Source organism: Xyrauchen texanus, chromosome 37 (assembly GCF_025860055.1).
Source record: "Xyrauchen texanus isolate HMW12.3.18 chromosome 37, RBS_HiC_50CHRs, whole genome shotgun sequence".
In the NCBI taxonomy this organism is placed as follows: domain Eukaryota; kingdom Metazoa; phylum Chordata; class Actinopteri; order Cypriniformes; family Catostomidae; genus Xyrauchen; species Xyrauchen texanus.
Window position 1 is genome coordinate 25,313,200 of NC_068312.1, and position 72,089 is coordinate 25,385,288.

At 40.0% G+C, this 72,089-nt stretch overlaps 1 protein-coding gene across 1 annotated transcript; it reads left to right on the forward strand.

Moving 5' to 3' along the window:
* Positions 1 to 5,319: 5,319 nt before the first annotated feature.
* On the forward strand, positions 5,320 to 45,937 carry LOC127630573 (IQ motif and SEC7 domain-containing protein 3-like). Its single transcript, XM_052108198.1, has 4 exons — positions 5,320 to 5,816; positions 14,710 to 14,739; positions 35,253 to 35,456; positions 45,803 to 45,937. Exons 1-4 carry the CDS (start codon positions 5,320 to 5,322, stop codon positions 45,876 to 45,878), a joined length of 807 nt encoding a protein of 268 aa, XP_051964158.1. The 3' UTR covers positions 45,879 to 45,937.
* The last annotated feature ends 26,152 nt before the right edge of the window (positions 45,938 to 72,089 follow it).

Genomic DNA, 72,089 nt, shown 5'->3' on the forward strand with positions numbered 1-72,089 from the left:
TAGCAAGTTTCACCACAAGCAACTCTCGGTCTTCGACATAATAATTCTTCTCCGTAGATGTTAGTTTGCATGAGAGGAAGGCGCATTGGTGGAGCTTATAATCAGCAGATCTCTGAGACAGCACAGCCCTGACTCCCGCATTAGAAGCATCCACCTCAACATTGAATGGGCAGGAAGGGTCAGGCAAACTCAGGATGGGTGCAGTGATGAAACGATGCTTGAGAACCCCAAAAGACTTCGTTGTCTCAGATATCCAGACAAAGTGGTAATTGACTGTCTTGGTAAGGGCTGAGATAGGAGTAGACACAGAGTTAAAGTCTCGAATGAATCTGTGATAAAAGATGGCAAAGCCAAGAAACCATTCCACCTCCTTGATGCAACTCTGTTGAGGCCAATCATGGACAGCTTGTGTCTTCCCAGGGTCCATTTGGATGCTGCCCTCATTATTATGAACCCCAGGAATGAAACTTCAGTTAAATGAAACTCACATGTCTGGTTTGACAAAGAGGTGGTTCTGGTGGAGGTGCTGAAGGACTTGTTGCTTATGTTGAATATGTTCCTGATGAGTCTTGGAGAAAACTAATATATTTTCCACATAGACAAAAACAATCCTGTTCAAGATGTCTCAGAAGACATCATTGATTAGGGCTTGGAACACATCTGTGGCATTAGTAAGGCCGAAAGTCATCTGATAACCCATTGTAGAAGATGCAAACGAGTGCCTTCTTGTTCCAGCCACACTCTGCTACAAGAGTCCTGAAATGGATTGCAAAGTCTGCAGCAGTCCTGGTTCCCTGACGAATAATGAGGAGCTGATTGGCTGCCTCGCGGCCACTGGCTGACTGATCAAATATACATCTTAACTCATCAGAAAAACTTGGAAGGAACAAGAAATGGTGCTCTTTCAAAAAGTGCAGTAGCCCAATCCAAGTCCTTACCAGCAAGAAGTGTGATGACATAAGTCATCTAGGAATGATCAGTGGGGAAGGCAGAGGGCTGCAGATCGAAGGTAAGTGCACACTGGTTCAGGAAACCATGGCACCCCGCTGGTTTACTATCATTCCTTTAGGAGCAGGTAGACGAGGCTCAGGACCAAGAGTCGGAGTAAGACTGGAGGGTTCAGGTGCAGGAGGTGTAGCAGAAGGAGGTGTATGATAGAGCTGATGTAGATAAAGACTGCAAGGCCTGTAAGATCTCTCCCAGCATCCATCTCTTGACCATCACCTCACCTTCTCGACTCAGGGCTCTTAGTTTATTGACTAGTGACAAAAAGGCAATCCATAAATTGTCAATAAAATAATGATTACTGAGGACAGACAAGTTTTAGTCCAAGCCAAAAAATGATAATACAGGACCAATAATTCAAACAACAGCCCTAAGGGAAAAATCCCAACAGGGCCCAGCACAGTCAAAAAAAAAATGAAAACAAGAAACTTTCCAGGTAACACACGAGAGACTGGAGAACTCAGCAAAGAGACACACAAATGTATTGTGTATTACATTTGTATTGTGTATTACATTTGGCAGTGTATTAATACAACCAATGAAACAAGGAACAGGTAACATAATTAACTCAATAGGTAGAGGCAGAAAATAGCACAAGCGGTCATTGAGGGCCTCTGGTGGCCTGGAGGTGAATAACACCTCGGAGTGCTGACACATCGAGACTAAAGTATCAGCACTATGGAGCCCCATACATTTAATACACAAATTATCTGCTAAAACCTATACTGATGTAAGTGAAAACACTAGGCTTCTCCTTAACAAAAAGTCTGGCATTTTTTTACATGCAAACGATCTTGTGATTTGCCGCAAATATTTGCCAGACATTTGCAGCTCATCACCGGTAGTGGTGAACCTGCAGCAAACCTTTGGCAACAATGGTCAATTTGCTGCTACAGGCAAACACTTCTGTGGCAAAGCTCATTTGGATGTGAATATAATGAGTGGCAAATGGGTTTGCCAGAACCATCAATTTTATTGTCATGTGTGCAGTGCACAATTAAATTCTTACTCCGTGTGTCCACCCAATGTTCGGCCGTAGTAAACTTATAGTAGCATTATGTGGTAACCATTTTAAAACTTGTGAAAATAGTCACTGTTGGAGGGGTTGCCGATGTTTTGCGTTGTGTCTAACAACACCCTTTAGCCATGACTACATTAACAATATGTAACAGCCTCTTGTACCATGTTGCTTCATTACAATTTAAATGCAAGGCCTACATAATTTTTTCACATTGCGGTAATAAGAACTGCTGGGTAACATGCACATATTTGCCCTTAAAATACACTTCATTTTCTGTATGCAAAATTGTATTGATCCTTTTTTCCTTTTTATTATGGAGTAAAATATGACCAGGACATCTTCTTAACAGGTTTCATGAGAATATGTGTATTCTACCGAGAAATTGCCCTTACAGAGCGTCATTCTGCACTGAACATGCATTACAATGATAAAGTAAGCCACAACAAACAGTACTAGCCTCAGCCTACTGGTTCTGTCCTTTTTTCAGTATGTGCTTAGCACTTCCCTTTCACTCACTCTCAGTACAGCTGTGACTAAGGCATGGAGAGAAAGGGGTGGGGGGTGGTGTGGGTGGAAGAGAGAAAAAATTGATGGTTTAATGTGGGTGCTGAATAAAGTGAGAGCTGAAGCATGCTGCCGAAAAACACGAGAGTGATTCAGCACATGGAACAAATCCGAAGATTGCTCGAAACGCAGCTATTTGTCCACAATTTTGCTGCAGTAGACAGTATAACACAGAATATACTATTTATATTGAACAAGGGATCACACTGTCTTCATTTTAAGATTACATTTACTGGCCAAAAGGATATTATAGCACCTGTTGCTGTCTGACATTTTAATGAGGCTGCACTGAATGAGTGCCTCAATGAATACATTTCTGCTTGCCTTCTTGTTCTGCAGAGTAAATGCACCAGGCAGTCTTCAGTCTTGAGTGTGTGTGTGTGTGTGTGTGTGTGTGTGTGAGAGAGAGAGAGAGAGAGAGAGAGAGAGAGAGAGAGAGAGAGAGAGAGAGAGAGAGAGAGAGAGAGAGAGAGAGAGAGAGAAACTGCCCTCATTTCGGATCAGCTCATGGAGCAGCACTCTCGTTGAATTTAATGTTGCCTCGTTCCAAAATGGCCGACCATGGCAACACAGTTTCCCCAGCATGTTCCTCTAGCGCTGCGCGCTCGGACCAACGTCAGAGCTACGATTGAAAAAGAAAAAAAAACATATATCCTCTTGTGACTCACTCGAATAAATTTAACCCCTTCCTCACTTTTTACCGCGGCTCTGAGTACTCTAAGGCAGAGGCGCTAAGCATCATCGACATGCTGCGAATCTAAAGACACATTGTGGACACTGCGGTGAAACCGAATGACGGAGAGGGGCGCCAGGTGCATGGGTGTCCAGGGAGCATCACTGGGGAATAGACCCTACTAATGTACACCTACTCAACATGTTAGCCGTCCATTCATGAGAGAATAACCTTACAGAATAACTTGGCATCAGTAAATCTTCACATTTGCGCGTGCCAACGCGGGTTTTGTAGTTTAATTAGTTGTCATGTAATGTAGTCTCCGATACGTTCATTGAAAATTTGTCTGGAAAATGCGCGTAACAGTTGTACCTCAACAGCATGGGTGTTATTTAATGATCTCGCGTGTATCGGCTTGACACTGTGTGGACACGAGCGCCTGGAAGCGGCATATTCTGTGCGTCTCAGCGGTTTCAGAACCAGAGCGCCTTTGCGCTGATTATACAAAGCGACATAAAACGCGACCACCAGTGGATACATCATACTGCAAGGGTTGTATTTCTACTCGATGTTTTATACTGTTGACGAGGACGCGCTACGACCAACAGCGGAGATTTAATGCATGGAAACAGAAGATCAACGATCAATTATTCCCCGGTTTAACTGATAAAAGCTCTGAAAAAAATTGTTGGAGCGTCGAATTGAAGATTTAAACAACTTTGATGACATCGCGTTGGTTCGCGCTGTGGATATCACATCATTATCGCAACAGCTGTAAGCGTTCGAGACAGTGATGCTGTCTGGGCAATAAGTATGAAACTGCGCGTGAGTACAAAACAATCGCGTGTATGAAACACGACTGATACGAAGATAGGTGCTTTTGTTTAAAATGGACAGAGGTTCTGGTTCAGAAATAATTAAATGATGATATGAATTATTGATGCAACGCTAAGACGTAGCTTTGGCGAGGTAAAAAAAAAAAAAGGAGACAATAAATGTGAATTTTGAAATAGCAAAATATTTGGTCGAAGGAGTTGAAATGCATCATGCGTGTGAAATCAATTCCCTGGTGATCTGTCATGGATTTAAGATGCGTTTAAACGGAAGAAGCAATATTAATGGCTTGAATGAAGAGAACACGCTATTGAAATGAGGGTGAGAGGAAGATAACGGGCGACTGGGCTATTGTGAAAGACATGCGCACACGTCCTAGAAGGCAATTTAGTATTGCAGTGGATTTATCAGAACAACTTTTGGTACCTGGCTTTCCCTTTCCATCTTGATCGCCTTCGGATGGTATGACTCGTACAGAAAATGTCTCCCAAACACTTCAGACTGGAATGTGTGTCATGAATAGACCAAAACTAAAGGATCTTAACAGGTGCAATGATTTTATGTTTTTTTTTTTATTTTTATGTTTAACTACACATTTGAAAGGGAAAGGAAAAGGTTATACACCTGAGAAATGGATGAAAAGGAGAATCAGCTTTGCCTTCTGTCTCATGGATTTTTGCTGACTTAGCTTTTTAAGGCCTCGGACACATGGTGCTGGCATTCTTTGTCCTGTGACTGTGTTTTGTCGTTTTTATTACGTTTTGGGAGGTAAATTGAAGCATAGATGGCCCTTTTGTTTTGCTCATTGACAAAGAAAATGTTTATTTCTTCAAAATGACTTTGATCTCAACTCAATAATTCCATGGTGGCATTGGAAAAATGGCACACTTGACAACTGCACACTGACACACACAATCACACCCATCATAAACAAACATTCTCTGATTATTGTCCTTTGTGTGTGAATGCAAAATCCCATTATGAAATTCCCTCATCACCTGAATCCAGTACTGTGACTGCCAAAGCTGCATTAGACTTTGAAGGAGGCTCATTTTGGAGTGACCACAGTTCAACTCTGGTTACACTTCTCTAAATCCTTTACATTTTCATCTCTCCCCCCCACCCCCACCACGTGGGGGGGAGAGCATACTTCTCAGGGGTGACTCCAGAAACGTGTCACTCTCAGCCCAGCAGACAGTGACAGTTACAGAGGTCTATCAGCATGGATGCTGGGCAGGGCAGCCCAGAGAGCCCCAACCGGGCAGTGGAGTACCTTTTGGAGCTCAACAACATCATCGAGAGCCAACAGAAGCTTTTGGAAACACAGCGGCGGCGCATCGAAGAGCTGGAAGTACAGCTGGACCGACTCAGCCAGGAGAACAAGGACCTTCGGCTGGACCGACAGCCCTGCCCGCCTCCACCTCCACCTCCCATCCACCCCACCCAGATGGCCACACCCCATGCTCCAGCATCCACAAAAGTCTACTCCAATAAGAGCCACAACAGTGGCCCCATCCCAATCCCCATCCCAGCGCCAGCACCCCCGCCCCCACCTCCACCTGTACCGCCACGGGACCGCCGCGTCAATGCCAATGCACACACAAGGCTCGGCCAGAGCCTGTCATCTGGACCCAATGCCACAGAGCGAGAGAGGGAACGAGACAGGGATAGAGAGAGAGATGGCGCCGGTACCAGTTTGGGCAGCTCTCTACCGAGACCGTAAGTACAAGCCTGGGGGCTTATTTACTGAATTTCTGAGGACAGAGAACAGGCTAAACAGTCCTAAATGCTGGCTGTTTGGGTAACTGTCAGTCAAGAGAGTATGTTCTCATGTGAAAGTTAAAGATTGTATGCAAGCAAGTGTGTGAACAAGAATGTTTTATGAAACAGCTACTGTAGCTAAATAAACAGTTATGTAATGGATACATTTGTATGCAAGTATAGATAAGTAGGCTGCTAACACAGTCTCCACATAAGATGTGCTTGTAATATTGTCTGAATGGAGATTTGAGCTTAACATAAACTTCTTGGTGGGGCATTCTTGAATATAGATGTTTCCCTAATCTAACACATCTGATTCAATATATAAGCTCCTTAGCATGCTCTGAAAGGACCCTTTTCACATTTCCGTGTTTGGAACACATAAGTAAAATTCAGTGAGCTTAACTTCTATAGCGGTGAACGGGAGACCTCAGCAAATATTTTTATGCACAGTTTTGAATTTCAAAAGAAAACTCTTACTTTTCCATGAATTTCCATAAGAAGAAAAATTAGTGAAAATGTACTGTCACACCCTCCGCATCTGGTAGCTATTTAATAAAAAATAAAAAAATTCTCCCCCCGGGGTAATAATTAAAAATGGTAAATGTACACTAAATTATTAAACAATTTTAAATATAAAAATGTTTGCGAGATTTACGCTGCTAAATGGGCATCATTACAGTCTGTGAAAAGGGTCCATTGGGTGTGTCAAATAAGGGAGACATCCAAACATGCTGTGTTGGGGGGGACTCCAGGACCATAATTGAGAAACACTGCTGTAGATAGCTCTAGCCTCTTCTTACAAGGGTGTTTTACTAGCCTTTTGATTACACTGGGAATGGTGGCACAGAACTAAGTCTCGGAAATAAGAAGTCAAATCCCAGAGAACAGAAAGTACCTCTGTCTTTCCTCTTCTCACCCTGACTATATTACAAAAATGAAACAGAGTGCAAAAGTCTGCTATAATAGTGCTGTTTCCAGGCCATCGGAGAGGCAGTTGGCTGTGCTATAGAGCCTGAACATTACATAAACCGACAAACTTTCACCTGTGTATGGCCTTATCTGGACAGACTTGTGCTGCTGGGCCTTTGGAAGACTGATGTCAAGGGGTCATTGGACTGAATTAGTATGCTAAATCTGATACAAATCTAAAAAAGTTAAGGTTATATTGGTTATAAAGTTTTGTGGAGACTAAGTCAGTGTTCCAGGAAGTTTAGCGCTATTATACTGTAAAACTGCCTTTAAAGGGATAGTTCACCCCAAAAATTTACGTTTTGTCATAATTGACCAACCATCATGTTTTTCCACACCCGTATGACTTTCCTTGGAACACAAGAGATATTTAGCAGAATGCCTCAGTAACCATTCACTTTCACTGTATGGAAAATAATAAAATTGAATGGACACTGAGATTTAAAGGGATAGTTCACCCAAAAATGAAAATTCTCTTATTATTTACTCACCCTCATGATATCCCATATGTGTATGAATTTCTTTCTTCACTAGAACACATTTGAAGAAAAATAAAAAAATATCTTGACTCAGTAGGTCCTTAAAATACAAGTGAATGGAGATTTCTCTTTTGAAGCTCAAATAAAATCACAGACAGTCAGCATAAATGTCATCCATATGACACCAGCTGTTAAATTAATGTCTTCTAAAGCGACACAATCACTTTTGGTGCGAAAAACATAAATATCAAAGTACTTTTTAAACTCTAAATCATGCTTCCATTCTGCAGCGGTAAGCGCATATGACATCATTGCATTAGCATTTGAAACACGCAAAATCTGACGCGTATGCATCACAGCCGGAAGAGCAGCGCTGTTTACAAGTGAGGAGGAGGAATGCTGTACATTAGCTTTTGCGTTTTTGTGCTTATCCTGGATGTCTCAACCGAGTGGAGAATGTGAGATTACCTCTGTATCATGGCAACATGAACACTTCACACTAGAGACTGCTTGGACTCGTGAACCTTATCCTCACGTTGGATTATAGTTATAAAGTACCTAAATATTTATCTTTTTTTCACACCGGAAGTGATTGTATTGCTTTAGATGACATTAATTTAACCATTGGTGTTGTATGGATGATGTTTATGCTGATTGTCTGTGATTTCTGGGGTGGCTGTGGCTGAGTTGGTAGAGTGGGTCGGCCACTAATCACAGGGTTGGTGGTTTGAATCCCGGCCCACATGACTCCACATGCCGAAGTGTCCTTGTTGCTCCCAATGGGTAAGCACCTTACATAGCAGCTCTGCTGTGATTGGTGTATGTATGTATGTGTGTGTATGGGTGAATGAGACGCAGTGTAAAGCGCTTTGAATACCATTAAGGCTTAAAAAAGCGCTATATAAGTGCAGACCATTTACTTCAAAAGAGAAATCTCCATTCACTAGTATTTTAAGGACATACTGAGCTAAGATAATTGTATATTTTTCTTCAAATTTGTTCTGGTGAAGAAAGTCGCACACACCTTGGAGGGTGAGTAAATAATGAGAGAATTAAAATTAAAATAAAAACACACTGCCTAATGTCTCCTTTTGTGTTCCACAGAAGAAAAAATTTCCTATAGGTTTGGAGCAACATTAGGGTGTGTAATGTTATGTCTCTTCGTCCACACTAGCATTTTCAAGTGTTTTCCAAAAGTTGCTCGTCCACACTGAAACGTATGAAAACACTTAAATCTTGTTACTGCGCATTCGGAAAATCCCCGTTGCATGTACGGTCTGAAACTCAAATGTCCTCTTGTTCCGTTGCTGGACAGCAATTCCGGGTACATTCCCTTCGCCTTTGAAGGAATGCAATGTGATGGCAGTACAAAGTAACATTTATTTTTTAACAACGCTATCAAAGTGAGTATCAAGTACAACAGTGCCGTTATAACATATGCCGCCATCTTGATTGTTTTGGTTGAATAGACCGCATGACAACAAATACATGATTTTCAGGTATATTGGTTTTCACAGTCCACACTACAACGTGAAAATGGCGTTTTCAAATTTATCCACTTTGGAATGCGTTTTCAAAAATCTAAGCCATCTCAGTGTGGACGGAAGGCCAAAATGGAGAGAAGATGCGTTTTCAAACGAAAACATATTAGTGTGGACAAGGCCTAAATGATGACAATTTTTATCTCTTTGAGTCCATAATAAGCGTAGTTTAGGACAGGGCCTAAGTAGATTGAAACTGGTGCTACAAACCTGATCTTGCGTCAGTCATGGGTCGCCTTCATAATCATGTATTGAATAAGTGTGGGAGGGTCTCTGAAAATAACCAAACATTTGCATGCTAATGCCTGTCAGTAGTCATTAGTCCTGTCAACAACTTCAAAACTGTCAGTATCATTTGCAGCATGTGCTGCATCAACATGCTCCGTATAAATTCATAGAAAGAAAGATGGTATATGAGTGTAGTGGGCCAATTCTTGTGCTGCTGACTGTTGGGTTGTTTGTCTCTTTGCCTGCATTGCTGAAGAATAGACCTCCCCATTGCACCTGATTGCTCCTGCCTGTAGTAGTGTGCACTTGATCCAACCCCATCAGAGTGCACAGTGCATACAGCTGTATACTTGAGCAGTTCTGGGGGAGGTTTGGCCCTTCTTGTTTGGATTAGATTGGTGTGGCCAGAATAAGACCGCAGTATAAGGTCTACTTTAGCATTTTGGCTGGTTTGGTGAGAAGATTTGTTTTGTATGTATGATCGGGCCACTGTGTGGGAGAGGTTGTGATTAAAATTCAGTGCAGAGTCAGATTGTGGATCAACTTGTGTGGGAGAATGAAGAATAAAGTCAGAGAGAGAGAGAGAGAGAGAGAGAGAGAGAGGGAGAGAGAGAGAGGTTGCAGAATACTGCACCCTTTTTTGTTTCTCTCACTTTCCATATTTTGCTCCTTCCAATTCTCTTTTATATTTCTCTCTCTCTCTCTCTCTCTTGCCCTGTTTTCAAATGGAGATAAACTATTGGCCTCTGTGCAGATTAATCGAGTGCTGAGTGACCCTGTTTACACCTGATATTAAGATGTGTCTCGGGTAGATGCCAACATTTTGGCTTCGGTAAGATACCAGCTCTGGTACCTCGGTATTGATACTAAATCGATACTATAATCAACAAATAAAAAGCCAAATTTTTAATGAAAAAAAAACACAGATAATGACTTGATTACAAGAAATGCATAAAGTCTCACATATACAAATTATGTGTTTTCCATTTAAATGTTTCTGGATTCCATATGAACTGTTTTAATTAAATGTCATGATCAAATGTTTAATCAAATTGATACATGCAGCTTTAATAAAAAAAAATATCTAATATATATATATATCTTTTTTTTTTTTTGGTAAAATAAAAGAGCTTCACAGAATTTATGTAAACAAAAAAAACTCTAGTTCATTCTGTAGCATGCAGCACATGTGACTGTATATTATTTAATTAAATTACATCCTTCTGCTGTTTAATGATCACATTTGGCCATATCCAGAGGTTTTTTATTTTATTTAAAATTTGTCATTGATTTAATGTAAAAACTGTCACATCACATATTGTTTTGCTAATGACAGCATACTATAATATGGTACTGAAATTAACAACAAGTTCATATCGTACCATTTAATATTTTTGGTATTGCGATACTACGTTAGTACCGGACGGTTATTTCCTTTTAAAGCCGCTCATAACTGGCAAAGTTTAAACTTGTTTTAAGGCAGCGGTTGATTGGCAGGTGAGGGATGGCGCTTCACTGCTGTTTGGGACACATTCAGGACAGATTAGCATTTACATCTCAAATGCAACGTGGTTTCTTTTTAATTGGAATGGATTTAAACATGGTAAAGGTAAAATGTGTTAAATGAACTGCAGTTACTACACTCATCTGAAAGCATAATGAAATTAGTCAAAATACCTAAAAAACAAACAGGCAAAGGACAGGGCAAGTCTACAACTTTACAAATGACGGGTGTTCCAATTCTGCAGAATTCTGTGGCCAATTATTGAATGTATAATCACATTTGGAAATATAACTAAAATGGCCATACAGTCGCTGGAAATAAAAAAAGAAAAAAAAGATTTCACTCCCCTAATAGTAGTAAGAATCTACAATATTTTAACCAAAATCTTGTTAGCTAACACAGTAGTGTTACTATAGAAATTGTTTAAATCTTTCAACATAACGTTCACTACTTAGACATTTTTTTATCACAGTTGCTGATCCCTCATTGAAACTGCTTTGGTGTTGTGTTCTGGGCCATCAGATGAATCACATGTCTATGTGAGAACTACGAATACACAACATTTTTGAGAAACCAACAAAAATGAACAACGCTAATAACTTTACCTTTTAGGAGCGGGACAAGTAGCTCCACTATTTTCACAATAATGTAGCTTTTTCAGAAACACGATTAGTAGTGTAGCGTCACATAACACTGCATTTGTCTTGCAGCAATTCAGCCGAGGCAGTAATAAAACACACTTACCTTCTGTTAACTGTCCTCTTTGATAGCGTTGGGAAATCCGAATCATGTAAGTAAATCGGTTCATTCGGACAGTTTATATGAAGTAGTTGGTTAAAAACAATTCCCTGATTCACTTACAGTATGTACTATTGGGAAGTCAATACATTTTAGTGAATCGATTCATTCAGACGGTTCAAGTAAATGATTCCCCGATTCACTTTAGCCCCTGAAAAGAGGTCACATTACCTTCTTTAAGCAAAATATTTAGTTAACTGCTGCTGTTTATCACTTTGTTTTCAACTGGGTTATATAAAATATGGTGTATTCTAGTTTTATTTGTTGTATTTAGTGTAACTTTATATGTTTCATTTTAAAGAGCAATCTGGTGAATATTACAGTGTGCATACCTTCCACCCCAGTGACTGTAGCTTTGCTAGCATTTGCTTAGCATCATCTCTACCTGAAACAAAGACATAACATGAGAGACATGAGGGCAGACGGCCAGTTTCACCAAAAGTCTTCTGCGTTTTAGAGACCTTGTTGATGGAGTTTTTCCTCAGCATTACTGATTCAGAATACACTTTCAGCTTTTTCTCTCTCTCTTTATTTCCCCTGTTTCTGTGTCCCAATCACTCATGCCTCCCCTCCTCTGCCCACTCTTGGTGTTGAGCAGATGGCACACTGGCATGGGACTCGCCATTTTCTTTAGGGTCACCTTTTCTCCTTTCACCCATAAGGGTCATTTACAGCATTTTGCTTCTTGTGAGCTCTTTCTCTGTTTAGATCTGTATATTTTGCCCCTTTTTTTCTCCCCTCGCCCCACCGGACAAATGACAATCCAAATGACCCAACTCTGGTGATCACAATCTCTGACTGTGTATTATACTCTCTCTCTGGTGTAACTCTTTCTGCTCTTGAGAAAGTGTAACTACTGCAGTGGGTGAGCTGTTGAGGTGGGATTGTTTCTCAGAATAATTAGGATGCCCTGTGTTAATTACATTTTTCCAGTGCAGGTGGCAATTACTGTCGTAGATCTGAGACTGTGAGTAATACGCGGGATGTTGGGGGACTGAATGATAGAGTTTATGCAATTATGATGTAATTGAATGTCTATGAGGAGCTCACATGTCAGTCAAACCTGACACATGCAGCTCTGTTGAGTAGTTTCATAAGTTGATCTCCTTTTATTCAAATTAACTTTGATTTTATTCTCTTAATTTCAGCCTAATTTTACAGTTCGTATCTTTGGCATGCATCAGTGACACAAAGCAATGGTTTGCCAATCCACTTACTAGAATCACAGAAATTACATACAGTCTTGTGGTGTTGTGGTTTGATGCGCTGCTCCAGCCACTTTATTTTCCCTGCCTGAAATAATACTAATATTTAATTTAAAATAGCATATGTTTGAATTTTATTGCTATTAAGTTTAGTCATAATATCTCTTCTGATATTACATCAAAGCCAGCTTGTGATGTTTCTGGTTTCTGGCCTACTAATTTGATTTATTTCTAACCAACTGTATACACATTATTGTAAATCTAATGGGTGTAAATAATTTTTTTACGCTTCTAAAATTGTGCATAGAAAGTCAGTTTATATACCAATAGATTTCCTTTCACGTAATACTAAGAAATTAGTTATTTTTCCAATTTACTCTAGACCACTAGCTTTCAATTGGTCTTTCTGTGGTTAATGAACATACTGTGGGGATGTGAAGCCTTAAAAACCCACACTGTGTTTACCCTTGAATTGAACGTCAATGGCTTGAGGTTTTCTAAAATGGAAGCTTTATAGGAGTAGTTCACCCAAAAATGAAAATTCTCTCATAATTTACACACCCTCATGCCATTCCAAATCTCAGCTCTGTAGGTCCATAAAATGCAAGTGAATGCTGACCAAAACGTTGAATCTCCAAAAAAGCACATAAAGGCAGCATTAATCCAGTGGTGTAATCCATGTCTTCTAAAGTGATCTAATCGATTTTGGATCTAAAACTACACTTCCTACTGTTTGATGCATGCACATAGTGCTAGATAGTGCTAGGGAGTGTAATCAAGCTTAAAATCACTGATTTCAATGCCTAGAGACTACAATGGCAAGATTTACAGTGAAAAAGGAGTTACAATTTGATCTGTTCTCAACCAAAACTAATTTAATCACTTCAGAAAACATGGATTAAACCACTAGAGATTTATGGATTACTTTTATGCTGCCTTTATGTGCTTTTTAAAGCTTCAAAGACAACTGTGTCAAGACATATGCATTCCTGACCAACGTTCAGTTTTTACTGCAGAGGCAAATGCTTTATTACTAGCACTGAAGTTCATTGAGACTGTTCCACAGAAATCCTTGTTAATGATAACTGATTCCAAATGTCTGGAAGCATTGGAGTCCATAAAAACCGATCACCCAACAGTCGCGAAGATTTAAAAAAAAATGTAATCTCTGGAATCAAAGAATTTGAGTATTATTTTCTGCTGGGTACCTCGCCACTCAGGAATCTCTGGTAAAGAACAAGCAGATAGAGCTGGCAAAGAATCATTATCCTCCGTACTAGTAAAACCAACATTAAACGTAAACACTAAAAACAAATTGCAGTCCAAATGGGATCAGTGTTTAACAACAAATTACGGGAAATAAATCCTGTTGTTGGAACAAGACACATATTCCCTTTTAATAATCATTGGGATCAAGTCACTTGCACACGATGCCGGATAGGACACGCAAGGCTCGCACACCAATTTTTACTGTCTGGAGAAAATTTTTCAAAGTGCCCATCCTGTCAGAACCCACTATCCATTAAAAATGTCTTACTGGACATTTAAACAATCTTAAACACCTTAGTTTTACTCTTGAATAACTATACTGGCTCTCGCCATGAATATAGCCATAGAAGCTGGCATGGTGTTAAAAATGAAATAAATAAATAAAGAAAGAAAGGATGCTTCAAAGATTATGGACCTACAGAGCTGAAATATTCTTCTAAAATGTTTATTTATATTCTGCAGAAGAAAGTCATACACATGTGGGATGGCATAAGGGTGAGTAAATTATGAATTTTCATTTTTGGGTGAACTATTCCTGTAAAACTTCAAGCCATTGCTGTTCAATTCCAGTGTGAATACAGTGTGAGGTCCCACATTATCCATGACTATTCATCCTTAGCATGGATTTGTAAATTAGTAGAAACAATGGGGTTTGAATGGGGTATTTAAGTGGATTTTTGCTAAATCATTGATATTTGTAATCTTTTGAAATAATTTCCCTGCATTAGATCAATTTGTATTCACATTTGCTCCATTGATTTATATGTTTTCCTTACTGTGTCTTTAATAATACAACATTACTGACAGTTGTCCATGTTTGTCTGTCTGTCTCTCACTCTTCCACTGGATCCACAGGTCAGAAGGGAACTCGTCCAACAAAGACAGGTCTGTGTTCATGCTTTCATCTCTCCATTCTCTCTTCCTCCTCCACAGAGCACTCTCTGACTCCTGTAGTAGAGCATGCACAGCCAAGTGACAGAGGCCTGTTCTATTTAGGGCAACCTGAATGCATGTGGGACATGCCTTTATGAAATAGCTGTTGCTTCTGGAGCAGGTTTTATCAGAAGAAAAGCATTGTAAACTCACTGCTACTCAGAATTAAAGGGATAGTCAACCAGAAATTCATATTATGTCATCATTTACTCACCCTCATGTTGTTCCAAACCCATATGACTTCATATGATTCACAAAAAGAGATGTTAGGTAAAATATTAGCCTCTGTCACCATTCGAAAGAATAAAAGTGAATATATTCAATAAAGTAAATTGTGACTAGGGCTAACATTCTGCCTAACATCTACTTTTGTGTTCCACAGTGAAAATATCGTCATAAGGGTCTGGAACAACAGTGAATAAATTATTACATAATTTTCATTTTTGGGTGAACAATCACTTTAGGACAATAATATCAGGACTAGGGCTGAAAAATACAGTAAAGACCTCTGTTGTAATAAAGAATTTTCAACACTTGCCTGCAAGACTCACTGTTAGCTGTTGCCATAGTGACCAATATGTCCAGTGTGAGTATGTTAATGGGTATTGATATGCATGTTGTTTGCATTCGCCCTTTATAGTGAATGTGGACATGGGCGTTAGTGGTTAGTCAGAAATTACAAGAGTGATACCACAGCTGTGTGAATGTGTTTGTAGGAGTGATAGTGGGTGCAGGGCAAAAGGTCAAATGGTATTTGTGGCAAGAATATGCTGGATTTTGATATTTAAGAGAATACATTTTTTTTGCACAATGCTCATTGTGCCAAAGCAGCTTTGCAAAGAGTAGTGTCTTACAAACCCCCCAGTGAGCAAGCTAAAGGCAACAATGGCAAGTTGGTTGTAGAGAACAGTTGATCATGTTTTTCTGTATAATTCAGTGTTTCAAAGCATTTTTAGTAGGTTTTGTGCTGCCGTGTTAAAATGAGAGCGATCGGTGGTTTTGAAGTGGCTCTCTGTGGCATTGTTATACCGATTCCTCACCATGAGCACGAGCCGGGGATCCGAATGATACATGCTCGGTCGTCATGGTAACACCTGATGAACTGGATTACCGAAAAAAGTTGGTTGTATAATACATAGCATATTCTGTGCATGTATTTAGAGCACACATACTATATGGCAACACTTCAATCACACAAATCTGATAACCTAAAAAAAGTGCTTTATGTGCCCACATCTACACTGTTAGAACAAATGTATATTTTTTATATAAATCATATCTTTAGGGGTGCAACAGCTTGTCACTGGGGCATTGCCCTCAAAGGTACACCAACTGCACCTTTTTTACACCTTGAGGTACTAATAAATACCCTTTAGGGACAGATAAAGTACAAATATATTCCAATTGACAGTGTTGCAGCCCCAGTGTTGTACCCCAAAAGGTACACTTTTTGCTAAATCAATTCTGACAGTGTAGATAAACTGATTTTATTGGTCAAAAATATTATTTATCATATCTAAATCAACCTGACAACAATAGGTTCCATCAACAAAAGTAATTTCTAAAGGTTAGATCAAGCTGAAATCGATCTTTGAGGTGACAGTTGCACAATTTTTACAATGTATGTTTGGAATTAAATACTAATCTGCTATACTACACAGTGTACACTGTATACTGCCTACCATTTTTTTAAACTAGTAATTGAATAAATAGGCTTCATCACACAATGGGCTCTATTTTTGTGGCCACACAAAACACAGCACGATGCGCATCAACCGTGTGCTATATCTCATCCCATTTTTGTGCCAAGCACAAGTGGTCGTGGGTGGGAGCGTTTGTGCTATCTGTGGGTGTATGCACAAAAACTGTGGATGTATTTTGTAAGTTGCGCAAAGTGCGATTTCCTATTTACCTGAGAAATAGTTTATTGCACTAAGATGTTTCAAAAGCACATCAGTTCTAGACTAAACTAAGTTCTAGGGATGCCATGATTATATGGTTTCATTATTACCCATGATTAAAAATGTCCTGGTTAATATAATAGTAAGAATTTAGAATCTAGGGTTAAAACCTGTAAAAAAAAATGATTTACACTTGGCAAAAATATTATGTATATTACATAATATAAAATTGTTTTTCTCTTTTGCCTGTGCATTGATGGTTAGAGCAGCCGTTACTATGGGTATGGATGGTGGTCGCGTGGTGCATGGCCAGGTGTCGTGGACTGAAAGTGAACTTTCAATTCACTTGAAACTGGGGCTAACACAAACGCCAAAACATGACAGAGGAATTAGATCTACCAGACTCATGTCCAACAAAAAAGTGACTTCAGATCATCTGTTTGGGAGCATTTGAATGACTGAATGAAGATGACGGATGAAAACATGCTGACAGAAGTATAAAGTTACACATCCTACAAATGGGAAAGGATGTTCTACTTAGTCATCCAACAACCAACTAGTGAGTATAATATTTTTAGCTGTGGTGCTTTTAAAAGAATGAATTGAAAGATGCAACGTTTTGTAATGTTTAAGCGTGCTAACAGTGCACGGTATACGTGTAGTTACAGTTGAATTCAGAAGTTTACATGCACCAAATACATCAGTTTGGATCACTACTTTATTTTAAGAATGTGAAATGTCAGAATAATAGTAGAGAGTGATTTATCACATTCCCAGTGGATCAGAATTTTAAATACAGTTTGTTAGAATTTGGTAGCATTGCCTTTAAACTGTTTAACTTGGTTAAAAAATTTATGGTAGCCTTCCACAAGCTTCTCACAATAAGTTGTTGGAATTTTGGCCCATTCCTCCAGACAGAAATGGTGTAACTGAGTCAGGATTGTAGGCCTCCTTGCTCGCACAGGCTTGTTCAATTCTGCCCACAAATTGTCTATTGGACTGAGGTCAGGGCTTTGTGATGGCCACTCCAATACCTTGTTGTCCATAAGCCATTTTGCCACAAATTTGGAGGTATGCTTGGGGTCATTGTCCATTTGGAAGACCCATTTAGTTTTAACTTCCTGGCTGATTTGTTGAGAGGTTGCTTCATATATCCACATAATTTTCCTTCCTCATGATGCTATCTATTTTGTGAAGTGCACCAGTCCTCCTGCAGCAAAGCACCCCCACTACATGATGCTGCCACTCCCATGCTTCACGGTTGGGATGATGTTCTTTGGATTGGAAGCCACACCCTTTTTCCTCCAAATGTAATAATGGTCATTATGGCCAAAAAGTACAATTTTTGTTTCATCAGACCAGAGGAAATTTCTCCAAAAAGTAAGATTGTTGTCACCATGTGCTCTTGCAAACTGTAGTCTAGATTTTTTATTGTGGTTTTGGAGAATGGCTCCTTTGCTGAGCATACTTTCAGGTTACGTCGATATAGGACTTGTTTTACTGTGGCTATAGATACCCGTTTCCTCCAGCATCATCACAAGGTCCATTTGCTGTGGTTCTAAGATTGATTTGCACTTTTCGCACCAAACTACGTTCATCTCTAGTTTACAGAATTTGTCTCCTTCCTGAGCGGTATGTTGGCTATGTGATCCCATGGTGTTTATACTTGCATACTATTGTTTGTACAGATGAACGTGGTACCTTAAGACATTTGTAAATTGCTCCCAAGGATTGAACCAGACTTGTGGAGGTCCACAATTGTTTTTCTGAGGTCTTGGCTGATATCTTTTGATTTTCCCATGATGTCAAGTGAAGAGGCACTGAGTTTGATGGTAGGCCTTAAATACATCCACAGGTACACCTCCAATTGACTCCAATTAGCCTATCAGAAGCTAATTGGCTAGTTGCCTAAAGGCTTGACATAATTGTCTGTAATTTTCCAAGCTGCTTAAAGGCACAGTGAACTTGGTTCATGTACATTTCGGACCCACTGCAATTGTGATATAGTCAATTAAAAGTGAAACAAGCTGTCTGTAAACAATTGTTGGAAAAATAGATGTCCTAAACGACTTGCCAAAACTATAGTTTACTAATATGAAATATGTGGTATGGTTGACCCAAGTGTATGTAAACTTCTTCAATTGTACTATTTCATCCTCATTATTTAAAGCATTGCTTGAGTACAAACAATAAGTACAAATTGCTTGAGAATTCAACAATAAATGCCCATTTGAGTCATTATTGGATTTTAAATAATGTTACAGTTATTATGCAGAGTCCACAGGTTTATCTCTGAGATTTTGTGGACCGATTAAAGGACAGCATTTTTATGGAGTCTGCGTTGCTGATTCTTTGTGGTGGGGTGTCTGACAGACAACAGATCGCTTTAATAAACTGTTGCAGAAGACAAAACTGTTGTATGCTTTAACCACATGTTGTGTTCCAACAATAGTCTTCCATTTATGCAGTTTTGAAGAGACTGCAAGCAACCCTTTTTGTGCCGGGATGCAGATTAGCTTATTATTATTATTATTAAAAAGTTCTCTAACTTTATCGGTAAAAGACTGAAAAAAATGCTACTGAAAAGTAACAGTCAGTATCTGGTGTGGTCGCCAGCTGCATTAAATACTGCAGTGCATCTCGTCTTCATGGACCACACCAGATTTGCCAGTTCTTGCTGTGAGATGTTACCTCACTCTTCCACCAAGTCAAATGCAAGTTCCCAGACATTTCTGGTGGGAATGGCCCTAGCCCTCACCCTCCGATCGAACAGGTCCTAGACATGCTCAATAGGATTGAGATTCAGGCTCTTTGCTGGCCATGGCAGAACACTGACACACCTGTCTTGCAGGAAATCATGCACAGAACGAGCAGTATGGCTGGTGGTATTGTCATGCTGGAGTGTCATGTCAGGATGAGCCTGCAGGAAGAGAACCACATGAGGGAGGAGTATGTATTCCCTGTTACGCATAGTGTTGTGATTTCCTGCAATGACAACAAGCTAAGTCCGATGATGCAGTGACACACCGCCCCAGACCATGATGGACCCTCCACCTCCAAATCGATCCCGCTTCAGAGTACAGAGTGTAATGCTCATTCCTTCGACGATAAACGGGAGTCTGACCATCACCCCTTGTCAGACAAAACCGAGACTCGTCAGTGAAGAGCACTTTTTGGCAGTCCTGTCTGGTCCAGCAAAGGTGGGTTTGTGCCCGGTGATGTCTGGTTAGGACCTGCCTTACAACAGGCCTACAAGCCCTCAGTCCAGGCTCTCTCAGCCTATTGCAGACATTCTGAGCACTGATGGAGGTATTTTGCATTCCTGGTGTAACCTGGGCAGTTGTTGTTGTCATCCTGTACCTGTCCCACAGGTGTGATATTCTGATATACTGATCCTGTGCAGTTGTTGTTACACATGGTCTGCCACATCGAGGATGATCAGCTGTCCTGCCTGTCTCCTTGTAGCGCTGTCTTGGTTGTCTCACAGTATGGACATTGCAATTTATTGCCCTGGCCACACCTGCAGTCCTCATGCCTCCTTGCAGCATGCCTGAGGCACGATCACACAGATGAGCAGGGACCCTAGGCATCTTTCTTTTGGAGCTCTCCACTTTCTTTAATTGCCTACCGTCTGTAAGCTTTTAGTGTCTTAACGACCGTTTCACAGGTGCATGTTCATTAATTGTTTATGGTTCATTGAACAAGCATGGAAAACATTGTTTAAAACCTTTACAATAAAGATCTGTAAAGTTCTTTGAATTTTGACAAATTCTTTAAAATACAGTGTCCTTAAAAAGGTACTTTTCTTTTTGCTGAGTTTATATCCCTAAGAAAAGCATCCACTTACACATTCAATTATGATTATATGATATGCCTTTTTTCCTCAGTGCTGTTGCATAAAAAGAAGATTTGCAAATATTCGTAAAACTGGTTAACCGTGAGATTTTTCCTCTCATCTCACAACGCGGTATCCCTACTGAGTTCCTATAATATTTTGGGTTAATTTTTTCGTGTTTCAATAAATGAATGTAATTTTTAAAGCAAAATTGACAGGTAGAAGTTAAGTGTGTGCAAAAAAAAGACCCTTTGATCCACAGCCTAACATGGAAGGCTGATACAATCGCTGTTAATACTAGCCATGATCCGTGTGTTGTTTGATCAATGTGATTAACAATACTTATATTCTCTATAATTTTTTAATGGAGCCTACATCCAAATCCTGAACCAGAGCTTTTGATGCGTATAAAAGGAGTAGATCACTGTCACTGTCATTGAATTATGCCGTACATTCAACAAGGACACAGTTAGTGCACAACATTTTTTATCCATATTTCTATTCTTCTACTGTAATTCATTGCATACAGTACATTTACAGTATATATCACTGGTGCTTGACAGGGATTGGACAATTTAATAGGACACAGATGGTGCAATAACCGGAGAAGAAACTCAGAATTTAATTGCATTTGACTCCACCCATTAGTGCCTTGCACATTCAATTCTGTCAAACCCACTTGCGTCTAGAATTAGCGCATACTTGCATGAAAATACCAATACTTTATAGCCATGCCTATTGACTCATTTGACTTAAAGCATAGCACTGCACTTAAAATAGGGCCCTGTAAACGTTTCAGACTGTATTTGTTACATTGTTGATAGCATCACAAACTCATCACTTTACAATCCCATTTTGTGTAAAATTGTCTTTCCATTTACCAGTCTGACCAAATAATGAGTCAAGAAAGAGATGTTAAAAGTCGTAGCTGATATTACATCTGGTTCATTCATCACACTGGAAATTTAATGTCAAGTCATGCACATTCCATTGCGGGAAACAGTATTCTGATTTTGTCAAATTAATTAAGTCATCCAGGTATATAGTACACTGAAATGTATAAAGAAAATGTGCATGCTGTGCAAAGTATACAGTACACTAAATACTGCTGCAGTAGTAAGAGTAGAAAGGCAGTATCCTATTCCAAACATAGTGTGTGTTTGGGCATATGAAATGCCTGTATGTGTTCTGATGTTTTGGAGCATTTGCATTGTGTGGTTTTGTGTGGGTGTGCATGTATTAGGGTGACTTTTTTGTGCCAGTTACACTATAGTTTCAACACAGCAGAAGGACACAGACAAACGGTGCTTGAGGACAATGCCGCCACTTTGTGACGTTTCACTATAATTACTCTCTGAATGCTTTTGTCCTTGGTTCACGAGTCGTTCAGCCTGTAAGGGTGTGAATATAATTGTTCCTGCATTGTTAAATGGCTGTAATACTTTGTCATAAATTTGTCATCATTCATGCTCATGCATTGCACTATAAATCATACTTGTTTCTATTTGTTACTGCAAAATAATGCAAGGTGGCAAGAATTAATGAAATCACTTTAATATTCCTACTTTACTTGATTCTCTGGTCTCAGCTGGACTGAGCATGGAAATAACTCACAGTAAAGGTTTACAGTGGGGTTGACTAGTGCCTTTCTCCCACCTCAATGCCCCCTGCAGTTTTGCAGTCTGCAGCAATGCATCACTCAGCCCCTCAGGTCATCAGAGTAGGCTGTTTAAAATCACTGGCTTAGAGCTGTGTGTGCGAGTTCAGTAATTACTCAGCTCTTGCAGTACATTGTAACTGGTCATATGATGTAATGCTTTTACACTTTCTTTGTGTGCGGTGCTGAAATGCTGTATTTTGAGCAAGTGAACTTAAGTGGATTACAGTATACTCTTTGGGTGGAGCACTACACTAGTACTATATTAAAGGAATAATTCACCCAAAAATGCTAATTTTGTCATCATTTACTCACCGTTGTATCGTTCCTAACCTGTAAGACTTTTTTTTATCTGTGGAACACCAAAGAGGAAGTTCAGCAGAATGACCAACCTGCTTTCTTCCATACTATGAAAGTGAATGAGGACTGGGGCTGTCAAGTTATAAAAAGCACCATAACAACATTATAAATATAATTCATACAGCTTGTGCGGTATATTCCAAGTCTTCTGCAGCCACTTTTGTTCCTCACACAAAGCTAAGTCATTATTCACTTAAAATCTTGCCTTAAAAATCTCTCTCACTCGTTTTCTGCAACAAATATCTCCTTTAGTGTTCCACGGTTGAAAGAAATTGAGTTCAGAGAATCGTTTCGTCAATGCTGCATCCAACTGTAGCAGGCAGCAGATCACTGTCTGCATACCCATTGGTAATTGCTGCATTGTGTTGCATTTCGTTTTCAAGAAGAAATTGAACTCCGGTCGCATCGCCATCGGCCACTGTTGCTCACATCCACTTTACCATAAATGTAGCTACTGTAATGTGACTAAAATGACTAGTGGTGTTCAGCGATGTCGTCATTACACAGTTTTACCATTATCTGCAATAAAAAAATGGCACGGTTAATTTAAGAGAAGAAATCTTTTATTTACATGTGGAAAAAAAATACTATACATGTAATATATAAAGGAGTTTTTGGTTGTAATCCTAAAAGAGAAGAACTTTTCACTTGTGCCTGGCTCAACACACAAACTTTGATCTACCAGGGCCTTAAATCATCTGTTTGGGAGTATTTGAATAACTGACTGAAGACGATTGGATGTAATACAGATGGTCAAAGATGTCATATAAAGGTACACATCCTACAAAAGGGAAAGGATGTTCTACAAGTCCTCCAACAACAAACTAGTGAGTTTATTATTTTTGGCTGAGGTGCGTTTAAAGGGATGAATTTAAAGATGCTATTTGTTGTAATATTTAAGTGTGCTGACAGCACTGTGCTTTTATGTGTAGTTACTTTCAGCATAATAAACTTTGAGAAGTTGCGTCTCTATTCAACCTCATTTTTTTAAAGTATAATTTGTGTTCAAATTAAACACATTGAACAGTAACTTTGTTTCTGTTATTATGCATAGTCCACATGTTTATTTGTGAGGTGTTGTGGACAAATTAAAGAACAATAGGTTTATGGAGTGTGTTGCTGATTCTTTGGTGGGTTGTCTGACAGACATTGAATTTCTTTAATAAACTGCTGCAGAAGAAAAACCTGTGGGATGCCGTACATGTTGCGCACCTCTTTTCACCTAAAATAAACTTTTGAAGCAACTCCAAGCTCTTCAGTTACATTGACGTTCAATATTCTGTGTCCGGGATGCAGATAAGCGGTGTTGGAGCGTCTCTTTTTCTTATAATGTTCCCCTGGGGTAAAAACACATTTTATTTTATTTTCTCCCAAAACACTAAATAGCATCAAAAACTACCACCGGACATTACTTGACAGCTGATGATTATACACAGATGAGCTCTTCGTAATATCTCTTAGTCTTGATAATTGATCAATCCTTTTATATCAACAAGTCTTTGCTAGGAGTTTGGAAAGATTTAAAAGAATCATTAAGTCAATAACGCAGTGCATCTACATGTACAGACTGATCAATAAAATATTTCTTTTTTAAACGGAGGGCTGCATTCCTGCTAACAGAACAACTCATATGTGAAGAGCAAATCCATTAAGGCGGTGTCGATACAATCAAATATCGATATATTGGGATACTTTTTCTCACAATATTGTATCGATACTTGGATCCATGTATCGTGATATATTGTGATATTTCCAGTGCAGTCAGAGATACTTCTATGAGGCACAACTTGAAGAGTTGAATGTTTTTTCACCCCGTTGTTCATATGTCGTGTTTTAGTGGAGGCCACTAAAACACGACATATGAACAATGCAATATTGCAAAAATAAATAAATAATACAATTCAAATATGAACAAAACACGTAAAAAAAAATAACTGAACAGAACTCAACTGACGACTCATAACTTCCTCCTAGTTCGCATCAACTTAAACGGGGTGCTCGCCTGTGCGTAATCAAACGCATCAAGGGAGACTGAAGCTGAGGCAATTGTTGTTACATTTTGTGTCTTTGCCTCAGACAGACGACTTCTCGTGGCAGTTTTAATTTGGTATGGCGATATTACGAGTTTGAAAAGGTAAAAAAGCGGGAAGGTGTGCACAATTAACATTAAAACATGTATTTTGAAGATAGAAAAAGCTTGCAGTTGCTTTGATAACAGAAAGTAATAAAAGGACTCGTTTATGTTTAGGTCCAAGCATTTTCTTGGTGAATTTAAATTACTTCAATAACTGGAGTCTCTGAAATTCGTAAACGAAAAGGTTATATTTAATTAAAATAAATTAGGAGACATTCAATGTCTCTTCACAAATTTGGACAGTTTTTCAATATTTCTTGTTGCTTATTACTCTCAAAGACATTATTGGTGAAGCAAAACCGTGTGTGTGAAAAACACTTTGGTGTAAAGTCACTTCATATAGGTCACTGTATTCTGCAGTGCTGAAGTGAGTCATGTGAAAGACCCTTAACACGTATAAATATCATTGAAATAGCGAATTTCTCAGAAAGGTGAGGGGTTTGGATCCCTGGAATTATTATTTTTTTTTTCATGCATTTATTTTTTTTGTGGAATTTGATAATTTTCCACGGCACACCTGACAACCTTTCATGGCACAGTGGTTGGGAAACACTGGAGTAGTACACTCTATTGGTTAATTAAAGCATTACAAAATTTGCCAGGATATTGAAGAAACAAACACAAGTGTTGGAAGATGTGTAGAATTTTATAAATTATATGTGCATAGATTTTGTGCTGGCCTAGTATTACTTTATTATATTGATAAACTCATTTATTTTGTAAAATTAAGTAAAAAAAAAAAAAGAATCTTATTAAATAACAGCCCTGAGGGAGCATTATGTTACATTTCTGTGAGGGGCAGCATGCTATTACATTACATGAGTTACTATAGAGAATAACTGATGTGTTATAGTGTGTTAGAACAGAAGTCCATGCATCAGAATGTGACTTTCAAAGTGAAATGTTTTCAGGACAGCAATTTAAAAACAGTAATTATTTTTGCAATTCTGTTTTTTATTAGTGGTGCAGAAATTACACACTTCACTGGTGGTCTGCTGGTCTTTGATCTTTATGAATGCTCGCTAGTTTTTGTTTTGTTTTTTTACTTTTTCATTCCTTTCAGTTTTATATTGCTGGATTTGTCAATATGCACAACAAAAGCCTTTACATTTAAATGTAAAAATGTTTAATAGGCATGGGAATAATGACAATCTTATATTGATATCTGGGTCATGTTATGATATTGCATTTCTTTTATGTTTAGTGTATTACAATTTAAAATTGATGTATTATCTTTTGTTCTCTTGTTTCTCATTTATCTTCATTGGAACTTGGTGCTTTGTGAAAAAGTAAAAACTATGCGAGGGAGCATCATACCCTCAAAAAATAACTCTTTGACTGACAGTGGTTCCACATGTTTCAAATGAGTTCTTAATTACCATGTAATTTTAATAAAACAAAACTTCAAGTAGAGGAAACCTGAATCAAAATGAATCAAGCAGACCCAACATAATTTGGCATGTCAAAATAACTCAAATGAAACTCTTTTAGTTATACACTAGCCAGTGACAGTAAATGTTAGCATGCTAATTACATGCTGGTGGGAAGCAGTATTGAGTGCAACTTGGTAACTATGCTATGGTTAGCACGGCAATATGTACAATACTCAATTTTTTGGTCCTCAACCTAGGGTCAAACTCCACTCTTCACCATGATGGCAAACTACAAATTCTCAACGTAACAAACAAACACTAACAAGTCTCCCCTATTATATTCATCTTGCACAAAGACATTAACACTTCATTTTAACAGCTGCCCTCCCTATCAAATTCCATGCAATAACCAAACCAAAGATATTCATGTTGTCCCAATGCAGAGGCATTAAGTAAAGTTGACAAGACACTTTTTAGTTCAATCAACTTTACTAATTGAAGGTCCCTTAGTAACATAAATGTTTGAGTAATATGAACACAGGAGGATTAATTAAAACTGACAATAATGAAAGTTAAAAAAAATTTAGTGTACCATGGTTCAATCTGTACAAAGGATCTGAATGGACATACTTGAAACAAGTTATTGACTTACAGTATATTCTTAGCTTATTCTGGGTTTGCATTTTGGTCAAATAGAAATAATTGAGTGTTTGTTGACCTATCAGTACGTTTAATTTTTTTACACTTGCTCTGAATGGTGCCCAATGTCTTTTTTTTTCTTTTTATTATTAATGAAAGAAGTGCATCTAAAAACATAATACTCAACATTCCAATGCCAAAAATCTGAGTATTGTGTGGTAAAATATTGCGATACTTGGAGATATTTTATCCACCACCTCTAATTTCATGCTAGTGAAATAGTCTTTATTAAACTTTATTAAAATATTTGATGTTCAAATTAACTAGCTAAATAAAGCGCATCAAACAGGATAATTATTTGAAGCCAAACAACATTCTGTGGTGTTAACACATTTACAGCCTCCAGCTTAACGTATATTCACGTAGTTATTAATTTAATATGCACTTTCATGGCTGCAGCCTTGCACACTATCAGGTCAATTACACTCTAACTGACAGACATGTTTCCTATGTGAATACTGAATGACTTTGATGTCGACAAAAATGCAACACGATGAGATGGATGTTTCTGAGCATAAATCTTGACTAAACTATGCCAAGTGAAACTGACAGCCCACCTGAATAGTTATGACATATTCCTCCAGCTCCAACTGACACTGTGTCTCAGCGATAAAGGAAATGGGCGCAGCAGTGAAATCGGATTGACAGGACTATGCGGGTATGGTGGGGGTCATCTCCTGTGACCTCAGCTAACGTGATAGCTCTCAGCTTCAGTTCTGTGAGTTCTCAGTCGATAGACCCTAGTCAGAGCAGACACCATATTTAATTTGACAGGAACGAAAATTAGACCATGTGGGACAGAAATACAGTTTGTTCAATATGTTGTACTCTTGTTCACCCTGGTGTTGATGGTTCTTTCCACACATTTCCAGTAGACAAAAATCTCAAACATGGGTTGTGTAAATTATACTTGACATTGGAGCTTAAAGGGATAGTTAAAGGGTTAGTTCACCCAAAAATGTTAATGTACTCACCCTCATCATGCCATCCAGATATGTATGGCTTTCTTTCTTCTGCTGAACACAATCAAAGATTTTTAGAAGAATTTCTCAGCTCTTTAGGTCTTCTTTAAGTGTCAGTGGGTGCCAAATTGTTTAAGCTCCAAAATCCACATAAGGGCAAAATAAAGGTACTTCAGACAAAGGTGGTTTTATCCATATATTCAGAAGTGGTATGATAGGTGTAAGTGAGAATCCGATTAATATTTAAGTCTTTTCTTACTACAAATTCTTCTCCCTGCTCAATCAATTTCCACTTTACGTTCTCATTCTCCTTGGTGATTAACATCCTTCTGGCATATCGCCCCCTAATGGGCAGGGAGGAGAATTTATGACAAAAAATGACTTAAATGTTGATCTGTTTCTCACCCACACTTATCATATCGTGTCTGAACACATGGATTTAACCACTGGAGTCATATGGATTACTCTTATGCTCCCTTTATGTGGAATTTGGAGTTTCAAAATGTTGGCACCCATTCACTTGCATTGAAATATTCTTCTAAATACCTTAATTTGTGTTCTGCAGAAGAAAGAAAACCATAAACATCTGGGATAGTATGAGGGTGAGTAAATCATGAGAGATTACATTTTTTGGGGTAAATTATCGCTTTAACACAAACAAATTTTGATGTTGTCATTATTTACTCACCCTTATATCATGCGAAACCCATTTCTTCTCTGGAACAGAAAAGAAGTTTAGCAGAATGTCTAAAATCCTCCTATACCATATAATGAAAGTAAATAGGTACAGATGCAATCACGCACCAAAAATGATAAAAACTGCTATCAGGTTTGATGTCGGTGATGATCATTCATGAGACTTGAGAAACAAGATGTTTGATTTTTGTGATGTCAAACGTATTTAATTTAACATTAATGCAAACAAGAGCAGGGTTGGAGGTATGTTTCAGAGAAAAGACTCTTCACACCACATTGCAATGAAACAGGCTTCTCTGCAAAATTGAGCTATTTAAAGTTTTAACAAAGAGACTGATGGAAGTTGATTGGCTACCCAATTACAGGTCGAAGGACTGAGCATCTTGCACCATGCGAGCCGATTGGTTTAACATGTCAAATGTAAGTGAGCCAATTGGCTAACAGATAACAAGTTCAAAGAACCTACCAGCTTGTGCCACATAGAGTTGCATGGCTGAACTTTGTTCAGTTGTTTGAGTTGTGTCAGTGTGTGTACATTAACAATCATTGCATTCTGACCTCGCAGAACAGAGAATTTGGCCATGGATAGTTTGTTCAAGCAGGTCACAAAAAGTCAGAGAAGCACTCTCATGTTCTCTCCTGCTCTCTCCCTTGTGGGATTTAGTAAAAGGGTTGCTGGGGGCACGAGGTGAGTTATCACAAATGTGTTTATGTGTAAAGAACTGTGTGGGTGACAGAAAGAGAGAGAGACAAAAATGGAGAAGGAGACAGAAGCAGAAAGAAGAACAGTGATGCTCATTTAAATTAGGATGGGGGGTGAGAGTGATGTGTAAAAAGAAGGGACAGTGCAGCTGACAGGCTAATAAAACATGCTGGGAATTACAAAGGAAATGAGCCCTCTGCTCTACACACACACACACATTTAGACTCACACTTCTTCATCCTATCAAACACATGATGACCTCTACACAAAACCGCTCCATCAGTGACATGATAATCACCCTGTTTCTCTTTCCAATAAAACATTTGCAATGTCTCTATTGTAAATATTCTTCAGTTTGGGATTAATATTTTCTTCTCAAGCCGCATGGTTGACAGCAGCACAGTTATGGCTGGGTGGTATATTGAATATTCAAGATATGTTTGCGATATTTTTGTAAATTTGAAGTACATTCTTCTCTGTTGTTAATATTGTATGCAGGTGTGTACTATGAATATATTTCTCGACATACTTCATCCGTGAACGTAGGCATTGTCCATAAACCCAAAATATGATGTAGGAACAACAACCGCAAACATAATATACCGATACTCAGGTTTTAAGTACAATTTAACCACAAGGAACAACTTGTTTGTTATATGGATAAATATATGTATGCTGCGCTCCAGACGAATTCAGAGGTGGGAATATCCAAGTTGAAATTTCTCACTTCTGACCTCAGTGTGTTCTAGTCAGTCACACGTCATGGCCACATGAAAACAAGCCAAATGCAAAGCCTTCCAGATGCTAGCTAGCTGACTGTCTTGTAGCCATTTCGCGAGCAAACGTAGGCATTGAATGATTTTTGCCCTAATATCAAAGTTCTTACTAGAAAAAAAGAAATTATGATCCAACGTGAATTTTCTTGATAAAAAAATATGATCGTGTCTGGTAACATGTGCATGTAAAATGGCTAGAAATAGCATTTTAGCTTAGCATAAAGCTGACAATTTTATTTTTATGTTCCAAACTTACTTCAATCTTACTTCTCTGTCTGCTCGTATGAATGTAACGCATCATAAGAAAGTGAAAAATATTTATAAATGTTTTCCATCTGATAGGACTAAATGTTAAATGAAACAAATTACAATAAAATGCAAATTAATCTCTTCAATAATCAAACTACTTTTTGAATGTAACTGTATTATAAATACCAATCATTTAAATTGTAACTGTAGTGGAATACAGTTACTTATATTTTGTATTTTAAATACGTAATGCCGTTACATGTATTCCGTTACTCCCCAACCCTGTACACAAAACACTTCTTTTTAACGTCCTCTTGTATTTTTATTGTATATTGCATTTTCATACATTTCTTGAAGTGAAAATATGCACTCAAAAAATTTTTTTTGCCTATTTTTAAGATTTATCCATTTCAAATCAATAGCAAATTTCCATCTAATTGAATTGCTTAATCTTTAACTAAATAAAATGTATAAATCTTACAAAATGCAAGTTTTATTAATTACACTTTCTTCAAGAATATTCAATTCAATTAGATGGAAATTTGTTATTCAGTTGAAATGGATACATCTTAAAAATAGGCTAAAATATTTATTTGAGTGTGTAAAAGGTTTGTTTGTGTTTCATGAAACCCAGCTCCGGTTTATGCTTGTCGGTCACAGGCATCTTGGAAAAGACGTCAAATGATGCTACTTGCTGAAATCATTTTTGCTCGATCTACCCCGACTTCACATGCTTGATTTCAGACTTTGGGCAGCTTTCCAGTCATTATATCCAATTAGAAGGTGGGAAAATTTAGTTGTCTGGAACACACTAATACGGTTGAAAAGAGCTGCCCAACACACAGTTCTAAGCTGTTTGTTTAAATTCAGTGTTTTGAATCTGAGAGCTCCTCATTTCCTGAGGCATTAAGGGATAGAAAAGTGTCCAGTAGATGTGCTATTTAGAATCTCATAATCCCCTCTTAGAATCTGTGTATTGCTACATTAGTGCATATAAATTCAAGTGAATAAATATTTTCCCTTTCTGTGCTCATTAGTTAAAAAGTGTGGAAAACATGCCTTGATTATTTTATAACAAGATTTTACTGTATTTTATGTCTTGTATTAAATATTTTGAATCCAATTGGCTATTATGGCTGTTTAATTGAAATGATGGTTCTGTTTAGAAAAATTTTACAAATTATAGAGCCTTAAGTACTGCCTGTTGAATTCGTGAGTAAGCAGCATGCGATCTCTGGTGTTGTCTGTTATGGGCTGCACCGTGTTTCCCTCGACTTACATCAGCCCATCCAGATGGGTCCAGAGAGACTTGCAAAGCAAACGATGGTAATGAAGGTTATAGCTCTTCAGGTGTTCGTTCACTGAGGGTATGAGTTTGGGGAGATGAGTAGAGACATTTTCTCTCTCTCTCTCTCTCTCTCTCTCATATATATATATATATATATATATATATATATATATATATATATATATATATATATATATATAATTATATGGTGTGTGCAGGCATCCCAACCTGCAAAAAGTCATTTCAGGGAGGTATCCCAATACTGTCCATCCCTAGAGGACATCTATCCCTGCTGGAATCTCGACACACTCAACACAATTGCCTTGTGCTGTTTACAAATACAACCTGGTGATGGAATCCATAACACAGAACTGAAAGTCTTGTAAAAAATTTGCATAATGACTGGAAGAAAAAACTAAATGTTATCTTCAGAGGAAAAGGATTAAATATCTGACCTAGATTCAGTTTTACTGACTCAAATGTAATGCTTTACTGTACATTACACAACAGTTAGTTCTGGTCCTCTAATCTGATTAAACAAGCAGCATTCCAAGGGTTATATATTTAGTATAACAGCATTAGGATAATTCACTGTTACTATCATTTTGCTTGTCTGTGTACATGGCTGTTCTTTTGGAAATATTAGTGGAAATTTAGAAAAGTTGAAGGGATAGTTCAATAGTTCAAGCAAAAAAACTCAGCCTCATACTATACCATATGTGCATGACTTTCTTTATTGTGCAGAATACAAATGAAGATTTTTAGAAGAACATTTCTGCTCTGTCAGTCCACACAATGCAAGTGAATGGGTACCAACATTTTGAAGCTCCAAAAGCACAAAGTCAGCATAAAACTAATCCATAGGACTATAGTAAAAAATTAATTAAATATGAATCTGTTTCTCACCCACTCATATCTTCTGAAAACATGGATTTAGTATGTAGTATTAATAGTCGTATGTATTAGTTTTATGCTGACTTTGTGCTTTTGGAGCTTCAAAATGTTGGTACCCATTCACTTGCATTGTGTGGACCGACAGAGCAGAAATATTTGTCTAAAAATCTTTGTTTGTGTTCAGCAACAGAAAGTCAGCATATCGGGGATGACATGAGGGTGAGTAAATAATGAGAGAATTTTAATGTTTGGACGACCTTTCCTTTAAGTTTGGAACTATATGAGGGTGACTAAATGGCAGAATTTTTATTTTTGGTAGAATTATCCCTTTAAATTTTACACATTTTTCATGTGTTTTTGCATTCACTTTAGTTTAAAGGTCTCTCAGAGGTCCCTGTTCACACCCACAGATTCATCCCTGACCTTCTCACCCCACTTAAGATTTTCACACGTGCCACCTACATACACATTTCTGCATCCTTTCCTGCAATATTTATTATCTCTCTCCTTCCAACTATTCTTCTATGCTTTCCTCATTTCCTCATTTCCTTTTTTCATATCTTTATTAGGTCCATTTAATCCCTCTTTTTCACTCTCTCTCTCTCTCTCTCTCTCTCTCTCTCTCTCTCTCTCTCTCTCTCTCTTTCATTGTATTTTATGTCTGCTCAAGCTTTGGGTGGGGTTGAAGTGTATGCTTTATTTAATTTCTTGATGTGTAATGTTAGCCTGAGAAACTCACTGCAGTTCATCAAGATTTTTCAATTGACACATTTAATTCCACCTGAAATACATTTAAACACATTTATACATTATTGTCCCATCTTCTGCAAATAAAAAAAAAGAGCCTGAAGCAGGACTTTGTGGCTATTTAACGGTAGTAAGTGTGTGTATTTGACAGATTGTCATTGGTTTGTCATAAATCAGTTTTCTTGGATGTTTAAGACAACATGAAAACAAAATCGACCCTATTTTCAATTTTGTACCCGTAAAAATGATTTAATGTTTGTTATAATCTTTCATAAAAATGGATTAACTTTTGTGCTTCTAAAATGACTTTTCTATTATGATCAGATCAAATCAAATCAAATCTGAAAGATAAAATCAAGTCCCACCCTACATTATTTCCCTTTGAATATTCTCTCACTTGAAGATATGTCACATTACCTAAGATTAAGGCATTGGGAATGCTATTCCATATTGTTTTTAATCAGAATGGACCCTTTTGATTGGCCAGTAGAGGTCAGTCACAATCATTCTTCACCAGTCAAACCTCCATGATCAGTTTCAGAGCTATTTATTTTTTAGAGTCTGCATACACGTTATTTAAGTGTGTGGGCTGATGGCACACCTCTCCTCTCAAGAAGATATAGAACAGATGATTCATTCGAACAGATAAATTCATTCCATTTGTCATTTTTGGCATGACAGAACCACATAGTGGAGTAATGGCTGACTGATATTGATTCCTTTGCACTGCATCTGAGACAAATCCCAAAATGAAAATTCTCTCATAATTTTATCAACCTCAGGTCATCCCAGGTGTGTATGATTTTCTTCCTTCTACCGAACAGAAGCAAATATTTTTAGACGAATACCTCAGAGTTGGGGCCTGGGTAGCTCAGCGTGTATTGATGCTGACTATCACCCCTGGAGTAGTGTGTTCGAATCCAGGGTGTGCTGAGAAACTCCAGCCAGGTCTCCTAAGCAACCAAATTGGCCCGGTTGCTAGGGAGGGTAAAATCACATTGGGTAACCTCCACGTGGGCACGATTAGTGGTTCTCGCTCTCAATGGGGCGCATGGTAAATTGTGCATTAATTGCAAAGAGTAGCATGAGCCTCCACATGCGGTGTCTCCGCGGTGTCATGCACAATGAGCCATGTGATAAGATGTGGGGATTGGCGGTCTCAGAAGTTGAGGCAACTGAGACATGTCCTCCGCCACCCGGATTGAGGCGAGTAACCGCAAGGACCTACTAAGTAGTGAGAATTTGGCATTCCAAATTGGGAGAAAAGGGGATAAAAGAAGAATATTTCAGCTCTGTATGTCCATATAATGCAAGTGAATGGTGACCAGAACTTTGAAGCTCCAAAAAGCATATACAGGCTATCCATACGACTCCAGTGGTTAAATCCATGTCTTCAGAAGCAATATGTACATGTTCTTTTTTACTACAAATCTCCACAATTGCCACCTACTGGTCGGGGCTAGTCAAATGTGGAGATTTATAGTAAAAAGGACTTAAAAATGGTTGTTTCTCACCCACACCTTCTGAAGAAATGAATTACTTTTATGCTGCCTTTATATGCTTTTTGGAGCTTCAAAGTTCTGGCCACCATTCACTTTCATTGTATGGAACTACAGAGCTGAGATATTCTTCTAAAAATCTTTGTTTGTATTCTATAGAAGAAAGGAAGTCATACACATCTGGGATGACTTGAGGGTGAGTAAATGATTAGAGAATTTTCTTTTTACGTAAACTGATCATCACGTCGAAACAAGCATGTTAGTGGGTTACATTAGATTGGTGAACATTAGCTTGTACAGCTGAAGCTAAATCGTAGAGGGGAAGATGAGATTTGAACACATCACCCAGTCTGTACACTTCCCACATAATGCAATGTACAGATAATTTTACATAACTGCATAAATCTGCACAATTTTATGGTACTTCATAAATCCTCATTAAATATTCTGCCTGACTGCACCTAACTCTTAACAGCTCAGTGAAGGTCAGCATAACGCTTCATAACTCTGCATAACACTGCCTAGCCATGCTTGTACTGCTGCTGCTAGTGTTTGTAATGTATGCATGTGGCTGTCTTTGTTGTCTGTTATCTTTTGTTTCTTTCTTGACTTTATTTTTTCTCTCTCTTTCTCTCTCTCTTTCTGTGGCTATCTCTATCTTCCTCTTTCCTCTCTTTCTCTCTCTCTGTCAGGTCACCACCCTATTCCACCTGTAGTACTTCTTCTCGTACCAATTCTTCCACCTCCTCCACTGCTACTCCAGCTTCTACATCTGTCCACAACAGTCTGACCGCAAACAGCCACTCCACCCACCACCAGTACTGCTGCCCCGCGCGGCTCCTTCTGCCCAAGCCGCCATGCGCCCTCCCCCCTGCCCGGCACCCGGAGCAGGCAAGGTAAGGGCCTGAGCCCCCACTTCCCCTCTTGAAAAACCGTTCACCTGATCCTCCACCAACTCAGTGTCTCCACTCCACCCTGCATCACCCACATTCAACTGCTCACCACCTCTCATCTTCTTCTTCTTCTTCAGTAAATCTGGAGTATACCATAAAGCTCATAAAGCCTAATTGACGGGAGAGCCCCTCAACTGACCTATTTTTCCTTCATCCAAACCGACTAGCCATGATTTTGCCCTGCTGAGATTACAATGTCTCCCCAAACAAGGTAATAATGGCTGTCTGGAGTTGAGCTGACCTAGCTAGTAATCGAGCAAAGCTTAATATTGTAACTATTTTCTCAATCTCAATTGAATATCCTTTTACTCACTCTTTTATTGACCAAATGATCATTTGTAAACTATCCGACTAGTCTTCCAGCCTGGCCAAGTAGGTTGGGCTAGCCTGTTTTGATGGTTTTAGAGGGGTTATGGGCACTTGTCAGTAAGGCCAGGCTGGCAGACTAGCTGGCTGAACACCACCATGGCCAAGCTGACCATTTTAAGATCAGCATACCACCTTAGGCTGGTTTCAGATGGATTTTCAGAATGGAATTCCTCCTTAATTCTGCCCCATCTAACTAACTCTGTCACAAAACATGGACATGTACGGCTTTTTGAAGATAATATGGCCTAACTTACTAACAGTGTACTCACTTTTTTAAATAACACTGCTGATAAAACCATCTTAAACCATTCTTAGGTGTTTAGCTGTTTAGCTCTCAGCCACACCAGTCTGGTTGGGTCAGTCTATTTTGACCAGCTGAAACCAGCTAAGACCAGCAAACCACCATAGGATTTTCAGCAGGAATTCCTTCGACCAAACTAACTCCGCTAATTCTGCCCTGTTAAACTTCCTCTGTCTCCCAAAACAAGGTGGCCTAGCTAGGTCTAATATTTCAACACCTTTCGGGAACCTCAGCTGAAAGCTACCTGATCACTCTTTAATTGACTAATGATAATTTCTTAACTAAAAGAGAAATTATAAAAGCAAGCTTTGTGTTATAATCCGACAAATACATTTTTAATAAGGGTTTGTGCTCCCTGCATATCTCTGTATAGAGACGATGCTACATTTTCATTCTGAAGGAGATGCTAGTCTCCTTGGTCTGTCACTCTGTTTCCCTTAGTACAAATTTCATCCACACACCACTTACAAAATGATCTCTGCCTGATGACACATCTTTACGCATATTCCTCCACTCATACAAACAAACACTCTCACACTCATTCCAATGCAGTTCCACCCCCTTCATTAAGCATGAATCACACACAGAGGGAGACAGTATGCCGAACCCCTCCTGCCTACACACACACACCTAATACCCCTCACACGTTGTCACTGCGTGATTCACATAACTCTTTCTCTCTTTTCTCTCATTTCTCCCATGAGTCCATGTCGCATGTCTATGCACATTGCTTTACCACACTTTGGGATGACCTTTGGATTAGATTATAGAGAGATTAGCATACATAAAACCTTATACCTAAAAAACACAGTTGGTCACAGGTCAGATATATTTAAATTGTAATACCAGTGTTATTTTGATATTATTATTTTTTTTTCTCACTGCCATGCATCATAATGCATATTTATATCTATAGAGAATGCACAGCTTGTCCAAAAATGAGAATTGTCATCATTTACTCACCCTTGTGTTTTTTCAAACCTGTATGATTTTCTTTGTTGAACACAAATTTATATTTTCGGCATAAAGAAAGCCTCACAATTCACTTCCATTGTGTGGAAAAATAACATATTTTTTGTTCCATGGATGAAAGAAAGGCATTCGGTTTTGGAACAACACAAGAGTGAGTAAATGATGACAGATGTTTTATTTTGGGGCAAGCTATTCCTTTTAACACTGTCAGATCTGTGGTGGTTGAATTCGGCTTGTGCTACAATTCTGCCCTCTCCTGGTAAAGCTTAAGAAACACAACATTGCTCTGTGTGAAAATTGGATTCTGCAAAGTCTAGAGCAGGGGTGTAAAAAGTACTCCGAAATGATAATTAAGTGAAAGTATGGATACTGAGTGAAAATTGTACTCAATTAAAAGTATCTAGCCAAAAACATATTTGAATGAAAGTAATTCACATTAAATTGTACTTAAGTATTAAAAAGGTAAAAAGTATCTTTTTTCCTAGCTAGAATGAAATCAAGAGAGGAGATTGTGTGAGAAGGACATTGTTAAATTTGAAGTTGCCTTTTTATTGTCTATAACATTCACAACCTGATCAAAACATCATTTTACAATAAATGGAAGCGCAGCGTAGTTCTAGCGGGAAGACTAGCAGCTGTACCTCATCACATCATTAGCTGGGTAATTCCTAGCCAATCGCAGTAAGCCATTGCTTTATAAGTCTCATCACAATCTATCACATTGCTGTTTCAGTGTGCTAACACGGCAACCTCCACCACCAGTTGAGCCCTGTCCCGCACGGGGTAGGCTCCTCACCCCTTCCTCCTATCTCCGGCAGGACATGACGGTTCCCGCCGGACGGGGCCTACGCCAAAGAGAGAGAGATTACTTTCTGTTTTACATTTATCAAATAAATGGCATCTTAAACTTCACTCAAGCCTGCGTGTCTTCCCGATAGAACTACGTTTTTGCTTAAATGATTTTTCTGTGGCCTGTTGTAGGCCTACGTAACACAGCAATTTCCAAGTGGAATGAACACTAGAGGTGCTAAAAAAAATTGGGGAATTTTATCCACTTTCACTCAAATCATGATTAAAATGGCAAAATGATCAGTTCCCTATCGAGAGGTCTCTCCTATTGCGTAAGTAGCTTACGCTGTGGGAAAACTCCGTTTCTCGAGAAATATTGAAGTCTTCATGTAAAACGCATTGCAGCTGCACAGCAGACAGCAATGAGCGAGGCAGCTCGGTCATTGGCTGCGCTGCAGCAACTTGCTCGAACCAATGACGGGGCGACTCTGAACGTGCGACCAATGGGCGCGCGTTTTGTGCTCGCGCGCTCAGAGCCCGCCAAGATGGGCGTGGCTTAGGGCTATATATTAGGCGCCCCGTCATGAGAGTTCTTTAGACTTAATCTCCTTCAGCAAAGACCTGTTCTTCGCTGGATCCTCCGGATTGTTGGAGTCTTTCGCCCGCCGTCGAAAAGCCTAAAGCAGGACCGCTAAAGAGGACGCCGGCACCTTCAGCCGCCTTCGAAGCCTTCTGCTATGCCATCCGGCGCGCAACGCTATATCCTTTTACTGCAAGCGCTTGCCTCTGCGACGCTTTTTTAGTAAAAGAGTAATTTTCCAAGGCGTTGTTGCAAATGCCTTCAGCCTGTGCCTCATGCAGAGGCCCTCTTCCTGATGGGGATCGTCACATCATTTGGACTCACTGCCTGGGACCGGACCACGCAGAAGCTGCTCTCATTCAGGGCGGATGCCCCGAATGTGACTCCCTGGGCCTCGCCGAGCTGCACGCTCGCTTTGCCGCTTTTGCCGCAAACGAGTCTGCTTCCACCGTGCTGCCGCCCCCTCCGTTCGAGCCGCGCAAGAAAAAGCGCCGCTCACAGAGGCTGCCAGAGCACGTAGACTTCGGTGACGTCACGCCAGCCCAGTCCCCGCGTGCTTCACCGCTACCTGAGATCTCCCCGCCGCCAGTCCATTTTATGAAGGCAGACCAGCACCCCTCCAGCAGAGCGGTGGGTCTCGTCTCGTTCGGCACGTCAGGGGTCGACGATGAAAAGGATGACATCCTCTCTATTGACGCTGCATCCGACGACTGGCCGGGCTCGAGTTTCGACCCCGCGCCATCGACATCAGCGGACACGAAGCACGGGCACCAGCATGGACTCTGAGATCATCCGCATCCTGTCCAAAGCCGTGGAAGACCTCAGGCTCGACTGGTCTTCTCCGGAAGAACCCGCCCGCAGCCGGCTGGACGAGTGGTTCCTGCAGGGGCGCCGGCAGGCGCCTCGACAGAGACCCTCTCCTTTCTTCCCCAAAGTGCACGACGAACTCACGAAGTCGTGGAAAGCCCCACACTCTGCTCGCCTGGAGCCTTCTTTTTCTTCCTCGCTCTCCTCAGTGGACGGTGCAAGAGAAAGAGGCTACGAGGGAACTCCGCCCCTCGAGGAGGCTGTGGCCAACCATCTGTGCCCACCCTCCACCACCGGATGGAAAGCCAAAGCTTCTCATCCCTCGAAGCCCTGCAGATCCACCTCAGCTCTCGCCGGTCGCGCATACGCCGCCGCCGGCCAAGCTGCATCAGCGCTTCATTCAATGGCGGTTTTACAAGTTTACCAGGCCAAACTTCTCCGCACCATGGACGAGTCTGGACCTGAACCTGAGGCTTTCAAGGACCTGCGCAGCGGCACTGACGTAGCCCTGCGAGCCACGAAGGCCACCGCCCAATCCATCGGCCGGGCCATGGCTAACTTGACTGTCCTTGAGCGCCATCTGTGGCTGACGCTAACGGAGATGAAGGACACGGATAAGGCGCCATTCCTTGACGCGCCTATCGCTCCAAGCAGCCTCTTCGGATCAGCGGTAAAAGAATTTGCTGAATGCTTCACTGAGGCCCGTAAGGATTCGCAAGCTATGCGTCACTTCCTGCCCAAGCGCTCCAGCTCGTCTCACCAGAGACCGCCTCAGCAGCAGCAGCGAGCCAGGGCGGCCCCTCCCGTCTCCCAAAAGCCAAAGAGCAGACCTGAAATGGACGCTCGACGCCGCTCGCGTTCCGCTGGCTGAAGAAAGCCGCCTGAGCAACGAGGTCCTCGGCCCAAGATCGTGCTGAACCCGGAGCCTCGTAAGTCTTCCTAGCAATAGGAAGAAAAAGAGAGAGTACGTGTCTCGCAAAGGCCGGACCACTCTCTCTAAAACATGTAAAACATTACCCAGTCCCCTTACAGGCGGTTGGAAATGTCTGTACAGCAGTCAATGGGCCAGTCACAGAACTCGCTCACCTGCAATCAAACGCCGTTTTAACGGCATACATACTATTGTCATGTATGCACCACTACACACAAGCACTGTTCCCACAGTTATAAACACTTCCCCAGTAAAAGCGGAAAATACTATAAATGTAGCGCGCGTGCCTGCTGTCCTGCATGCACCCCTACACACAAACACTGTATGCATAGCCAAAAAACCCCCGCCGCGAGCGGAAGACTTTATGAAAGTGGTGCGCGTGCCTACTACAGTATATGCACCCCCACCCATAAGTGCTGCCCATACAGTTTCAAACAGTTCTCTGTCTCATGCCGCAAACATCACAGATGCATGCGCGAGCCAAGAGACTCCCCGCTAAAAGCGGGAAGCTTCATGAATGTGGCGCGCGTGCCTAATACGATGTATGCACCCCCACCCGAAAACTCTGTCCATACAGTTTTAAGCATTTCTCCGACTCATGCTGCAAGCATTTCAGAGATAGCGCGCGTGCCTGTACTCTCACACGCACCCCTGCACTCGGCAATCAACACGGCTGCTCAGCGCGCACCTGCGCCTCTGAGAGCTGTAAACTCAGTGTTAGCACAAGGCAATTTGCCGGTGGGGCCCATACGTCACTGCGACATGCCCCCAGCCAGCATTCAGCCCATATCTGTGCGAGCAAAAGCCTGGGAAAAAATCCCCGACATGCCGAAATGGGTTTTGAACATAACAAAACACGGTTACTCACTTCAATTCGCTCGCAGACCACCCCGCTTTTCAGCGGTGGTCAAGATGAAAGTGAGGAAAGATGTGTCACATGTTCTACGCACCGAGGTGCTCAAACTGATAGAGAAGGGTGCTATAGAAACTGTTCCTCCCTCTATGAGCGAGGCAAGTTTTTACAGCCGCTATTTTCTCGTCCCGAAAAAGGACGGTGGCCTCCGCCCCATCCTAGATCTCAGACATCTGAACAAAGCTTTAATGATTCGCTCATTCAGAATGTTAACAACCAAACATATCCTCGCGCAAGTTCGCCCCGGGGATTGGGGAGCGCCTCATCACAGGCCTTTTCTGAGATTCGCTTTCGAGGGACAGTCATACCAGTACACAGTACTACCATTCGGCCTATCATTGGCCCCCCGTACATTCACGAAATGTATGGACGCGGCACTTTCCCCCCTGAGACAGCGGGGAGTGCGAATACTGAATTACCTCGACGATTGGCTAATCATAGCACAATCAGAGGGTCAGTTAACGACGCACAGATCTTGGATTATCAGCCATCTAGAATGACTGGGTCTGAGAATCAATTTTGCAAAGAGCGTGCTATCCCCCAGCCAGAATATCTCTTTTCTGGGAATAGTGCTAGACTCAGTGCAGATGACAGCGCGCCTCTCATCAGAGCGCATGCTCTCTATTCGACGCCTTGCAACATCATTCAGAACGGGTGCACACGCCCCCGTCAAACGATTTCAAAGAATGCTCGGTCTCATGGCCTCGGCATCGGCGGTACTCCAGCTAGGATTGTTGCACATGCGTCCTCTCCAGCGCTGGCTCAAGAGCCGTGGCGCCACTTTTTGATCAGAGCGAATCATGGCTGTATAAAAGCCCTGATGCCCTGGAAAGCCGTCAACTGGTATCAAACCAGCGTGAGTCTGGGCGTAAATACGCGGAGAAAAATGATCACGACAGATGCCTCCAAAATAGGATGGGGGGCCCTTTACGAGGGCAGGCCTGTCTCCGGCTTTTGGTCAAACCCGGAAAAGCACCTACATATAAACTGTCTGGAAATGAAAGCGGTCGCCTTGGCTCTCAGAGCCCTGCTTCCGTACCTGAAAAACGAACACGTCCTGGTCCGAACGGACAACATGACGGTAGTTTCGTATATAAATCGCCAGGGTGGACTCAGGTCGAGCTCCCTGCACTCTATGGCCAGGGAGCTCATCTTATGTTCACAACACCACCTGCGCTCGCTATAAATCGCCAGGGTGGACTCAGGTCGAGCTCCCTGCACTCTATGGCCAGGGAGCTCATCTTATGTTCACAACACCACCTGCGCTCGCTGAGAGCAGCGCATGTGCCAGGCGCCCTGAACCAGGGAGCGGACATGCTGTCCAGAGACAAGGTTCTCCCAGGAGAATGGTCTCTCCACCCCCTGACTGTTCAGTGGTTATGGCAAACCTTTGGCGAGGCAGAGGTCGACCTCTTCGCCTCCAGAGAAAACGCGCACTGCCCCCTTTTCTTCTCAAAGAGCACGGACGCGCTTGCCCAAGTCTGGCCGAGCCGCCCCTTGTATGCTTTTCCCCCGATCGCGATGCTCCTGGTAGCCCCACTCTGGAACAACCAGACGTGGTTTCCAGAACTGATGCAGATGATGCAATCTGCCCCATGGCCGATTCCGTTGAGGCTAGACCTCCTCAGGCAGGCCAATGGGATGATTCTTCATCCCCGCCCCGATCTGTGGGCCCTCCATGCATGGCCCCTCAACGGGTTCCCGAGAACCTCCCCAGTGGAGTTTTGAGAACCATCACTGAGGCGCTAGCGCCCTCTACGAGGCGCTTATATGCCCAAAAGTGGAAAGTGTTTAGTGACTGGTGTGATACCAAGAGCTTGAACCCCAAATCGTGCGAGATACCAAGTGTACTCGCCTTTTTGCAAGAGCTGCTGGAGGCGGGCCGTACACCCTCCACGCTCAAAGTCTATGTGGCTGCCATAGCGGCGTCACACAATCCTGATAAAGGACGTTCATTAGGGAAAAACGACCTAATCATTCGTTTCCTAAGAGGCGCTAGGAGGATGAACCCTCCTCGCCCCCTCTCGGTGCCGATCTGGGACCTGGCCACGGTCCTGGACGCAATCAAGAGTGCCCCGTTTGAACCTCTCCGAACCGTGCACCTTAAACAGCTCTCGCTCAAAACTGCGCTCTTGCTGGCACACACCTCAGTCAAGAGAGTGGGCGACCTGCACGCGCTGTCATCAAGCGCTGCTTGCCTGGAATTTGGACCTAACGACTGCAGAGTTGTCCTTAGGCCAAAGCACGGGTATATTCCTAAAGTGCTCTCCACACCCTTCAGAGTACAGGTGATATCTCTGGCAGCGCTATCGTCCCCAGCAGACGAAAGCGACGCTAATTTACTCTGCCCGGTCAGGGCGCTCAGAGCATATTTGGAATGTTCTGCCCTGTTCAGACAGACGGAACAATTATTTGTATGCTTTGGCGGCCGCACTAAAGGTCTCGCAGTCTCAAAGCAAAGAATATCGCGCTGGATAGTGGATGCTATAGCGCTAGCTTATGAAGCCAAGGGCCTTCAATGCCCCTTAGGCGTCAGAGCTTACTCTACGAGGAGCATGGCCTCCTCGTGGGCATGGTCGAGTGGGATACCCATTGAAAATATTTGTGCGGCGGCGGGCTGGGCCTCGCCTTCGACATTTATCAGGTTTTATAACCTACAGGTCCCCTCATTGCATTCCAACATTCTATCAGCCTGACTGTAGAATGGAATGGAGAATGTATATGCTGAGCATTATCTCCTCCCTTATAAGGTCCGTCTCTGACTGACTTAGAGGATTTTTTTTGCATATCAGTAAAAAAATAAAAATAAAAAAAATGCATTCCAACATTCTATCAGCCTGACTGTAGAATGGACTGGAGTATGTATATGCTGAGCATTATCTCCTCCCTTACAAGGTCCGTCTCTGACTGACTTAGAGGATTTTTTATGCATATCAGTATATAGAAAACTCAGTACATAAGATATGTGCTTGTGTTTGTACTATGAGCGCCCCACCATGGACCACCTTGGAAGGGCGCTCTATACTATCCCATTATGTAGCTCGCCGTTGGCCGGCTTGTGGAATAATCACTTTGCTTTAAGGCTCAGGCATCTGCCTCTGGCTTTATAGAGCGAAGTCAGCACGCACGGCGTTTTACATGGTGTTCCCATTGGTCGCACGTTCAGAGTCGCCCCGTCATTGGTTCGAGCAAGTTGCTGCAGCACAGCCAATGACCGAGCTGCCTCGCTCATTGCTGTCTGCTGTGCAGCTGCATGCGTTTTACATAAAGACTTCAATATTTCTCGAGAAACGGAGTTTTCCCATAGCGTAAGCTACTTACGCAATACTCGTTCCCTCCTCTCAGGGAACCGAGGTTACGTTTGTAACCGAGTCATTCATAAACAAGTAATTTTCACTCTATTCCTCACAAAATGCAATTTTAAGACATATAAACACTTTTACCACAGTACATGACTCATTTTAACATTTGCATTATGTAAACAACTTTACAAGCTTGTTTAAGTGTGATCAAACTGCACAGTAGCTCGACTGATAGAGTGTAGCTTATGCGATACAAAGACCCGGGGTGCGTTTCCTAAAGAGCAAATGAGTTGACACGTGAGACGAAAGTGTCATAGAAACACCATAAAATGATGTGGTTGTTCAGAAATTTTATTTTTCATGTCACATTTGCTTTTTTTGACTATCAGTTAGGTTTAGCTTTAAGGTTTAGGATAGGGAGGTAGGTTTTGTTGATTTAAATCTCGACAGAACATTATCCTTAAAAACCTCATCTGTTCGGGAGAACATTTAACTTTGAAACTTTACACTAGACGTGTAATGAACCACAGAATTTTATTTAGCAAAAATCTGTCTAGAGTCACGCAACGTATGGAAGAAGGCACTCACAAATTGTGATGTCAGAGCACCCAGCCCCTATTTTAAATATTAAATAAATTAATATTTGCCTAACAACAACAACAACAACAACAATAATAATTCAGAAAAAAAAAAACCATCTGTATTTCTAACTTCGTGTTCATAATTTTGAATGAATATGTCACATTCACTTGGGCGGTCACATTCGGTCTGTTCGCACAAATATTTCAACGTATCCAAAACTCAGATCAGATCTGAAATTCTGCCTCTGCAGATGGTCGAAACTCCACACAGCCACTGTGCGACACTCCATTTGAAATGACTGACCTCTGGTCTGTCATCTGTTGGATGCAGTGAAAGGGCGGCTTCAGTCCAATAAGATGAAAGAAAATTATCTTTAAAAATGTAGTGAGTACTTTTCAAGTTTAAATAAAATTGTAAGGAGTAAAAAGTACTATTTTTTGTATGGAAATATAAAGCACAAATCCCCAAAAATAATATTTAAGTATTTTTACTAAATTACTTTACACCCCCTGGTCTAGAACCCTTTCAGCCCAGGTAAATTAAAACATGTTAATTTATAAGAAAATGTACATTTAGGCCACAGAAAATTACAGCACTCTTGTCAAGTGAATGTTACTTAATACAACAACGATCCATCTGTGCATTCACTCATCCCTCATCCTCCCCTTTAATGTTCTTACTCTATTCTCTTCTTTATCTGAATCTTGTTGTCTCTTCCCACTCCCCCTTCTGCCGCACCGTAGAGAGGAAGATGACGACGACATCGCCCATCAGTTCTGTTGCCCCGCCTCTGAGTGCAGTAGCCCCTCTTCTAGGTAACCAGCAGACTTGTTGGCTCCATCCCTGACCAAACCCCCAGATTTGCCCTACCCACTCCAACAAGACATGAAGCAAAAGCTTGTGAATTAACTGGATGCTAAACTTGAACCGAATGCATCTGAATCAGCAGACTAAATGCAGCAATGACTTGAAAGCTGGTCTTAACTTGACTGAAACTGATTGAACAAAATAAAAAAAAAAATGTCCTCCTTTGCACTAGCATGCCATCTGCATCCTACCACCTCTCAGAAAAGGAGAACTATCCTGTATGTGACTGAAACTCAGAGATAAAGGGAAACAAAATGGAAAACGTTGTTGTACAGTGTTTAAATGGGACACAATGGAGTAGATCTGAAGTGGAATATCAGCAGAAGAGGTGGAGAATTAAGCAATGGAAGTAAACAAAACAGATGGTCCCCTTTTTTCCACCTCCGTCTGTCCCCTGGTCCTCACATTGTTGCTATATCAGCTTCTCTTTGGTTTCTGCTTTGTCTTTTCTCCATGTGATTTCTGGCCTCTGTATCTCATTTGCCAATCGCCTTTGTAACTTTAGTACAGTCTGTGATGTGTTGTGTTTGTTCCCACATTCAGTGTCAAAAGAAAGAATATGTGTTTTTTTCTCTTCAGTACCTCCTTCCTTTTCCCAACAGAGAGAAAAAAAAAGATGCTTGTCTGTCAACTCAGCTGTCAAAGTACCGACTTCTTTTACAGAATTAAGGATTTACAATTCTTTTGCATATATATCAGGCCCAGCATGAAACAAGTCTCTCTAAAAGCATATTTGAATGTGCAGCTTCACCGATCACTATTTGCCATTCCTCCACCGCCTTCTGTCTTTGTAATTTTTATTCAGTTTCTTGACATTTTGTGTCTTTATACTGTTGCTAACTGGCATTTGGTTATCACCTTAAAGGGATCACCCAAAAATGTCAATTCTGGCATCATCCTAAATTTGTATGACTTTCTTCCATGAAATAAGGAGTCCAGCAGAATATCTGAAATGCTCTTTTTGTATAATGAATGTGGATGGGGACTAGGGGCAGTTAAGCTGCAAAAAACACCATAAAAGAATCATAAAAGTAGTCCATAAGTCAAATGACTTATGCACTATATTCTAAGTCTTCTGAAGACATACAACAGCATTGTTTGAGTAAAAGACTGAAATTTAGGTTGTTATTCACTGAAAATCATGCTTGAATGCGGTTTTCACCATTTACTTTCATTGTATTTTAAAGAGCAGTTTAGACATTCTGCTATAAATAACACCCCTTTTTTCTTTTTTGCTAAATAATGAAACCCATGTATTTGGAACAACATGAGGGTAGGTAAATGATGACAGAATTTAAATTTTTGAGTGAACTATTCCTAATTTTTTTTTTTTAAAAAAAGGACAAGGCAGACTGCATCATCCCATCCTGCCTGTTCTGTTAACTGTACATACAGTTTCTCACAAAGGTGAGTACACCCCTCACATTTTTGTAAATATTTGATTACAACATTTCATGTGACAACACTGAAGAAATTACACTTTGCTACAATGTAAAGTAGTGAATTAGCTTGTATAACAGTGTAAATTTGCTGTCCTCTCAAAATAGCTGAACACACAGCCATTAATATCTAAACCGCTGGCAACAAAAGTGAGTACACTCCTAAGTGAAAATGTCAAAATTGGGCCCAATTAGCCATTTTCCCTCCCCGGTGGCATGTGACTCGTTAGTGTTACAAGGTCTCAGGTGTGAATGGGGAGCAGCTGTGTTAAATTTGGTGTCATCGCTCTCACACTCCCCATACTGGTCACTGGAAGTTCAAAATGGCACCTCATGGCAAAGAACTCTCTGAGGAACTGAAAAAAATAATTGTTGCTCTACATAAAGATGGCCTAGGCTATAGAAAGATTGCCGAGACCCTGACACTGAGCTGCAGCACGGTGGCCAAGACCATACAGCGGTTTAACAGGACAGGTTCCACTCAGAACAGGCCTCGCCATGGTCGACCAAAGAAGTTGAGTGCACATGCTCAGCGTCATATCCAGAGGTTGTCTTTGGAAAATAGACATATGAGTGCTGCCAGCATTGCTGCAGAGGTTGAAGGGGTGGGGGGTCTGCCTCTCAGGTCTCAGACCATACGCCGCACACTGCATCAAATTGGTCTGCATGGCTGTCGTCCCAGAAGGAAGCCTCTTCTAAAGATGATGCACAAGAAAGCCCGCAAACAGTTTGCTGAAGACAAGCAGACTAAGGACATGGATTACTGGAATCATGTCCTGTTGTCTGATGAGACCAAGATAAACTTATTTGGTTCAGATGGTGTCAAGCGTGTGTGGTGGAAACCAGGTAAGGTGTACAAAGACAAGTGTCTTGCCTACAGTCAAGCATGGTGGTGGGAGTGTCATGGTCTGGGGCTGCATGAGTGCTGCTGGCACTGGGGAGCTACAGTTAATTGAGGGAACCATGAATGCCAACATGTACTGTGACATACTGAAGCAGAGCATGATCCACTACCTTCGGCGACTGGGCCGCAGGGCAGTATTCCAGCATGATAATGACCCCAAACACACCTCCAAGATGACCACTGTCTTGCTAAAGAAGTTGAGGGTGAAGGTGATGGATTGGCCAAGCATGTCTCCAGACCTAAACCCTATTGAGCATCTGTGGGGCATTCTCAAATGGAAGGTGGAGGAGCACAAGGTCTCTAACATCTACCAGCTCATGATGTCGTTATGGAGGAGTGGAAGAGGACTCCAGTGGCAACCTGTGAAGCTCTGGTGAATTCCATGCCCAAGAGGGTTAAAGCAGTGCTGGAAAATAATGGTGGCCACACAAAATATTGACACTTTGGGCCCAATTGTGACATTTTCACTTAGAGGTGTTCTCACTTTTGTTGCCAGCGGTTTAGACATTAATGGCTGTGTGTTGCGTTATTTTGAGGGGACAGCAAATTTACACAGTTATACAAGCAGTACACTCACTACTTTACATATAGCAAAGTGTCATTTCTTCAGTGTTGTCACATGAAAAGATATAATCAAATATTTACAAAAATGTGAGGGGTGTACTCACTTTTGTGAGATACTGTATATGTAAATATCGAAATTGCATACATAATGCAGTTCAGGACACTCTATGGACAGCATTAAAGGATTAGTGTCAAGCGAACACAATAATACAGACTATATGGTTAGTATGTTGGCTTAGTGACAGATAGTGACAACAACAGGGTATTAGATGACTTGGTGCTTAATAATCAAAGTTTTTAAAACTCTGGCCTACTTCAGTGAATGAATCTTCAAACATGGCATTTGGCACTGAAATATCCAGGTATAGTAGTGAGATATTATTATACAAACTTCTTACTGTACCTCAGGTATATAGAAAACTACATCAGCAAAATGTTTGGCACTATTGTAAATCACTGTTCCGGTGCAATGGTTCCACTAGCTAGATGTCCTTCTGAGATTGAGATGTTGGCATGCTGTCATAGCTGGCTGATCAAAAGTGGTGCCACTTCATTAACCTATTAAATTGTTCTACAAGGTTGATATTGTTTTGAATGAAGAGATATTCTGGGATGGTTGAATTTTTTGTTTGTAAAATGTAACTTAACTGACAATATTCCAGATACAGTCATATGCACAACTTACAGTAAATGCACAAATGGATTGCTTAGAAATTACTCTTACTCTAGCATTTATAATTTAAAAGAATATGTATTCCTTGAGTGGTCAGCTAGAAAATACATTGAAAACAGAGAGCATAGAGGTTAAATAAAAAGGAATGTATAATGGTGACCAAAATCATTGCATGGAAATAACCAAACAAGACCGTAACATCATTTTCAGGATTGGGAGGCACAAAATGTATGAGTTCAAAGATCGGCCTTTGAAAACCTACACTGGTCGACCACCGATCTAAATTCGGGGGGCCCTTCCTCTTTAATGTCTATGGGGGTTAAGGCTCTGTAACAAAATACTGTTCACGAGAATGAGTGCAAAAGGATGGAGAAACACAGGGAACAACACACATGCCCCGATATGTCTGATAGGATAAAGACAATGACATTTCCACTTACTCAGAGACTTACTCAGAATTGCATAAACTGATAAGAAAATACAGAGTCCATTTCTAAAACTCTAATGCATGTTCTAAAGAAGTCATTGCTATTTTTAAACTCTTTTATTGTTGTGACTGATATTGTTTTTTGTTTTTTTATAATGGTCAAAGATTAACGGTAATTGTTTTATGCTTTATGTTGGATGTCTTGAATGCTGTAAAGGTTGGTCAGAGGATGGTCATCTCAAGAGTTTAGGAGGCGAATGATCAGTCTTATGTTGTGGCTTAGGTTCACTCCTCCAGTCACCATTAGTGGTGCCCTTAGCGTGCTGTCACAGAGAGCAGAGTGAAGCATGTGTGACAGGATTAACATGGTAAAAGGATCATTGCGTGAGCAAATGTCAATTGAGCAACTGTTATGATGATGCTTTAAGGGAAGGTACTACAGGTGAATTGGCTAAAAATAATTATTTTCCTTTTATCAAAATGAAACTTTTAAAATGTACAAAAACAGACACAAAAATATATTGTATTCCTGTTTGTATAAATATAGCTGTTTAAATTTGTATATATGCTAAGTAAGCATAATTTAATTGGCACATATTGGCATATTCTAACACAAGGTATTAGACTCTTCAGAAATATGTTTGGGTCAACTATCCCTTTAAAAAAATATGATAAGAGTATTGACCTTCAAAACAAAATTTTGTTCATCTAACATTTGCTTTTTGTGAGGTTTAGGTTATAGTTTTAGGATACAAAGTCGGTTTTGTTTATTTAAAACTCAATACCATTAAATGGATTCAGTAGTTCACCCAAAAATGAAAAATCTCTAATCTTTCATTTACTCACCCTCATGCCATCCCATATGTGTATACTTTCTACTGCAGAAAACAAATATCTAAGAACATTTTCTCTCTATTCAGTGCAAGTGAATGATGGCCAGAACTTTGAAGCTCCAAAAAGCACATAAGGCAGCATAAAAGTTATCCATACGACTCATAGATTATCATATCGCTTCTGAAGACATGGATTTAAACACTGGAGTCATATGGATTACTTTTATGCTGCCTTTATGTGCTTTTGGAGCTTCAAAGTTCTGGCCACCATTCACTTGCATTATATGGACATACAAAGCTGAGATATTCTTCTAAAAATCTTCATTTCTGTTCAGCAGAAGAAAGAATGTCTCACACATCTGGGATGGCATGGGGGTGAGTAAATGATGAGAGAATTTTCATTTTTTTTATTAAATTAACCTTTAAACCTCATCCGCTTGGGAGGAAATTAAACTTGCTTTTATTTTTTTTTAAATCTTATCTCGGAACTGACACGATATGCGTAAGGAACCACATACTATCATTCTGCAAAAATGTCACCACTTTTCACACAAGACTGTTTATTTAATAAAATATTTTATACTTGATACATATAAATAAATGTGCTTCTTGCCATTTTTTTCCCCAAGATATTATACCTAATAAACTGTTAATTCTATTTAAAAAAACAAACAAACAAAAAAAAAAACCCTCTAACAATGACCAACAATATCATTTTTAAAGCAAACTTGAACATATTATTAAACAGAAGACATTGCATGCTGCCTGAATCACCCATAATGCCTGTAAGTACCTCCCCTTAAATGTGATATCGTGATCCGAGTTGGAATAGCGTGACCTCATACAGCTACTGAAAACAGTGCAATTAGGAATCATATTCACTGCTAATATGAAGATGAAGGGAAGACTCTAACGCCCGGCACGTTCAGCCAGCGTGTTCCTGTTTTTAGCACTCACAGTGAGAAAGATTGCGATGAGTCACACATGAAAGAGCCCTTCTTTACTATTTTTAATCTCTCTGTTTCTGTCTGTCTCACTCTTTTACATGCTGTAAATACTTAAACATAATTTCTGCTCCTTTCTCAAGGAGATTTAACATTCATTGATATCTGTATAATACATGAATGACAACGGATATGATATAAAAACAGATATATTAAAGAATATATTGAATATTATAAGAATGTGACTGATAATGATAATGTTTTGAAGATGGTGATAATGGAGGTGATAAAATTGACTGAATAAATGCTGTTATGATCCAAATAAAACTGTGGTCTCTACTGAGTTAATGTACCATTTTTCCTTCAGTTCGGCTACATTCTTTACTGTAGTTAGTTGCTGTAGTTTTGCCAAGGGCATCTTCTGGGATTTAAAAGTGCGTTAAGTAATAGCTGCAACAGGCTGCCTGCTGGCCATGTAACAATAACAGACGCCTTCAGAAAATAGCACTTAGATTTACCTCTGTTGTGGCATCTCCCACATGTTTTCAAACACTAAGCTAATTCCTTGGGTCGAAGTGGCACTGTGTGAAATTTTTAAGAGAGTACAACATTATTAAAGAGCTGAAATAACTACAGTTGCGATCACAAAGCTGCCAAGCAAATTGTGATTTTACAGTGTTCATGCCCATGCGTTGGGAAAATAATTTCAGAACTGGGTGTTTTTTTTCTTTGGCAGACTCATCCTCAGAGAGCATGCCCACAGGTTGCCCGCACTCCCTTTATTGACTGTGATGCATATTGCACACCAAACTGGAATGTACTTTCTCAATCTGGCAAGATTTAATCTAATTGGCTGACTTTACACAACTTCCGGGAGTAAGGACACATAAGCCTCTTTCACGCATACATCAGGCCCATCCCCTTAGGAACTTTCTACATGAGAACACTTAAGAGGATCTGCACACCCGAGGAGACTTGCCCCTCTTGCATTCATACACACAAAATGAACCCCCGTCGTGACGTCATTTAGTGTTGACCATTTTTCTTCTGACGTTGTTTGCACACGTTATTTAATAGCAGCAACAACAACAACAGCCAAATCAACAACACCGACGGACGATGCCAGGATTGATTAGTTTTACACAAACTGTGTCTTCAGGTTACAGTCTTTACACTGTGCACATGAGCGGAGCGGTGCTGTGTCCCTGAAGTCGCAGTGAAAGGACAAATGAGGCGCTTAACCTGTTTTAACCACACAGCACAAGCTGAACTCAGCAAAAAGCTTCTTTAAACCTACATAACATACTATTTTACTATAAAGGCTTTTATTACTCAGCATAAAATACTGTACAGAACTACTCACCCATTGACTTAAAAAAGACATCTTGATGTAAGTTAACTGTGCAGTAAGAGGCACACAACACTTCCTCATGTAAATTAGATTTAATAAACGTTTGATCATTTGACTTACAATAGATTTCAATATCCACTCTCGATAAACATCTGATTATTTATATCCGTTATCCCAGTAAAAACTAAATGTAGTAGAAAATCCAGAAATCACTTTATTTGCTGTATAGTCACACAGATGCGATGAAAACTCAAAACGCATCTCCCATTGAAGTAATATAGAAGCTCTATTCACCCCTCGCACACACATAATATTTGTAACAGTGAATACTTTGATGGTTTTATATGGTTAAATAAAACCACTTCAATGCAAGGGTTGGAGCTGACCACGACACGTGGCCCGTATGCCTTGGCTATCATGGCATCGGAAAGATGAATGACAGTGGCCAAAGACTTCTGGAGCTTTGCTCATACAACAATCTCTATATCACAAACTCCTTCTTTCTCATAAAACCTCATCCAAGGTCTCTTAATTGGCACCAACTCGACCTAGTCATCACGCGACGAGACTGCCTCAACTCAGTACTCATCACACGCAGCTATCACAGTGCAGTCTGTGACACCGATCACTCACTGGTATCCAGCAAGGTCAGACTACGCCCCAAAAAGATACACCGACTCAAACAAAAGCGCTACCTATGCATCAATTCTGCCAAGTCCTCCCTCAAAGAGCTCACTCAATTATTCCAACACAGCCTTGAGCAGCCTACACGACACAACAGATGGAAGTATGGAGACAATGTGGGCGTACATCAGAGACGCCATCTTCAATGCAGCCATCAATACCTTCGGCAACCAGACAAGGCAGAACACAGACTGGTTTGAGGAACATCTGGCTATATTGGAACCCATCCTCCAAGCCAAGAGCATGGTGCTCCTGCAGTACAAGCAAGTCCCAAGTACAGGATCATTAAGGGTTCTGAAAGCTGCCCGCAGTGCAGCTCAAATGACCGCCAGACGTTGCGCCAACAATTACTGGCTAAACCTCAGCAGTAGGATACAGCTCGCCTCTAACACTGGTAATATCCATGCCATGTATGAAGGCATTTAGACAGCCTTTGGTCCTAACATCAGGAGGACTGCCCCCCTGAAATCCAGCACAGGGGCCATCATCACTGATAAACAAGAGCAAATGGCCAGGTGGGTAGAACACTACACAGAGCTCTAGTGTCAGAAGCTGCCCTTTCTGCAGTAAAGTCCATGCCAACGATATACTAACTGGACAATGTTCCAACCTTGAAGGAACTTGACAACGCCATCAATTCACTAGCCAGTGGCAAGTCCCCGGGACAGGACGGCATCAGGTACTGAAATGTCCGAAACCTGCCATCCTCACAAAACTCCATGAACTACTCTGCCAGTGCTGGGAAGAAGGAGCAGTGTCTCGGGACATGAGAGACTCCAACATCATCACCCTATATAAAAATAAGGGTGATCGTGAGGACAGCAATAACTACCGCGGCATCTCCCTGCTGAGCATCGTGGGGAAAACCTTTGCCCGTGTGGCCCTCACCAGGTTACAGTCACTAGCAGAGAGGACGTATCCTGAGGCTCAGTGTGGCTTCAGAGCAGGAAGGTCCACAATAGACATGCTTTTCTCCTTGTGTCAGCTACAGGAGAAATGTCGAGAACAGAGGATGCCACTGTAATTGGCATTCATTGATCTTACAGCCGATCAACATTCATTGATCGGCTGCCCACCGAAGCTGCTGGCAGTCATCTCCTCTTTCCATGACAACACTAAAGGAACAATACAGCACAGCGGCACCACCTCAGAGGCATTTGCTATACTCAGTGGTGTAAAACAGGGGTGCATGTTTGCCCCAACACTGTTTAGCATTTTTTTCTCACTTGTGCTCACACATCAGAACAGCAGAAGAGGGAGTGTTTCTCCATACAAGATCTGATGGCAAACTTTTCAGTCTTGGCCATCTTAGATCCAAAACCAAAGTCCGCAAAGTCCTCATCAGAGAACTTCTATTCGCTGATGATGTTGCGTTGACAGCTCACACAGAACATGGCCTGCAAACACTCATTGACCACTTTGTCAATACCTACAACAACTTTGGCCTGAAAATCAATCTGAAAAATACCAGTGTCATGGGCCAGGATGTCAGAGACACCCCTTCCATAAACATTGGCAGCTACACCCTGGATGTCATGCAGGACTTCACCTACTTGGGTTCCACCATCACTTGCAATTTGTCCCTTGTCACAGAGATTGACAAGCGCATTGGGAAGGCATCTACAGCTATGTTCAGGCTGACCAAAAGAGTATGGGTAACAAATCCCTAACGCTCAATACAAAAGTTCATGCGTACCATGCTTGTGTCCTTAGCACCCTCCACTATGGGTCTGAGTCTTGGGCAACATATGCCCATCAAGAACACCGTCTAAACACATTCCACCTCCGCTGTTTCAGGCTCATCCTCGGTATTAGATGGCAAGATCGCATTCACAACACCTCAGTCCTCAACATGGCCAACATTCCTAGCATGTACTCTCTAGGCGCCTGAGATGGCTTGGACACGTGCGTCGCATGCAGGATGGCAGAATACCCAAGGATGACTTGTACGGCGAGCTGGCGTCAGGCACACGAGCCACTGGTCGTCCAGTCCTGCGCTTCAAAGATGTCTGTAAATGGGATATGAAGAGCTGCGATATCAACCTGGGAGCAAACTGCCAGTGACAGACTCAGCTGGCAGCAGGCTGTGCAAATAGGTCTCAGGAGAGGTGAGGAGACAAGACACTCCGTCTGGTAGACCAAGAGGGAGCGATGCAAAGAAAAAGCAGCAAATACCCCTGAAGCTGTAACCATATTCACTTGCAATTACTGTGGCAAGGATTGTCATTCAAGTTTTGGCCTACTAAGTCATTCTAGGCACTGCAAAACCTACAGCTGACCTCGTAAGGTGCAAAGAAATTGTCTTTCGAGACATACAGGCCTATAAAATTTTCTGTTAAAGGAATTGGAAATATAATTGGCAAAAAACATTGACAAGTAGGAGTTCAGAGTAAAAGAACTTAAAACGTACTTGAGGAAAGGGCCTTATGGGTTTTTTTTCTCAAGACTTTGGAGAATGTAATAATCACTGGATTTGCCAAAGTCTTTAAAAGATACCCAGGGATTTGTTTGAGGCACTTAGTAATAAATTGACTATAAATTTACCACCAGAATGGTTTTATTTTCTGAGTTATGTCTGAAAAAATACTTTTGGAGGGGTCTGTGCACATTTTCTGCTAATTTTCGAACATTTCCAGTTCACAGAGACTTGCCATTATGTAAAGTTATTGTTTCTTTTCACTGGCCTATTATTGTGGTATAAACTATTTCAGAAGCCAGCACGTAAAAACAAAACAAACTGTTGTTGTTCGGCCAGAATAAGCTTGAACGTAGACCAGACCTTTGCTGTTTAGTCATAGGTCTGGATTGCATTTTCCAACTAAACATATCCTCTTTTCGGGAGTTTTAATGTTTTGACTTATTGATTTATTGTTCTGTGTAAATCTTATTTAGTGTGTGTGTGTGTGTGTGTTTGTGTGAGCATGTATTTATCACTTTGTGGGGACCAAATGTCCCCATAAGGATAGTAAAACCTGAAATTTTTGACCTTGTGGGGACATTTTGTCGGTCCCCATGAGGAAAACAGCTTATAAATCATACTAAATTATGTTTTTTGAAAATGTAAAAATGCAGAAAGTTTTCTGTGAGGGTTAGGTTTAGGGGTAGGGTTAGGTTTAGGGGATAGAATATAAAGTTTGTACAGTATAAAAACCATTATGTCTATGGAAAGTCCCCATTAAACATGGAAACACAACATGTGTGTGTGTGTGTGTGTGTGTGTGTGTGTGTGTGTGTGTGTGTGTGTGTGTGTGTGTGTGTGTGTGTGTGTGTGTGTGTGTGTGTGTGTATTAATCACTTTGTGGGGACCAAATGTCCCCATAAGGATAGTAAAACCCAAAATATTTGATGTTGTGGGGACATTTTGTCGGTCCCCATGAGGAAAACAGCTTATAAATCATACTAAATTATGTTTTTTGAATATTTAAAAATGCAGAATGTTTTCTGTGATGGTTAGGTTTAGTGGTAGGGTTAGGGTTAGGGGATAGAATATAAAGTTTGTACAGTATAAAACCATTATGCAAAGTCCCCATAAAACATGTGCGTGTGTGGGTGGGTATGTGTGTGTGTGCAAGACATCTCAGTTGTACACAAGGTCAGGAGGAGGTAATTTTATTAAAGTCTTAGTGAGAGAGATTAAGAGATTGTCAGCGGTCGAGGGGGAAGGGTGAGAACTAGGAAATATGACCTCGGGTTTACAGAAAATGAAAGGAATGAAGAATGTCGACGAAAGAAACCATGAACAGCACTATGAATTTTACCCTAGGTGACCAGACACTTGATCATTTCCTCAGCAGAGGTTAAAGAGTTTAAACACAGATAATAAAATATTCCATAAGGAACTGGGTGAAAGATAGATCTTAAACCGACCTAGTGTACTTATTTGAATGTATTAGCATTTTAAATTAAAAATAACTGCACCCAGGGCAAATGTGTTTAACAGACATCCTGAGCACATGGAGCAGTTGTCGCTGGAAAATACTGCACTAACAAATTATTTCTACACTCATATACTTAAAGCTGAATGTATTGTAGGTCACTTTAATCATTTACTGGTTTATTTTTCTAAAGTGCTTGACCAGTACGCAAAATGAAGCTCCTGAGTCAGGATAACTTCACTGTAGTTCTCTCCTCAGGGATTTACTTTTGCAGAGTCATCAAGCCTAAATCCTGTGAGGTAACTTACACACATTCAAGCCAATGCTTGAAAGGGCTGAACTTAGTATGGAGAGCATGCTCTGCAAGCATGTACTGCAATAGCAGTATATTTACCAGTACCAGCAATCTGTACTGTCATATCACTTCAGTAAACAGAGCTGGCCAGTGACAGATAGGACAAGCAGATGAAGTTGTGGAGGCTGTTTTAGATGGATATGACACAGTCTCAATGGTCTGGCCTCAACCCCACAGCAGAAAGATTGGGGAGTCTGGACTATGTGGTGTGGAATATAAAAGAGTCATATTGGTAGTCACGCATTGGAGGAAAGATGCTGCTCAGATTTTCTAAAAAAGAGGATGAGAAGAACAAGGAAGGAGAGAAAGAGAAAAGGGCACAGATATGTTTGTTCTCCAGTGCATCTGTCCAGACTTTTGGCCGCTGTTTTGTTTGAGGTTAGCAGGCGTATCGTTCCGCAGGTATGTGACAAATCTTGCCTCAGACAGTCCACTAGTACAAATTACAAAGTAAGGGGATAATTGCAATATTTTGTACATTTTCCTTCATAACTCACAGACTACTACAAATCTGCCCTTTTCTTTTTTGGTATAAAAGCATTTATAGGGTAACGGGGCTAAAGGCTCTGTGGGGTAAAAGGCTGCCTTAATTTTATTTTCACCCAAAACACTTAATAGTAACAAAAACTACCACAGGACTTTCCTGAACAACTGCTTGTCACTATGCACAGCAAAATGTTCCTGATCCATTAGACCATTGTGTGTAATGTCTAAAGGTTTATGTTTTAGACAATTTTATCTACATATATACACATTCCTTTTAAGACAAAATATTTATTTATCATTTTCAGTTTTGTTTAAGGTCATTAAATCAAATATTTTTAAATAACTCACCACCTTTTTTAAAAAACTGAATTTTAATCGAAACAACCTTCTGTTATTGTTTCATTTCATACAAATTATCTTGCTAAATCAATATTCATTAAAAAAGGGCACCTGGGTAGCTCAGCAAGTAAAGACGCTGACTACCACAACTGTAGTCTTAAGTTCGAATCCAGGACATACTGAGTGACTCCAGTCAGGCTTCCTAAGCAACAAATCAAACCGGTTGCTAGGGTGGATAGAGTCACACTGGGTTAACCTCCTCGTGGTCTCTATAATGTGGTTCTTGCTCTTGGTGGGGTACATGTTGAGTTGTGCATGGATGCCATGGAGAATAGCGTGAAGCCTCCACATGCATTAGGTCTCCCCGGTAACTCGCTCAACATGCCACGTGATAAGATGCACGGATTGACGTCTCTGATGCGGAGGCAACTGAGATTCGTCCTTCGCCACCTGGATTGAGGCAAGTCACTACGCCACCATGAGGACTTAGAGCACATTGGGAATTGGGCATTCCAAATTTGGGTTAAAAGGAGAGAGAGGAAAAAATATTCAATAAAAATGTTTTACCTTGATATATTTCCTTAATTGGTGCCTTTACCCCATTGTACCCTATGTGCTAAAAGTAACTTTACCTTTAATAGACTTAAATGACTACCTTTAGATCATATAGGCATATTTAATACAAAAAGACAGTGTTACAAATTCTATCATTTTATTAATACATCTCAGCTGATGAGTAAAAATAAATAGATACTTTGTTGAAAGTATTTGAAAGATTCAGTTTTTCTATTCAGTCATCAATTTGTAGGGTACAATGGGGCTAAAGGCACATGTGTTTTTTCTGGTCACAAATGTATCAAGATTAAAAATTAATTCATTTCTATTGATTATTGATGGAGCAACATCATTTGTGTGAAAAGAGATCATAACGCAAGGTTATTTTTATTAAAATAAATAAACAATAAATAAAGTTGGCGAGGGGGCTTTTTACCCCACCCTTGGGGTTATAGGCCCCCACATTTGGGATAAAAGGCTCCCAAAGGGGGTTATAGTGAAATCCTGTATATATAAGGACAATTGTTATAGGGCAAAATTTGTCAACTTAGGCAAATACTTTTAAGATGACAAAATGCTTTTTTGAATAGTTCATTTTTAGATAAAACATTAAAATAAAGATAAAACAAAGATAATGTTTATTAAAAATAACCACATTTCCTGTTAATTTCAATCATATTTGGCATTTCATAACATCTCAAGTATTCTACAATCAAATAATCTCTATTGTGATTGGATCTGTCAATGTGAGATCACTTTGAAAATATTGTATATTGTAGCAAATCTATTCCCCCACATAAGAAAAAATATGTGTTTTATGAGAACTTTAGCCCCTGCAGCAGGGGGCTTTTCAATACAAATACTATCCTTTCACTTATCGGACATTGATTAAAAAACTGAATCTTTTATCTTGGTATACTGTTTTATTATGTTATTGAATTACATTACAAATACAGGCTGAAAGATAAACGAACATTATTGTTGGTCTCTTAAGAGTTTAATTACTTCTTCAATACAAAACTGTCCTTTAAATAAACAGATAAAGAAACTTTTAAAAGAACCCTGAACGTTTAAAAAACTGCCATCAACACCATAGATTCATAGCCAAATATAACATTATGTTGATGTCTTAATATTGAAATGGTCATTATGCCATGGGGCCACTGATCATTACAGAGCAGTACAGTGGAGTGGTGGTGGTGTAGTGGGCTTAAGCACTAAACTGTTAAGCAGAAGGTTGTCGGTTCGATCCCCACAGCCACCACCATTGTGTCCTTGAGCAAGGCACTTAACTCCAGGTTGCTCTGGGGGGATTGTCCCTGTAATAAGGGCTTTGTATAAAAGCGTCTGCCAAATGCATAAATGTAAATGTAAAGTACAGACCTTGTCTTGTTTAGAGCTAATGTTAAAGTAAGGCTAGACTAATATTATCAAGCCAGCTATTAGGTTACAACAATAGAATTCTTTTTCTGGATAGCAAGCCAGTTGCTTTAATAAAGTTAGCTACAAATTTATTAACCGCATGTTCAGTAACACACACTATATGGCCTCAAACGTTTGCATGGCATTCTAACTTAAAATTAATATTGAAATTATTATTATGTCCCATTATTTAATTACAGGACTTCTCTGATTCCAACTGTATTTTAGTAGTTACTATGAGACGCACGCATTGCTGTGGTGCTTGCGGAGTTTTAGCAAACTACTCTTCTGCCACCTGAAAGCAAGCTACACATTAGCAAAACACAGCAAATGGCAACAACAGTTCACTTTCTTTGTCATCTTAGTTGTCACTTGTCTCTTAGAGTGATGTCTCTCAGTTTTCAAAAACGAGCAGAACAGTCACAACTTACCTTTATCTTGCTGAATTGAACGGAATGATTGTCCCGCAAATGAGCGAACATGTGGGAGGTGTTACCGTTTTTCGCTATTACAAGGGTAACCATCACTCCATCTTTTATGGAACCCAAAATACTTCCACACTTCTGACTTAACCCTATTAGATTTTACACACCCTGTCCCTTATCAGGCTAATTAAGCATCCGAGAGGGATAAGGGCTATTGCGGACGGTGGTGCTGGAGAGAGAGATTGTTTACGGTCATGTCCGTCATATGTGTGTGTTTGTCTTTTGTTTAAGTTAATCATTAAAATATTGTTTATATCGCCAGGCCGGTTCTCGCCTCCTCCTTTCCATTGAACTGCTTTACGCTGGTGCCGAATCCCGGGAAGGAGGAGGGATACACCATAGTAGAGTTCTCGCCACGACCATCCACGCCAATGGAGCAGCCGACCGTGAGGGGAGAAGGGGCTCCTAACCGACTGCCTGGAGTGGTCAAGGCCACTGCCAGGGGTGAAGGAGTTCCCTACTGGCCGCTGAAACGTGGCAGGGTCTGAGACCGCCAACCATGAGCAGGGTGGGGCTCGCTGCCGACCACCTGGAGCGGGAGAACCGCTGCTAGAGGCGGGGGAGACCCCTTCTGTTACCCAAGAACGCGGCGGGGCATTCCGTCCACCAGGGGCTGGAGGCCTGCCTCCGATCCGCCCAGAGAGGCGCGGCTGTCATCCGTTAGAGGGTGGAGGAGTGGCCGAGGAACAAGCTACGGCGTATCGGAGAACTGGCGAGTAAGTGTTTTTTTTCATCTCTCTTTCCTCTCTCTCTCTCTCTCACTGCCGATCCGCGTTGGCCTTTTTGTTTAAATTTTACAGTGTTTTTTGGGGGGGGTACTACACTGTTACAGGAAGTACCCCCCCCCCCTCCATTTTTTATATTTCTGTTTCCCTCCCCTTGTCCCCTCCCTCATACAGGTAGACAGGAATGACCTGCCGGCAGACGGGGCTTAGGGCACGCCCTCCCCCAGGGAAAGGGGGGTGTACATCATGCCGGGGGCTTCCCTGCCTGAGAGAACGAGGGAGGAATGTGACAGGGCGGAGGGTGGTGCCGGGTCATGATTATACACACCCGGTCCCTTATCAGGCTAATTAAGCCTCCGAGAGGGATAAAGACCGATTGCGGACAGTAGTCGGGAGAGAGAGATCGTTTACGGACATGTCCATCATGTGTGTGTGTTTGTCTTTTGTTTAAGTTAATCATAAAAATATTGTTTATGTCGCCCGGCCGGTTCTTGCCTCCTGCTTTCCATTGAACTGCTTTACAACCGTATAACTGAAAATGTCACATACCTACAAGTGACCAATCAACATCTTCTTTTGTGTTCCATGAAATACAGAAAGTCATACCGATTTGGAAAGACATGAAGTAAGTAAATGACAAAATTTTTAATTTTGTATGAACTATTCCTTTTAAGACTGATTCATGCAGGGGGCCTTGGTAGTACAGTGAGTATTGATGCTGACTACCACCTCTGGAGTCGCAAGTTTGAATCCAGGGTGTGCTGAGTGACTCCAGCCAGGTCTCCTAAGCAACCAAATTGGCCCGGTTGCTAGGGAGGGTAGAGTCATATGTGGTAACCTCCTTGTGGTTACAAGTAGGGGTTCTTGCTCTCAATGGGGCACGTGGTAAATTGTGCATGGATCATGGAGAGTAGCATGAGACTCCAAGTGCTGGGAGTCTCCACGGTGTCGTGCACAACGAGCCACGTGATAAGATGTGTGGACTGATGGTCTCAGAAGCGGAGGCAACTAAGACTGACACATTCACTGAGGTAAGACTGAGGTAAGTACACCGTGCCACCATGAGGACCTACAAAGTAGTGGGAATTGGCATTCTAAATTGGGTATAAAACAAAAACTAAATAAATAAATGAAAGACTAGTTCATGATTATTTATGTGTGTTTGTACGTATCAGAATCTGCTGCCTTTTCAGGCAGACAACAAACACAAAACCTACAAAAACAGAACATACCAGGAGAAGCCCAATATTTTTGGACTTTCTTGAAAGTGACTCTCGCTTATCTGACTGATGCATAAAAGTTTTTGAATATGCAAAATGGCACTGATTCATATTTTAACAAAGCAATACACCTGGTCCCTTTATTTCTCCCTTGCCTCTCTTTACCCCACACTGCAAAAAGCCCATTCACACATGCTTGTGTGTATGTGAGTTTGTGTGCATGTGCACTCATGAGTGAAGTGCACACGTGGAAGAGACCTGTCAAGAATGTAGCCTTTCTCCTCCTTAGAGAGAGAGAGAGAGAGAGAGAGAGAGAGAGATGGAGAGAGATGGAGAGAGAGAGAGAGAGAGAGAGAGAGAGAGCAGGAGATAGTGAGAGTGAGAGAAAAAGGAGGGGTGGTGGGTATGAGAGAGTCAGGGTAGACGGGAATAGGGGTTATTTTTTCCTCCGCTTTTCTTAGTCTGGATTGGATTTCTTTCTGGCTGCATTTCGGTAAGCTCTCATTCATTTGTTCAGTAATCCATCCATTCATTCCGAGTCTCTTCATTATTGCATGTTTCTCTGTAGCATTAGCTTTGACACTTAAATAAATGACTGTAGGACACAATCTAGAGATAACAAATGTGCTATACCTTTCTAGTGTACTGTACGCTCACTCCGGACAGGAAAAATGTTCACAGCAGGCCTTTTTTCCTCATGACATTTTCAAATTCACATTCAGCTAATCTGGGAAACCTCAGTCTGCACAAAGTGTATGCAATGTGTAATGCCTACAAATACTTCCTGTTGTCAGTGAATAGTGATGTGGCTTCCTGATGCCAGCTTGTTGAGAATGTGTAGGTCAATCTCTAACACAGTGGACAGCTGTCAACTCACTAGAACATAGTATGGAACCCAGAGGTATTTACAGTTACAGATGAAGGCCTACAGAATTACAGTGTTCTCTTAATGCGCACATTTCTTCATCATCTCCCATGTATTTATTTTCATTATCAGAGGCGATTATACAACATGATCACACAGGAAATTGACACACTGTGTCTGAATGTTCATGTAGCCTAAAATCATCCACTCACAATGGTGAGCACGATTCGGAGGTTGCATTTTTACTGTAAAATTTAATTTTTACTCCACTGACAGTTAGGTGTAGGGTTGTGGGTTTGGGTTAGATAGAAAAAGATCTCATTCTGCCAAACAAGTGACAAGTGCCATCTACCATTACATTCAGTCTTGTAGATGCTCAATCTCACATTTCTTGACTTAAATGCGAAAAGTCGTGAATAAAGTAATTTTTTTTATTGAATTAAAATGGCATCTCTATGTCAGTTGATATACATAAGAAACAATGGTGTTTTTTATTGCATTTTATGATTTCAATTGAACGAAGTACATAATAAATGTTTAACGACTGGTACAGGAAGGATTCAGAGTAAAAGAACCTATAGCTTATTGCCACTATTTTCAGTGAATGTGAACAGAGATCACATAATCACTGCTTTTTGGGGGGACTGAATTGAAAGACGGGGGACTGAAGCCTAAATAGCATCTATCAACGGATGGACATGCTTATTACAATCCTGGTATTGCGTGAGGTTTGTGTGTGTTTGTCCTGGCTGCTTTATGTAAATGTTGCTTTAAAAATAAACCCAGAAGCTACCGGGACAGAGTAAAGTGAAGTGTCTTATGCCTAAGAGAGACAGAAGTCAATAATTTACTAGTTTGGACTACCAGTGGGCAGCTGGTTATGTGGCACTGTTAGTGGTTAAGCTTTTGTTTTTATAAGAGAATCCGAATACACATTTCTTGTGCTTTACTTTTACCTATTAAACCAAAAACTGATGTCTTTGTCTTTTTGGGAGAACAAAAGGCAATTGGAGGTGAACATCTGTGTGTGTGTGAATGTGTGTAAGTGTGTGCTCTGCTCGTTCAGCACTGTTATAACAGAACTCGTTGTTTGTACCATAGGCATTTCTAGACACTATTTTGGGAGGGTTTGGGTTATTTCTGAGGTTATTTCACCCTGATTCCTCCCATTACCAGTCATTTAAAAAAATCAAGATTTGAACATGTGACCTCTTGCACTAAAGGTAATAAATATTCCTCTGAGCCACATCAGCTCAGATTGAAATCCCAGAATCGACCATGGTTACGATATTTGTTGAGTGATAATGATGAGTAACATTAATAATAGTTTAATAACAGATGAGATTCATAGCAGCAGTGATTTTGGGCAAAGGATGAGTGTAAGGGAGACAGAAAGATGGATGGACAGAATGAAGAAATGACACATCTAGAAATGAAGTGACAGGTTTCAGAGATCCAGAGGGAGAAATATGTGTCAGAACAATCTTATGAGAGGAAGGGGGGGAAGGATATGATGGAGAGAAGAAGAGTAGCTGGAGAGAGGGAGAGGTCATGCTTTAAATAATATAAAGAAAAGCAGCTGACTGCTCACAGAATTTTTCGGCGTGTGTGATAAAAGGAGAGATACAGTAGTGAGTAGATTTACTAGCTGAAGAGGGCAGGTTGTTTAAGGTTAATGAAGAATTTCACAGAAATCGTCATATTTATGGTATGAATGTGCACCCATGCCCATGGGTCTCATCTAGTGACACAAGATTAAATGTGTCTGATTGGTGCTCTTGTGACTCGGTCTTCAGACCTCATTTCGCAAGTACAAGGCTGAAGGGTAATTTAGGGCTGTATTCTGCTGAACCGTCTTGTTCTTAAAGGGAGAATCTACCCAAAAATATAATTCTGTAATAATTGACTCTCACTTATGTCATTCCAAACCCTTATGACTTTCGTCCATGGAACACATAAGGAGATGCTTGGCAGAATGATAAGGACTGGCAGCCTCAGTCACCATTCACTTTTATTGTATGGAAAAAAGATACAATGGAAGTGAATGGTCACTGAGACTAACATTCTGTGTAACATATTTTGTGTTTCACAGAAGAAAGAAAGTCATACATGTTTGGAACAAAATACTTGTTTGCTACTTACCAAAACAATAAATAAATGGAATAGTGATTTGAGTTATAATGTTTGTACTGTGTGAGAAGTAAGAGACTGAAGAGTGATATGTGGGACATTTATGTAGTAAATTGGTTGACTGAGGCAACAGTCAATTATATAGTTTAGTGATCATTATACATTATACATTATTATTCCAGAGAGCAATTTAATGAACCACAGTTATGCTTTTTTGTAGCTGTGACATCCAAGTAGTGTGACATAACTTTTGACAGTTTACTGCTCAGAGTCAGTTTAAAGCTTTTCAAGCAGTCAGTTAATAGCTATTCATATATACTCAAAAGCCTCTCTGTGTCCACTGACAAGTGAGTCAACAATCCCAAGCTAAATGCTGTCCAAATTTCTTGAGGCGTTTGTTTACTCTAATAATCAGCGATGACTGTTTGCGGTCATTCTGCAATAGCGTGAGACTTTAAACTGTGAGGGATTTTAGAAATTGTTAATTTGCTCAATTAACACAGCAGTCACACAGAGTGAAGCAGTTATGTTACATTGCAGACAGGCACGTTGTTATGATGGAATGCAAACAAGACACAACATTTTGCTCTTTGCATATTTAATCTGTGTAAATAATATTTTTTATTATACATGTTTTGTGAGCTTTAAGCTTCAAATTGCAGTCTCAGTCAATCTCTGTGTCCTTCTTTGGAATTCTTGCTTGATTTGAGCTTAATGTTTACTGATTACATGTGGGATTGCTGCATAATTAATAATGGGAGAATGTGATTCAAATCTTATTTGTTGATCAAAGTGAGCCAGTTTTATACTTTCTAGTATGGGAATCTCATAATAACTTGTAGTGTTGCGCAAAACTTTTGCCCCTGTAAAAAGCCTCTGGTAAATAAATGTAAATGTAGGCCCACCTCAATTCAGGTTGCAAGTCATTATCATTAATCACATTTATTATTGTGATTACCATCATTTAAAATTTGTCATATACTATAGGTTAAGCATTTCTGAGTTTACCCAGGTTTTTAGGGTTACCGTCAAAAAGTCTATTCTTGTTTATTTCAGTCTATTTTTAAAATGTATGCATTTCAAATATATTACAAATTTCCATCTGTGAATTGAGTAATCCTTTAAAAAATTTACATATTTAAAATTTAGAATATATGTGAAGTGTTCAATTAATATTAATTAGGGATATAAACTTTTAAAATCTTTGTGGTAAGTGTAACACTTTAAAACTAGATTATTTTCATTATCATTATAGTTAATGTGGGTATAATAAACTAACAATGAATTATTTTATTTACAGCATTTATTCATCTTGGTTGATGTTAATTAATCAAAATACTGTTCATCGTTTGTTCGTGTTAGTTTATATAGAAATTAACAATAGCCAAGATTAGAAAATGCTTAAAAGTATTGTTTATTGTTGTTAACTATTACAAATTAAATTTATACTTAGCAAAGTTAAGTATCTTTTAAAAAAAAATCATTTAAACCATTTGTTTGAATCTTACTTTTTTAAGGGTATTAAAATACCAACTTTTACCAAAATGGTGGTGGTGTAGTGAACTAAAGCTCATAACTGGTAATCAGAAGGTCGCTGGTTCGATCCCCACAGCCACCACCATTGTGTCCTTGAGCAAGGCTCTTAACTCCAGGTTGCTTCGGGGTGATTGTCCCTGTAATAAATGCACTGTAAGTCGCTTTGGATAAAAGCATCTGCCAAATAATGCATAAATGTAAATGTAAAATTACACCAACAAATGCAAAATATTCTACACATCAAAATTAAATATAAAAATAAAGGATAGAAACCAATAATAATACTGAAATTCTTTTTTTATCGCAAATGCAGTTAACAATGTTGATACTGAATTTTTGTCACATAGAAATGCACATTTGAAAATAAAGAATTGATTTTGAGTTGGGCAGCAAAATCTACAAAAACAGCAAAGTTAATTAACAACTAATTTATCTAGGGCTATTTTAACATTACATATTAATATTATCCAAAACAATCAATTGTTTTCCTTTTGCCAGACTCTTAATTATTTAAAGGTGCACTCAATAATGTTTCCCCTTTAAAAACGTTTTTCTCCTGAAGAAATTAATTATAATTATGAAACATATGTATAAAATCATGACCACTCACTTGAGATGAGGACTCTTGTCATATCAGTAACCTTATAAAATCTGTTTTATTCTCATGGGGGCTGCCATTTTAGAATCACATGACCAGCTGAACACTATACTCCCTTAATCTCAGTAACAAGTTTGTGCTTTTTTGTAGCTGTGACATCCAAGTAGTATGACACTTTCACTCACTGATTAAATTAATCATGGCTGATTGTGAATAGTGAATTTCTAAAATGGCATCTGTAATTGAAAACTGCTGATTTTGAATAATGCTGCATCCACACCACTAGGTGTCACTGTCAGTCCAAGATGATCTGAACAAAGAGTTTTTAGATTAAACTTTATTGCCATTGTGCAGAGGACAACGAAATTCAGGATTGAGTGTAAGCTACCTTTAATTCACATTTTTCAGTTAAAGTTCATTAGAACTAAACATATTTACAAAGGAGAAAAAAATCATAACTTCATCCTTAATTCATCAGTGTCCTGGCTTTAAAGCTTAAAAAAAAAAAAAAAAAAAAAAGATAATCATTTTAATAATCTATGTACTTTGTAATAAAAAAACAATATCCTAGACACATGTAGAAATAATAAAATCAACCTCCATAAAAGTGACTTTTATTGCCCTAATAAACAATAATTCATATTTTTGTAGGCTAATAATATTAACATTTATTATAAATATATACACTATTTCTGGCAAAATACCATAGTTACTACTACAGTTAATGTTACTACAGTAACAGTCAGGTATATTTATATTAGGGTGCTGATTTGTGGAATGAAAAGCCTGTAATTACATTGTGAATGGAACAATGTTTTCCTCGTCACTGTAGTTTAATATGACGGGCTGTTTAATCTTGTTTCAACTAGCTTCAGCACATGCCTTTAAATGTCTTGTATCAGATGGGTTTATAACCCAGAATTCTGTGTAAAATTCAAATGGATCACACGCGACTCACTGTTTACCTTGGGACAGCACGCCACAAACGCAGAGCAAGTTCGTCAGATTAGTGAGACCGGCCGCTTTTACTTTGCTCTGCCCGGTAAATGCACTGCGCAGCTTCAGTTAGCGCCATTTCATCACACTCTTGTAGTATTTGCGAACACTAAAGTATCCAACCAACTGTCCAAACAAAATTATCCATGCATGCAAACACTCAAAGGAGTTATCAACCACTTTATTATTATTATATTATTATTAATATTATTCAGTTGTATATAGCATAAAAAATTATTTTTGAATATGAACAATTTACCGAGGTCCGGACCGAGAAAGACCGCAAAGAGGCACTGAGTTTGAAGGTAGGCCTTAAAATACTTCCACAGGTACACCTCCAATTCAGTACACCACCTATCAGAAGCTAACTGGCTAATTGTCTAAAGGCTTGACATAATTGTCTGGAAATTCCCATGCTTAAAGATTCACTGGAATTGTGATATAATCATTTAAAAGTGAAACAATCTGTCTGTAAACAGTTGTTGGAAAAATGACTTGTCATGCACAAAGTAAAGTCCTAAATGACTTGCCAAAACTATAGTTTTCTAATATTAAATCTGTGGAGTGGTTAAAAAATGCTGTCAATTTCTGCATATCGCAGCGTCGTTTTATGGTACGTTCTGCATAACGTGGCAGCTCATTTTAGCTTATCGCGGTCCTTTTCTCAGCTGACCCATCGGCCCGCACGGTTCTCCTGATGGCCAAAGTGATCGGCCCACTGGGAAAATGCCCGGTATGCCAGATTCCAGCCCTGCTTCTACCTAAGTGTATGTAAACTTGTGACTTCAACTGTACCTCAGTCCAAAGGTATTTGACCAAGATGTTCATGTATGCGTATAAGCTGTATAAGCCATCCACATTAACTTCCTGAAGAGTTTAAACACACTGACCAATGAAAGACAGGGGGAGTGTTTGGGAAACCAGTTTGAAAACAGTCAGCAAGGCTTTCATTACATTCATTATTTTCCTTTCAAATCAGAAAAAAAGAAATTTAATTATCTTATTTTGCCTTCACACTTAGATCAAATCCAAAGAAAAACTCATCAAAAACTTTGTTTATTTTCACCCATAAAACAAGATTAGCTTTAGTGTGTACTTGTGTGCAAGTGGTGTGTATGTACATTTGTATGTTTGTGTATTTGCACATGTGTGCATGTGTGGTAATATGATTGCGATACCCCTCAGAGGCACCCTGAGCCCTCCCATCTTGCGCCAAATACTAAGACAGTGTGAACCCGTGGTCGCCAAGGCAACGCCACTCTTGACTCTGGTTTGCTGCACCCCTCCTACATCCGTTTCTCAGCAACCGTCACCAAGCAACTCTCCACCCCCCCCCCCACCCCCCCCACCTTCCTCTCTTCACTGAATCCGCCTCTTCCAGAGAGAGTGAGCAGCATAGAGAAGGGATAAATAGGGAAACAATAGAAGAAATAATAAAAAGGAAAAAGAGATGGAGTAAGAGAAATGATGAGAAAGAGATCGGTAAACAAGATAACAGTAATGGACAAATAAAGAGTAAAACAAAAAGAATAGAGGAAACCGCTGAATGACAGATAGTACCCTGTGAAAAGTAATAACATGCCATTGTTAGCTTACAATTGTAAAATATTGTAACCCGGTCTAACCTTTAAAAAAAATGTTTGCTTTAACATAATGTATTTAAGTTGAATCAGTAATGTTAAATTATATTTTTTACTTAATTTAGACCACATTAACATTTTTAGGTTAACACTTTTTTTTTGTGTAGGACAAAGTAAAACAAACAGGAGTAATTCATTGTATTGTGGTTCAGTCATACAGTATGAACACATGATCACAATTCACCCCAAAATCAATAGAAAAAAATACATTTTTCACAAAGAAAATTAGGCCTATTGTAGGACCTTTTATTTCGTTAAAGATTACTCAGTTTAGTTTAATGTACAATTGTTATGTTATTGAAATGCGTAAATCTTAAAAATAGACAAAAATGGGGGGGGGTTTGAACAAAATGTGAACAGTCTTAATGGTCCTACAAATGGCCTTTGAAAAGTATCATTCTTTTTATTTGTTCCAGATTTCATGAGATCCACCCTTATGCATTTATTTCCTCCCTCATTCTTTCTTTTTATGCTTTCTCTCTTTTTTCTTATTCCAGTTATATGCGTGTTTACCATATTTCCGTGAACTAAGGACTTCACATACCACTGAGTGCTCAGGTTCCATTTTAAGTTATAAACTGATAAAAAATAGTTTTGCATTTCTGCATTCCTCTCAGCTGGTTGAACTGGTTGCATTGTGATTGTGAGTTTTTCTGATCACTCAAATGACCTACTTAGACTTTAATAATTTTACAGCTGCACATTGTAGTGTTGTTCTTTGGGAATCATGAAAGGGGAAATTTGAGGAGACTGACGTTGACTCCACCCATCAAGGGAAGCTGATGGCGCACAGTCATGAAGAATCACATCTGTCCAATCACGTGAAGAACCACATCACGTGTTGCAGTGTTTGTAGATGCCCTAGTGACATAAAATGGGCTGGATGCTGCATGGGTAGTGGCTTGTAACACATTGAGAAGCAATATGCCTGCATCAGCAGGATGGTTGAAATTAGATTTGCATCATGCATTTGCTATCATTGTGAACTTGAGGAACAGCATGAGTCTATTTTATGGTGCATGGTTCATTCACAATATCACAATGAAATTTCATACACCTTGGAGTGCACTTAATGTGATGGGACTTCAGTGAGAATGTCAGTGGAAATTCAACTTTA

Bases quoted from the DNA above. Each gene is read 5' to 3' on its own strand.
- LOC127630573 (XM_052108198.1), top strand. From the start codon at position 5,320: ATGGATGCTGGGCAGGGCAGCCCAGAGAGCCCCAACCGGGCAGTGGAG. The intron at 5,817-14,709 runs GTAAGTACAAGC...CTGGATCCACAG, and splicing joins GGCAGCTCTCTACCGAGACC to GTCAGAAGGGAACTCGTCCA. The intron at 14,740-35,252 runs GTCTGTGTTCAT...TCTCTCTGTCAG, and splicing joins AACTCGTCCAACAAAGACAG to GTCACCACCCTATTCCACCT.